Source organism: Herpailurus yagouaroundi, unplaced genomic scaffold (assembly GCF_014898765.1).
Source record: "Herpailurus yagouaroundi ecotype Mexico unplaced genomic scaffold, PumYag 28, whole genome shotgun sequence".
NCBI classification, from domain to species: Eukaryota; Metazoa; Chordata; class Mammalia; order Carnivora; family Felidae; genus Herpailurus; species Herpailurus yagouaroundi.
This window is the reverse complement of record NW_024412376.1, coordinates 14,440,647-14,506,720: the sequence shown is the minus strand read 5'-3', so window position 1 is coordinate 14,506,720 and position 66,074 is coordinate 14,440,647. Positions and strand designations below refer to the sequence as shown.

Genomic DNA, 66,074 nt, shown 5'->3' with positions numbered 1-66,074 from the left:
AATCAGCCATCCTGCCCCTCAATTGCAAATGGAGATGCCAGTATCTATTAGATAGACTGATTGTGGGCTTTAAAAGGAACTGACAGGGAAAAGGATCTCATACTGGGCAAGGAACAGATGCTCATTAGGGACCCCGTTCACTTTAGTATCAACCTGGAGCAAATGGAGCTTATCTGTACAGTTGCTAAGATGTTTCTTTATCCCAGAGTGCACTGACCTTAGCTGTGTCACCAGAACACAAACCTATAATTTCCATGCCTGATGCAAGGATAAGAGCTGCCATGTGGGGTCTTTGGGGCACCCCTTTACCAGAAGCCAGCATCCTATTTGTCTTCTAAAGTTCTCTCAAGACAAAAGGCTTTCCCCTGTCCAAGAAAGCTCCTCACATGGAGATCCTAAGGCCTCAGAGGGTTCTGAACTGCTCAAAGCCAGGCCCCAACCTAACACACCCCAACAACTTCCCAATACCTTTGGATTGGGACATTGTTCCTTTGCGCCTACATGAACCCTCTCCCTATCCCCAAAAAAGAGAAGGAAAAATACACCACCAGAGAAAAAGAGGCCCAGTGTCACTGATACCTCAGTGAAAGGTAGTCTGTGGCTGCTTTCCTACTTGTCAGCTAACTGGGAAATGTGCCCAAGGGCCCAGGATGTAACTGGTGTGGATTTTGTGCTGAGAAGTGGGAACAGCCCCAGAGCCACCCATGGAGGAAGTTTGGGACCAGCACTGGGATACTTGAGGCACCGGGAGAGGGGGCCAGTTAGAGGACGTTCGAAAGGGGATGGAGTGGGTGGAACATGTGTAAAGTGCCCTGGAAAGCTGCATCCACACTTCTGCTACCTCTTCACCATGTGTGAGCCCTTTGAGTCTGCTGTATAGTTCTAGGCCACACTTTGAAACAGGGTGCCCAACTGCCTTCATCTTATCCCCACTTGAGTGTCAACCTAGGATCTCAGACTTGACGTGTCCATGACCAATCTCTCAATTTTCCCTCCCAGACTTATTTCTTCCCCAATTCAATGAACCAACACTGCCATTGACTCTTACTCAATCTAAAATGCCCACTAGTCATCCTCTTGATCCCAATCAGCAAATCCTTTGGGCTCTATCTCCAATGTGATCTAGAATCTGCTCATTTATCTCCACTCCCATGGCTGTCACTTCAGCACAAGGCATCTGTGGCCTTCTCTGGCACTTTTAACTCCCCTCTCCCTAGTATTTTCCTTTGAGTCACCATTTTATTTGCTTGATGGTATTTATCAAAAGCTCAAGTTACCTTGTTCATTGGTTTATTAGGTTGCTACTGACAGTCTTTGCTCACACTAGAGTACAGATAAGCCCCACAAGAAGGGGGCTTATCTTCTCATCCATCACTGTATCCACAGCCCCTTGAACAGTCCTTAGCGCATTGAAGGTGCTAGGTCATTGCTATTGAATAATTGAAGGAATCCCCATCCGGGTCTTATCCCCATTTTACAGAGTTCAGAGAAGGAAAGAGATCTGCTCAAGGCTGCAAGCTGGCAAGCAGTAACAGCAGGACTGGATTCCAGGTCTCCTGACCCACAGTCCAGTCCTCTTTTCTCTCCAACATTTCACTGCTTAGAAAACTCTTCCCAGATTTCCATTCCACAATCCCACTAATTACTGGTTTGAGTTGAGAGCAGATGTTCTGGGAGCTTCAAACCCTGAAGGCTGAGCTGCCACAAATCAAACTTTCTCAGTTTAGAGAGGTCAGCAACATCTCCAGCTTGGCAACTCTAGGCCTTCCCCAGACCACCCCCCGGAGGCCGCCAGGACTGCTGGGGGCCCACTGCTGGTGAGTCATGGCTGAGTCAGTGGAAGCTCTTTCAGGGATGAGTGCCCAGAAGGGTCCTGGCCTCTCGCAGGGCAGTAGCAGAAGCTGAGACTGAGACAGGCAACTCTGTGGAATACAGACCAAGCCCCAGAAGCATGGAGAAACAGGCCACTGCTGGGGCTGAGGCTTGGGAGACACAGTGGCTATAGGGGATGGAATCTGGGGAATTCTCCCCATTGAGGTGGGAGAGGCCCCCACACAACTTGGGAACCTTCTAACTCACTGGGATCAGGCCCCAAATAGCTCCTACCACTATCTGAAATGCTTTAACTTTTCACTTATATCACCAAAAATCTTTTCATTTATATTACCAAAAAAAAAAAAAAAAAAAAAAAAAAGGACTGAAGTCTAAGTAAAAAGATACACATAAACAATACACTAAAATAAAACATTTTAAAAGTAGATGAGGGAAGAATGAGTCAAAGGATAGAATGAGTAGAAAAGTAAGACAGAGCCAAGAATGAGGACAGTAGGCCCAAAGCCTGCTATGAAGTCCTCTCTACTTGCTAAGGAGGGCCACACACCTGGCTCTGAGTTTTCTAGAACCCAGAGTGAAGAGGGCCCAGAATAAAGAGCACCACAGCTCAAGAATCACAATGTCCAAAAGAGAAAACCAAATCAGTTGCTCAAAGAACCTCAGTTCTTCTGAGGCTGAGGTTACAAATAGTCCATTCATGCTCTGGAGTTATCCAGCGGGTCCCCTTGGGGAAGGAGGGGGCGATGGGACACTATGTCATGTAGGACATAACTCCTCAGTGCTCCTCACAAAATCTCAGGGATGAGGCTGTTTTCTGCAGTGCACCATGGTCAGTTCAGGTCACATCAAAGAGTGGCAAGGCCGAGGAAAACAAAACAGGCAGAGTAATCAACAGAATCCCATCTGAAGCCCCTTTCAGCCTTCGGTACTGGGTGAGACAGGGCATGGACAAATCATTTTAACTCTTTGGGCATCAATTTCCTCATCTTTAAAAAGAGAATAATAGGGGTGCCTGGGTGGCGCAGTCGGTTGAGCGTCCGACTTCAGCCAGGTCACGATCTCGCGGTCCATGAGTTCGAGCCCCGCGTCGGGCTCTGGGCTGATGGCTCAGAGCCTGGAGCCTGTTTCCGATTCTGTGTCTCCCTCTCTCTCTGCCCCTCCCCTGTTCATGCTCTGTCTCTCTCTGTCCCAAAAATAATAAATAAACGTTGAAAAAAAATAAAAAAAAAAAAGAATAATAATTACCTTCACAGAATTTCTATGAGGATTAGCAAACTAATATTGGCCCTGTAATGGGCTAAATGTTTGTTCCCCACCCCTACCCCCCCCCCCCCACAAATTCATATGTTGAAATCCTAACCTCCAAAGAGATGGTGTTTGGATATGGAAGCTTTGGGAGATGATTAGGCAAGAGGGTGGAGCTCTCATGAATGGGATTAGTGCCCTTATAATAAGAAACAAGAGAGAGATCATTTCTGTCTCCATCAAATGAGGACATAAAAAGAAGGTGGTCACCTACAAACCAGGAAGAAAGCTCTCAATAGACACCAGATCTACACCACTTTGTCCTTGGACTTCACAGCATCTAGAGCTGTGAGAAATAAATGTTTGTTGTTAAGCCATCCAATCTATGGTATTCTGTTATAGCATCCCAGAATGACAGACAGATACCGATATATAATAAAGCTATAATAATTAAAATAGTGCAGTATTGACTGATTCAGGAATAGACAACTTGATCAGTAGAACTGAGTAGGATGATCTGTGCATATGTGAACATAAAATATATTAAAATGTTGGCATTTAAACCAGTGGGAAGAGGATAAATGATTCAATAAATTATGGAGTATTTGGGCATCCATATAGGAAAAAAATATATATGCTCAACCTCAGAGGCAACCACAGAAACAAAAAGTAAAAGCAAGATACCATTCTTCCATATCATTGAAAATATCAGACAATATCAGGAGCTGGCTTGGTTAATGGGTAAATGGGTCCTACCAGTTGGGATGCAAAGGACTACATCTCCATATGGAGGGGAATCTGTTAGTATATAGCAAAAAGGAAAAAGGCTTAGTCCCCCACAATTTCACCCCCAGGAACCTATGTTGGAGAAGCACAGGTAGATGAGGATGATACTGCCCTCCTGTGACTGGGAACAATGGAAATATATCCATCAGGAAGGGAGTGGATCCAAGTGGCTCAGATCAATCTATATTAGCGTCAAATCCTATTGGGGAGGTAAAAGGTAAATGGAGTCAGTGGCTCTTGAAATTCGCTCTGATATACAAGTGCTTTAGGTTATAAGCATTTCTGGAACGAATCATGCTCACAAACCAAGGTTTTACTGTACTCTCTCCACCTCCCAGAGGTCTGAGCCCCTCTTTCTGTGGCCACTGCTCCTCCAACCTACCTCAGAAAGGCCTTTAACCTCCCAGACCACTCCGCTTCCTTCAGGATCTGCTCGGTTCCCAGTGCCACTCAAGTTACAGAATGCATTGCACAGAGAAGCATGGGTGGCTCAGTCAGTTAAGCGTCCAACTCTTGATTTCAGCTCAGGTCATGATCTCACGGTTCGTGGCATTGAGCCCTGTGTTGGGTCCCACTCCACACTGACATCATGCAGCCTGCATGGCTTCTCTCTCTCCCTCTCTCTTTGCTCCTCCCCTGCGTGGGCTCTCTTCTCTCAAAATAAATAAACTTAAAAGAAAAAAAGAACACGGGGTGCCTGGGTGGCTCAGTCGGTTGGGCATCCGACTTTGACTCAGGTCATGATCTCGGCGGTTTGTGAGTTCTAGCCCCGCATCAGGCTCTGTGCTGACAGCTCAAAGCCTAGAGCCTATTTCAGATTCTGTGTCTCCCCCTCTCTCTGCTCCTCCCCTGCTCATGCTCTGTGTTTCTCTGTCTCTCAATAATAAATAAACATTAAAAAAATTTTTTTAAATAACAGGGAAGAGATCCTTCCCTGTCTTTCTGTAAGTCAGAGTGGGTGAGGCAGGTGATGGCCAGGCCACACCTGAAGTGAACTAAGGGAGTCCCATCAAGCTCATTTCCAGGTGGGAGAGGACAAATGTCCTAGCTTTCAAACCACCCACCCCATAGCCAGCTGCCCATCCAGAACATTCCTGGCATCCCTGATTTAGCTCATTTCCCTCCTATAAGAATATATGCTCGTTCATTCATTCATTTGTTCACTTAGACAAGCATCACTGATTAGGGGCCCATCAAATTTCAGCCCTGTCCCAGACACTGGGAACAGAAGTAGGACACCATCCTTCACCTCACAGGGTTTGGAATCTAGTAGGAGAGACAGACAAGAGACCAGTGACCTCCCAGTGAAGTGTTAAATAGCTGTTTGCCTCGGGGGACAGGGAAGCATAGATGAGGGGCACCAATTCCAGTTAGAGGAGTGGCTACTGGGAGAAGGGGAGAGAGAGACAGGATTAATACCCTTGGGGAAAGATTGGAAAACCTATGTATTCTAGGATCCGCAAATAGGTACATCTGAACAGATTTATTAAACATTTATTAAACATCTCTACTCCCTTCTAACACTTAAGGTAGATCACACAAGTATAAATAGCCCAGAACCCCATATTTTGCAGGTGCAGGATATATTTGCATAGACATGTTTATATGTGAGTGGGCTTTAAAAATCTTGGTTCTGGGGCACCTGAGTGGCTCAGTCAGTTGAACATCCAACTTTGGCTCAGGTCATAATCTCACGGTTCACGAGTTCGAGCCCCACATCGGGCTCACTGCTGTCAACTTGTCAGTGCAGAGCCTGGAGCCTGCTTCAGATTCTGTGTCTACCTCTCTCTCCGCCCCTCCCCTACTTGCACTCTGTCTTTCTCTGTCTCTCAAAAATAAATAAACGTTGAAAAAATTTTAAAATCTGATGGCAAGAAATCTTTTGTAAAGACATAGTTCAGAAGTACTATGACGTTTAAAGTTTGGTTCTTATTTTAAACTTGAGACTCTGAGATTGCACAGGCCTGAGTCCTTTGGACAGCTGGACTTCAGGGTAAGAAGGGCCAGTGAGGGGTGGGATGGGGTTGAGAGGATTCTGTGCAGTCGCTCTAAGCTGCGCTTCTCTCCCTACTGCCAACAGGTCATTTTTCCCCCTTGGTAAAATTCAAAGAGAATCCAACTCTTCAGCACCATAAGCCCTGACTTGCAAGGATGCAGAAATGCCTATGTAGGGAACTGGCTCTGGAAATGGAGGTCAGGTTCAAGGAGAACAGAGTGGGTCCTACAGAGAGAAGGTATGTTGAGGCTGTCTTGAGGTGGGGTACACCATGGGTAAGGCTTCGCTGCACAACTCTTGGCCCAGGCTGACCCGGCCCTTCCTACAACAGTTAGACTACCTGGGCCTGCATGGACCAAGACCTTCATCGGAGGGGCAAGGGGGAAAATCAGGAGGAAGTTCATTAGTTCATTAGTGCATTCTGGCTGTGTCGTGTTCACTTACACAGGCTCCTGACTCCAGAAGACCAGGCCACTGAGGAAGAAAGTGTCCCACTGTCTTAGTTTTCTGGGCTGCTCTAACAAAATACCCGACTGGGTGGCTTATAAACGACAGAAATTTATTTCTTACAGTTCTGGAGGCTGGGAGTCTAAGATCAAGGCAGTAACAGATTGGGTATCTGATGAGAGCCCACTCCTTAGTTCATAGCTGGTTGTCTTCCCACTGTGTCCCTACATGGCAGGTGCAGAGAGGGAGCTCTCTGGGGTCTCTATAAGGACACTAATCTCATTCGTGAGGGCTCCACCCTCATGACCTAATTACCTCCCAAGGCCCCACCTCCTCATACCATCACAGTTGCAACATAATGAATTTTGGGGGGACACATGCAGACCGTAGTACCATTCTGAACACATCTTCCTTTTCTTTACCTCCTCTCTCCTTCTCCTTCTCTCCCTCCCCCTCTCTCTCTTCCCCCTCCCTCCTTCCTTCCTCCCTCCTCCTGTTTCTCTGTCTCTCTCTTATTCTGTCTTTCCTTCTTGCAGCTTATGACATCATCACAACCAACCATAGTCAAGGAGGGCTGATTCTGTTTGCGAAACATTTTGAGCCGATCATGAAACATTAACCTGAAAGTGATTTATCAGGGGATCCTGCAGAGGTGATTTCTCTGTGTTCATCCATCTGTCAGTTGCACCTTGGCCTTCTCCCATCCCTGAGTGCAGTATAAGCCCATCTTTGTGTGCTATTCTGTCTCCACTGCCAGTTCTCTCTGTGAATCAGGAGCAGTCCTAGTCATGAGATGTTAGCAGAATGGCAGCCGACCATGCCGAGCTCAAGCTTGCTACCTACATTCCCCACCACAAAGTGCTCTGAGTCTGTGCCTAAAACCCATGGCCCAACCACGGGGCATATTTGTCTGCCCCATGCTCCATCCTATTTTCCTGGTGTCAGATTCCAAACAGAGCTACCTCATGTGCAAAGACAAACAAGGCAGCTAAGATATTCGGGAGTACTGCCAGCCTGGTTATTTAACATTTGCTCACGCTGTGCGTTAGACTACGAAGAGCAAAAGGCACACCTCGTTTCAGATGGTACACAATCAAAGAATCAGTTGGCACACAGACAACAGAAGAAACATCATATATTAGGTGCCTACTCTGTGCCAAATGTTATGTCAGGCATTTTATAGGCGTTAATTCTAATCTTCATACTAACCCACTGTGGAAGATACTGTTACCCCCAATGTGTAAGTGAGAAACTGAGGCTCGGAAGCCCAACCACAAGTGACAGAGTCAGGACTAGACCCAAGGTCCCCGAAGCCTGAAGTGTGCGCTACAATATACTTCCTTCCAACCTCACTGGTCAGGATGGGGTGCAAGAAAAAGTGTGTATCCCACTTGCTTTAGCATCTATGGGGACAGCTGGTTTGAACTGATGTTAGGAAAGCAGTGAAGTATAAGGGGGGTTCTGTCCCCAAGTAGGGAGTTCTGTCTTCTCGCTAGGATTCCTGGAAAAGGGGCTGAATATGAAGATCCACAGACAGGCTTCTCCCAGAATCCCTCCCCAGTGCTCTGTGACAGATGACCAGGACTCTGTTATCTTTTGTGACCAGGTCTTGATCTGTCTGTAAAACCCATGCTTATGGCCTAGGTTTTCTTAGTGATAGAATGATTAAGTTGGACTTCATGCCTGTGTGTGACAACATCTCCTCCTGACACCCACCCTTGACCTCTGGTATCATCAGATGTTGGCTGATGGAAATGAGAAGAATAAACTCAATTAGCAGTAGCTGTTGGATTGGCCTCTAGGAGCGCTATTCAGTTTGTGAAGCAATTGGGCATCTCTGTGCTCTCTTCCTTAGAGGGAGAGTTCTATGGCAGGCTCTAGGGACTTCATCCTGCCTGTGGCTCTGTGACCACCTCATTACCCACCCCAGCCCCAACTGGTTTAAAGCAGGGCAGAGAATAAGCAGGCTCTCCTCCAGGATATGGGGGTACAGCTGTTCATGTATGTCTTACCTGCTAGCTCTCATCCCAGCCTCTGTCTAGCTGGCTTTGACCTCTTACTGGCCCAGTATCTGCCAGACCCTCCCACTTTGCAATTTCTGGTCCTGCTCCCTGCCACTGCCCAGCATGAGAGATGGGTAGGAAGTATCATGGAATCATGGGTCAGAAGATGCCAGAGCTTGAACCCCTCATTTTGGTGAGAAGGAAACCAACCAAGGGGGAAAGTGATTTGACACAGGTCTAATTTGCCACAGAGCCAGGATGAGAACCTGGCTCTCCTGGTTCTTTTCCAGGGCTCTTTCGATCATTCAAAGGAACCAGGCTCGTTGGGTGAGGTAATGCTTCGAAGAATCTAGAAAGCTCTCCCCTACCCATCAGGACTGTTTCACTGCCATCATTAGTGGAATCATTTCTGGTTTCCATCAAATACTGCCCATGCCCAGGGATGCCTTCTTCCATTGTCACTAGAATGTGCTGGTTCTGCGCCTGGAAATACTCTCTGCAGCATCTTCTAGATGATGATTCTTACAAGTGTCCAAAAGATAAAGGGACAAACTCTGCAGGAGATACCGTGATTCCACGATGGGGGAGAGAGTGCTCCCAACAGCAGTGGCTCCTGTTTGAGTGCAGGATGCAATTTGCTTTGCATCTTAAACAAACCAGAGAGGTAGCCCTGTAATCAGGCCCACTGCTAACATTTGAGAGGTCCAAAGCAAATGTATAAATGGAGGCCCACATGCCATGTGTCTAAATATTTGAGAGTTATAAACCAGGCTAACAAACTGTTAGATAATATTTGTTCTTTCCTCTTGCCTTGACAAATGTACCTTTATAACAACCTCAAAGGCAGGTTCTAATTCTACGCCCTTGGATTCCTGGAACAAGGTGGGCTGGGGGCTGGAGGCTGCCCACCCATGGCCCTCCCTCTTTCTTTTCCTACATGAGGGCCCTTATGCTTAAGCAGGGGACACCACAACCCTCTCCCACATTCCATAGACCAGGAAAGAGGCCTGCACAGACTCAAATTTGGGCAGGAAATTCCTGGGTCCTGGATACTTAGAGCTCTGAGTAGAAGGGAAGGTGTGGACCTTGAGAGGGCATGTCCCTGGCCCCATGGCCACCTTACTTGGAGCAGGCCCAGAGCAGGGTTCTCTAAAGCACATGATCCAAGGCAGGCCCTCTTGCCCATTATAAGGACAGGACTATTAAAATTATTTCCATTTTAGGGGCACCTGGGTGGCTCAGTCAGTTAAGCGTCTGACTCTTGGTTTTGACTCAGGTCATGATTTTGTGGTTCATGAGTTCGACCCCCACATCGGGCTCTGCACTGATAGCACAGAGCCTGCTTGGGATTCTCTGTCTCCCTCTCTCTGCCCTTCCCCCACTCACCCTCTCTCTGTCTCTGTCTCTCAAAAATAAATAAATAAACATTAAAAAAAATATTTCAATATTGTAGATGAAGGAAGTGCCGCTCAGAAAACTTGAGTGACTTTTTACAGGCACACATCAGCAACCAGAAAATCCAGGGCTTGAGCCTGACTCTGCCTGCTTCCAGACACCTGCTGTTCCCCTTCACCACGCTCCTTTCCCCACCACCCATCCTCCCCCGGGAAAGGCAGTGAGCCACTCCCCGCCATGGGTCTAGACTTTCATGGCCTCTTACCACCAGTAAAATGGAAACAACCTCTTTATTGGTATCCTTGCCTCCTGCCTTGTCCCCACATCCATCCAGTCTCTCTGAGATATAAAAGCCATGACACGCTCCCTTCTTAACCTCTTGCCTTCAGGATCACATCCAAAGGCCTTATCTGGCCCATCATGCCCTTTTGTAGTCTGCTCAAGTGCATTCCTGTCCGGTCCACACTATTCCCTCTCTTGCCTCACTCCACCTCCGGCCTCCCCCAAACCTCTCCCACCCAGCTCCCACTCATCTTGCTCATCTGGGCTTAGATGACAGCCATCAGCTCCCTGACTCCAGTTCTCAGGTCAATGCTTTGCTAATTACCGGCCTACACTAATGAGCTGCAGGTGCTGTACCCCAGTGCCTAGCACCAGGTGACACGGTGAGCTGCCCACATATGCTCATTGAACTAATGAGTTCCCCACAAGAGGGGAAGCTGGTCTCCATCTCCCTCCCGTGCTTCAGCCTGAATGATCCCCTCCTGAGGGATACGGGCAGGAAGAAGCCATGATTGTTGCTAGCACCAATGCCAAATGACCAACGCTTCCTGGATCCTCTTGAAACACTGGGCCCCTGGCTGGAAAAGTCTCTCCTAAAGGCCAGTGGTGGAGCCTAGTGGACTCTGGCCCACGCCTACAAATCCTAATCGCTCCCTGGAGCAGGAGAGTGTCCTCCGTGCACCTTGGCCAAACAAATTTCTTCCTTCCTTCCTGCTCTCATTCAGTGGACGGGCACCAAATTTCAATCACCAAGAGGGATACATCGGAGCCTCAGACAATGGAGTTTGCCCTGGAGTAGCTTAGAAACTCCAGTGGGAACCGGTGCGACTAATTTAGATAAAGCTTTGTGATGTGGGAGGGCCAAGAAGGCAGAGGCCCAGCCCCGCTGTGCAATCAGTGCAGTCCCTTGGGGGAAAGGCGAGGCCTGGTGATGGTCTGGATCTGGCCCAGCACCTCCACCCTGTCACCTCCCTGGTGTCGTCTCCCACACCCCTTGTGACCCTCCCCCCATCACTGCACTCCAGCGTGAAGCCCCCTTGCTCTTCCTTGACTGTGTCAGACATGTTTGCTCAGCAGGCACCTTTGCCCTGGCTGTTCCCTCTGCTAGTTCCCCAGATACCTCATGACCAACCCCCTCATCTCCTTCAAATCTTTCTTCTAAAGTTACCTTATTGGGGCACCTGGGTGTCTCAGTCAGTTAAGCGTCCAGCTCTTGATTTCAGCTCAGGCCATGATCTCGTGAGTCAATGAGTTCGGGCCCCGCATTGGGCTCTGTGCTGGCGGTATGGAGCCGGCTTGAGATTCTCTCCCTTTCTCTCTCTGCCCCTCCCCAGCTCGTGCTTTCTCTCTCTCAAAATAAATAAGTAAACATCAGAAAAAATAAATAAATCAAGTTACCTTATTAATGAAGTCATCCCTGTGTGCCGCGCTCGGCTGTGGTCACTGAGGCGGCCTTGCCGTTTGCGTCCAGGGACTGGTGCAGTGGCATGAAGTGCCCTAGGCTCAGGTCAGACCATTCTGGGAGCCCTGCCACTACCTGCTGTGTGACTTTGAGTAAGTCCCCTAACCTCTCCAAGCCTGGCACCCTCGCAGGTAAGAGGGAGACTATTTCTTGACCCCCTTATTGCACAGGTTTTCTGTAAAAACAGGAGAGATGTCGTCTCACCCATTCTGGGACTGCTGGAAAGGAAGCTGCTCGATAACCTGTAAAGTGCTGTGCTAATGTCAGCGAGGCTGCTGTCCGCCAACACACACACTCGCCAAGGCGGTGCAGACATGCCACACATCATTACGCCTTGCCCCTTGAAGGTCAGATTGGATACCTGGACCGAGCCACAAGGCAGCCCTAGACCCAGCGTGCTGTCTCAGGGTCCGGACTCGTCCTCCCAGGCTTGGCCCAGTGTTCCCTAGTCCGCATGGCCAACTGGAGGGGAAGAGCCCCCAGATGGCCCTGCTGCTCTGGGCCATGGGGATCCCCTGCCCATCACTGGACTCCAGCCCAGCCTCACAGGACCCCACATAAAAGGCATGAAAGGCCATGCAGAGCAGGAGACACTGGGTACCCCGAACACAGGACCATTTTTAGTCTGTAGTAATATTTCCTGATGTTGCCATTCACAAAACTATGCACTGCAGCCAACAAAGAAATTAATGCAAGTGTATAGAAGATATTTGAAAGCCTGTTTTTTCTACCACCCAGAGATAACCACAGCCAGTACATGCATATATCCTCCCAGTCTTTTTTTTTCCTACACATATAAAAAAACTAGACATTAGATATTAGAATTAAAGCTTTCATAATGTCTCATTTACTTAGACATTTGGTACTCCTATCGTATTTACTTGGCGTGAAATCAGCAGCATTTTCCCACATCAGTATATTTTTTGAAAATATTTTTGTATGCCTACTTACTACCCTATGCTGGAGCTCTACACATAAACTCATTTGACCACCACATATGGTTAGACATTAGGGTTAAAACTGTTCCAACAGAGACCTGGTTCCTTCTCCTTCTCCTCTCTCCCCACTCACTGACTGTCCTGGTCTTCAGCACTGACTGACCACCCTCCTGCCCAGGCATGTGCCAGGCAGAGTGGGAGGCACAGGGGAAAGACCCCATCCCTGCCCCGGACAGGCTGCCTGTGTACGTGAAGACAGAAACAGTGCACTCACAAAAAAGCAGAACAGGAGCCCCATGCCGAATGATGGGTTGATAGGGTGAAGAAAGTTGAAAGCATTTCCAGATGGGATGGGATGGCTCCACCAAGAAGACATCGGAGCACTTATCACATGCCGGGGCCAGAATACACTGGTGGCCAACAGGGCAGATGATCAGTATCCAGCACAGGGCCGTGTGGTCAGGTCCGGCCAGCCCAAGAGAATGCTGAGTCTGGACCAAGCCGTCTCCCTGCAAACATGGTTCCTGCCCCTTTGAGCCTACAGCCTCAGAAGGAGAGAGATACTAATCAAATAACTTCACAAATAAAGATCACATTACAACTGGTCCACAAGGGAGAGGTAGGTAGGGCTAGAGGACATGTAACCTGGGGCTCCCTCGGGAGGCAGAAGTGTGGCCAGCCCCATGTGGAAAGAGCAGGTGCAGAGAAGGACCTGGAAGAGTGTCTGGAGAGCAGAGCAGCAACACAGGATGGACCCCAAGGGGTGGGCAGAGCCAGGCCCGGTGGGCCATGCTGGGCTTTAATCTTGGGAGGAATGGGGGTTGTTGGAGGGCTGTAAGCAGGGAGGAGTGGGGCTTGGATTTCCCTTTGGAAGAGTTTGCTCCGGCTGTGGACAAGTAACTGGCCAAGGGGTGGGGGCAAGAGTGGACGCAGCACAACCGGTTAAGAGGCCTGCTGCAGGAGCTGGGGCAAGCTGATGGCGACCTGCGCCAGGGTAATGGCCAAGGGGATGGGAAGAAAGGGAAGGACCCGATTGATATCTCTAGGATCAAGAGGTTGGGTCGATGACAGGACTCTCCTAAAAAATGCCCATTCAAATACACTTGCTAGCTTAGAAGCATGAACCTGTGAGCATGGTGCTCGCATTAGCAGGACGTCTCTGTGGACAAAGTCCCTCTGCAGACATCCTAGCGAAGGCAGATAGGAAGAAGTGGGATGGAGCCCAGATGGGGAACCACAGTGAAGGACAGAGCACCAGGGGGCAGCACCAGGGGCTGGGCATCTGTGGGGACTGAGTCGTCCCAAGCAGCCCAGCCCATGGGACCTGGGGCAAGTCACTGTGCAGCCCCACACCTCTGTGCGTGGGCACATCTGTCCATGGAGGAAACAACACCCGCCTTGCACCCCCCCGTATGAGTGTGATGGCAGATTAGATCACTTTGGAGGATCCTGCCAACCTCAAGTGTCTTAGGAAAGGAACTTGGACATGTCCTAGACTGCCCTAAGAATGAAGCCAACTTCCAGTAATCAGCCCTGAGGTCAGGGGTTCCAGAAGGAAGTGGAGCCCTTCCGCTCTGGACTAGAGCCCTGTGTCTCCAGTCAGGACTGACCCCAAAGGCCAGGATAGGGCAGCCGAGCTGCTGTCCTGTATGTGTTGTAGGTGCCTGGACCTGTAGACTCTGGTGGAGCACAGACTGGTTCTTAGACCATAACTCTTTCCAGTGGTTGACAGGGCACATAGTAGTTAGTACGTGTCATCAGGCACCCTGTGGTTTGTGGGGAAAACACGTGCTCTGGGGCAGGTCTGGGAGACAGACCTGGAAGACGTCTGTTTCTACTTAACCTCTGGTTTGTACTTAGCCTCTCTGAGCCTCAGTTTTCTCATCCGTAAGCTGGAAATGCCCACATCTGTCCTGCAGAGTCGCTGTGACGGTGTGGCGTAGGTTAGGTCCTCAGTAACGGGATTTGCTGCTGGTAGTCTGAACTCAAGCCGCCTGTGGATGGGGTGTAGGCTCTAGGCTCGCTCAGGCCCGCTGGAAGGTCGTTCTCTTGCCCCCTCCACGCACGCAAACTGCTGACACTGGCAAAGCCACGTTGCCATGCTTAGGGGAAAAACTGCTTTGGTTTCGGCTTTAATAATAATAATAATAATAATAAAATGGATATTTGGGTTTGGTTTCGTCTAGGCTTTGGCAAACGCCTGTGGTTTGTTCCTACTTGCGGCTGGGCGGCGGCTCTGGTTCAGGTCCCGGCGGGGACCGAGCAACTGGAAGGGCTTTAGGACCCGGCTGCGCGTCTGCGGGACCCCGCGCGTCCCGGTCCCGGGAGCGGCGCGCGGAGAGGCTCGAATGAGAGGCTGGAGGGGATCGGGCTGAAACCGCTCGCGGTGAAATAGCTCCGCCGTCGCCAGGCAACCGCCCTGACGCAACGCAAAAGAAAAAAAAAAAAAGTCCCTTAAAAAAAGAACAGTGCTGAGAATTCACGGGAGCAGAGAGAAAGGGAGGCAGGAGCCGGCTCAGCCCCGCAGGCTGGGGCCAGGAGGCTGTGGCGAGGGTAGCCCGCGTCCGGAGAAAGAGGCGGGGATCTCTGTGACACCCTTGGAAAGGGCCTCGGAGCGCCTCGCAAGGTAGGTTCGCAACAGGGGCGGGAACGTTCCCAGGGCTGGGGTCCAGGCTGGGGTCGCGGATGGGCGTCGGGCTGGGGATGGGCCGGGGGCTCGGGGCCGCAGGTCCCTACAGTAGGCGCTGGCAGAGACCAGCCTGGCCCGGGGCTGGGGAGCACCGATCCTGCCGGCCCCTGGGGGCTCAGTTCCCTCGTATGGAATGGGACAGCCTGTCGGATTCTTCGTATGGAATGGGACAGCCTGTCGGATTCTATCTCCCTTCTCCTTGCTGGCCCGTTCTGCGGTTAAGATCTGGATGGAGATTTGGGGTACACGGTCTGAGAGGGAGGAGCCCCACTCAGTCTCTCCAGGTCTACTCCCAGACTGCTTATCATCTCTGAGCCCACCCTGTCCCTTCCGTTCTACTTCAGGCTCCGTGACATGAAGTTCCTGCCCTCCCTAACTCAGAAGAAGTGGCCCAGGGCACTTGGGCCCTGGGTGTTCTGAAGGGCTGAGGCCAGTGTGATCAGAGGGGACTGCGCAGCCCAAAGGGCCCCAGAGAAATGAGCAGCTCAGCCTTGAGACTGCACCCCCCACCCCACCCCCTCACTGAGAGAAGGCAGGAAGGTCTTTGGTCCTTGGCTAGTAGACAGGTGTCTCCTTCCACCAAGTCAGGTTGGATATTCTGCTTTTAAAATAATCCCTTATTGCCTATATCTGGTCTTCATTCCCTGTGGCGTATGGTTCCTCTGGAGAAGGTCCGGAAGGCAGGTTGGTTCCAGGCTGGTGGGCCGTGACCTCATCTTAGCCCACAGGCATGTTCTCGCAGATCAAGTTTCCATCCGCTCCCAGCCATTCCTGGTGAATCCCAGGTGGGGTGAGCCCAGGTCCCCATCAATAGGGAAATCTCCAAAGTGCCCAAGGGAGACATGGCCGGGAAGCAGCTTTCCTCCTTATGCCCCAGAGATGGTCCTGCCACCCACCAGGCAAGGGATGGCGAGTGCTGGGCAAAGTCCTGGGACAGCGGAGGTGACCATGGTGCCTCTAGCCTGACCACGTCCGCTAGTTTCTGCTAGCATGTTTTTCAGAGGTTTGGCAAAGCAACCACGAGCTGTACTTAGAGTGGATAAAGACGACAGCTCTTTCCTGAGTGCACTTACCAGTCAGGCACCGCTTGAGAATGCTTTGCATCCATTGGACATTTTATCCTCACAATCGCCCTTGGAGAGGACATCGCATCCCCATTTTGCTGATGGGACCCCAAGAGATTCACTAACTCTGTGCAGCTCAGGTGCCTGGTGAAAGAGCAGGGAGGGTCAGCCTCACGTGCCTGACTCCTAAGACAGTGCTCTCACAGGAAGGCTGCTTTAGGAGATCGGGAGGGAGAGGCCCAGAGAGGGGAAGAAACCAGTGGCACCCAGAGAAAACGAGAGCTGGCTGGCAGGGCTCATCCTGTGTCCTGGGAATGTCCCCTGCCGTCCTGTGGAGCCAGGAAACCCATTTCTTGCATCAGTAGCCTGAAAGTCCCTGCAGTGAGGCCTGGCTCGCTTCAACCCCACTTGCCCCAAGTGGAGAGACGGATCCTGCCTCACCCCCTTTTCCTCTTTGCCCGCCCAAAGTCCTCCAACTTTTCATACACTTGTTCCTGTTTTGTCCTCCCAAATACACGCATAGATTTCCACAAAATTAGTAGTCGCGCTTCTGTGCCTACCAGCTTGGCCTTCCTCCAAAAAAGGGACTCTGGCGGAGAAGTAAATCAAGTCCGTGCCTAACTGTTTGCTGAGAGAGACCCACAGAGCCTCAGGCCCACGGGGAAGAAACCGCTTGTTAGGCTTCTCACACACTCGGGTGGTTTCCTCTAGGTAAATTTTGCTAGTGGAAAACTCCTGTGGCCCCACAAGAGCATCTGGAATTTTCAGACTCCTCTGGGAGCTGTGCTTTAACTGGCAATGGCTCTTTGCTTGACTGGGATGTTGAACTACTCACAAAGCTGAAAGATGAATGATACTCTGAATGCGTGGCTCCCCGTTTTACAGAATAGGAGTGAGGGAGTGCTTCCTGATTGGAAATGTCTGAGGACTAGCCAGGATGGCTCTCAATACGCAAATGTACACTGGGATTTGTACTGGGGTGAGAAGAGAGGAAGTCTTCAAGGCAAATTCTGAAGCCGTCCTCAGGCACAACTGGAAGGCGTGGGGAGGGTCTAAAGAGAGGGTATGAGCAGGAAGGGTGAGCCTGGAGGAGAGAAAGGGCTTTATCAAGCACTTGGCAATCAGCCTGTAGAGTTTGGGTTGCCCTAGAGGGTCCAGTTGCCCATAGGAGTTTGGAAGGCTGCAAATGTCAGCTTTTAGGGCAGTTGCCCTGGTGCGTGAATGCCTAGAGCTTCCCCACCCCTCCCCCCATGTCTGTCTGGAGAAGCTAGGGAGAGAAAGGAATGGAGAAAGAAGTGGGCAAGAGGAGAAGTGAGAGGCTTGCACTCCCCACACCATCTGCTTTCTTCCTGAATGCTACCTGACCCCTACCCCAACCCTGCAACAATGCTCAACCCAGAAAAACACCTTAGAGATGAGATTGCATGAAGCAGCAACCTGGTTCCCTGTGGGCACTGCCGTCCAAGGAAAGGCTCTGATCCCTAGGGGTAGAGGAGTAGCAAGCACTCCAGCAACAGGGGACTTCTCACCCCAGGGCCCCTGCCCAGCAGCCTTTGCAGAGCCCCAGGAAGGGGCAGGGGTTCGGCTTATCCAGAGGTACAGACTGAGCCCTATTTCTTCAAGGCAATCTCTCCAGTATGGCCAGAAATCCCCCTCCCCAGTATCTGATCTAACTGTGGGAGATGGTAGTAGGTCCCAAAAGATTTCCTCATAGGGCTTGTCCCGTGAGACCTCCAAGGGAGGGTCCAGCAAGGAGCTGGTTTTCCGGGTACATAAGGGGCCCAGACAGGGACCTCCACTGTGGCCACAGTTTCAGGGCTTATTGAAGGCTGAGCAGTGTTTCCTCATTCCAGGAAGCCAACAGAGCCTCTGAACATGAGCTGGGCACTTCAGCCCTGCAAGGCAAGCTGGGGAACTCTCAGGGCGATAAGGACCCAGGAAGATCCTGGATGAGGATCCTTGACTGAGAGGCCACTTAGAGCCCTCACTGTGCCCCTACCCTCACCCCCCAGAGAGTTAAAAGTGACAGTACCTCCTTAGTCCTGTGAGCATTTATGTGTGCTGTGCCTTAGGGACACTGAGGCCCGTCTGGTCCTTAAGCCCATTTGGTCATAACTTTAGGTTTTGCTGTGTTGTTTGTTTGTTTACTTGTTTGAAAGAAACCACTAAAAACTATGGTGAAGGTGAAGGCAAATCTCATTAACAGGTTGGATGGAAGCAAGCCTCAGACCAGACTCTGCCACACATGTACACATTTTTTGAACAACTATTTATTTGCAGACAAGTCCCGCAGAATTCATAAAGCTCGTTCTGTGGTCTCAGTGAGGTCACAGCCATCTGTCTCTCTAGGCGCCCTGGCCACACCTTCCCCGAGAGCTCCCGAGATTCTTTCACCCTGCCTTTCAAGGTCAAGAGTGCCTCAAATAATTTTGACCAACCCACATATCTTGAATACTTCTGTTTTCACTAAGGAGAATGCATTTCTAACATTTCCTCTGTTAATTATCAAGCCCAGTGTTGAGTAGAGAGCAAGAAAGACACCCAAAGCACCTGCCACAGCCCCCTGTGGAACGCCGACCCTGTGCTTGGGGCTGCTGGCCAGGAGCGGGGAGTCCTGATTTGAATGCACCCTTGTTAAATGCACCTTTGTTGCAGCTAGCCTAGTGAAACCACATAACATCTCACTCCATCTACAAAGGGTTTTAAGATCAATAATGGTCATTGCATCACAGATAAGACAATAGTCTTGCCCTCAAGAAATGTGGCTTCTGATCAGAGTTGCACATTAGAAAAGACACTTTGTGCAGCCTAGAGTACTGAGCTGACAATAAAGTCATGTTCTGAACATTCTGGAGCACACAGATGTACATGAACTAACTTTAATGGTTTGGTAGCCATTTACCACTTTGACAGGCCAAGGAGAGGCCCAGCCAAGTGTTGATATGGACGGGAGGGGACAGTCCTATTAGACAGAGGCATAACTAAGAATCCACATATACCCTATCTCACTGGATCCTTCAGAGCTTTGAGGTAGGTTCCATTATGAACCAACCCCATTTCATGGATGAGGAACTTAAGACCTGGAGGGTTACCCAAGGTCATAGAATGAGTAGGTGTTAGAGCTGGGCTATCAACCCCTGTCCACCAGACAGCGTGGACATTGCTCAGCAGGCTGAATCCATGCTGGAGGCACCCCATCCCCCACCCCAGCCCCAGCCCCTTAGGACAGGCCCTGCCCAAACACAGGGAAACTCTAAGGACCCTTCAATCCCTGGAGGGGTAAGCACTCCCAGACAGAGCATGAAGTGAACTGACTTGCATAAGCACAGAGCATATCATGAAATTTCTTAGGAAGTCCTTGCTAAATCATTAGGCTTTGGAACTTGTAGCACAGAGTGAAATAGAAAGCCCATCCTCCAAACAAATTCCCATTTGAGCTGGAGTTTGTTTTATTTGAAGTTGAAGCCAATTATCCTGTGGATTTGGAGAATCCTAAATCTGCCTTGTTTAAGGGCTGAGACAAATCCCAGTCGGGGGACATTTCGGTGGGCCGCACCCCACAGGGAGAAGGTGCACATCCCCAGGGCCTTTAGCTGTGAAATGGCACCCTGAGTTTCAGTCAACTGTGAACTGTTCCCTACTTTTATAGCCAGAACACCCACTTGAACCGTGTTCTGCTTTGATCTCTGCAAATTGCATTAAAGGCAACTCTGTGTCTGCTTTCTGCCCCCTAATCCCCAACACCATGGCCTTTGGCCAGAAGAGTGCTGTGGTCACATGTGGCATTCGGCTGGGGGGACAACAGGCCGCCTTGGCCCCCGCCTGGGCATCTCTGCCTTGTCAGGCATTTTCACGGAGGAGGACCTTTGCTTTAGACTCCCAGATTTCCCATGGCTAATTCTGTCCCCCCTTTCCCGCTCTGCCCTCTCCCCCGCTCCCCATGGGACTCCAGGATTCTCAGGCACCTTTCTCCCTGCCTGTCAGAGCACAGCAGCCCTTTCCCAGGGCCTCACAGCCTTGGAAAGGACACTGTGGCGTCGACTCTGGGTGGCCCCGCAGCCCCCTCCCTGCAGCAGCTCTCTGCTTTCAGTGAGACAATAAATTAGATCTGCAGGTCCCTGGAGCCGCGCGGCCTCTCCCCACAGCAACAGGAAAGCACAACTCTTTCTTGGTGATTTTCTCGGCAACTTCTTGCACTGGGCAGAATGATAGGCAAGGTTTCCACGTTCCCAGCCTTATGTGTAGCAGGAGGCCTGTGCATCTGCTCTGAGCAGCCGGGAGCAGAGCCCATCAATTATTCAGCATGGACTGAGCACTTTGAATGTGCAAAGGTCTTAACAAGAGTTTTTTTTATAGCTTCTTGCCTCACTATATCCCAACGACATGAAACAAGGTTTCCTCGTCTTCTAGACAATAGAAGCTCAATTTGAATCAGAGGAAGAATCCAGGCCCAGCCAACCCCACTCACGAAGCTGTGTGACCCCAGACAAGTTTCGTAATGTCTCTGGTTTGCGGTTTGTCTGTGTGGAACTCTCAGGAAGGTCTCTCCAGCCCAGACCATAATGTGTGGGGGAAAAATTGTAAACTTTTTTTTTAAGAGAGTGACTTCAAAAATGTTTGTGATTGTTCTTGTGGTTTCAGGTATGGAAACAGAAGCTTTGAATGATAAATCGAGGTGCAGCCATTAGCACTGGACCTGAGAAACCGAGTTTCACTGAGAGACACTCCCAGAGGAGCGTGGGTAAGTGGGTGGCTTTGCCCCCTACCCTCATGGGTGCAGCTCGGTGACATGGTGACAACCCATGAGCTGCTGTGGTCTAGACTCTGTGCATGTCAAGGGGGAAGGAAGCGTAGAGGCCACAGCACCCAAACTGCAAATTTTGCAGGGGGGAAGCAGAAGCCCGGAGGCGGGGGAGGTGAGTTGCCGCAGTCGCTCGGGATGGGGACAGGGTCCCCGGAGCTGACTCTCAGGCCAGGAACTCTTTTCTCTCCCACCCTGGGCTGGGTCTGTTCAAAATGGTTGTCTCATTCCCGTCTGCCAGCAGCAGCGCTGTGACCCTGGATGGGAGCAGGAAGGTGGAGGGGAGTGAGGAACACAGGCTACTGAGCCTCCCTGCACCTGCTGGGGTCCCAGACTGGGATCCACACCCATCGGCCCGCCCTCCCTTGCCGGAAGCCTCGGGTCCAGGCATCCCAGCTGCCCCTGGGACTGGCCTGGGAGCCACGGTGCCCCCCAACAGAAACACCACAGATGAAAGAAAGGAGTTCTGTCTCTCATGCTCCCATGCCAGGCACTTCATTCAGGTTCCAAGAAGTCAGGTAACTTGTCCAGGAGGGTTTCACAGTCACGCGCGGCAGAACTTTCCTGAGGCTCAGGTCCTCTCACTGCCAGGCCCTGCCCTCAGAAGGGGGCTCTAGCCCAGGAGAGAGCCCCCATGCCGCAGCAGTTTTGCTCACCGGCGTCAACAGAGAGGGACTGCAGTCTAGGTGCTCGGGTCTCGTCCCCCTCAACTGCCCAGATCAATTTTCTAGGCAAATAAAGCATTGCCATAGTAATATCCACTTTATCTTTTTTTACTGTTTATTTATTTTGAGAGAGTGAGAGAGAGCATGAGCAGGGGAAGGGCCGAGAGAGGGGGACAGAGGATCTGAAGCAGGCTCTGCACTGAGAGCAGAGAGCCCGATGTGAGGCTCGAACTCACGAACCATGAGATCATGACCTGAGCTGAAGTCTGACGCTTAACTGACTGAGCCACCCAGGTGCCCCCATAAGAATATTTAAATGTTATTTGCCCCTGGGATTCCTAAGAACCTGGGCTTTGAAACATTGAAACTATATAATGTGTGTGTTCCTATTACTTTTCTACATATGAAGCTACTTTGGGGACATGGTCACAATGGTGGAGTAGGAAAAACTTGGGCTGAAATGGTGGTTTCTTCACTTGCCTGTGTATGATCTGTCAGGTAGAGATAATATTATTCCTATCTCAGGCCATTTCAAGGCTTCAGCTAGATGTTTGCACAGTGCCTGGTACATGATAGCCACTGGAAAATGGTTCTCTTCCCCCTCTTCCTCTTGATTCTAGGAAAATATATGTATATATGTGTATATATATATATATATATATATATATATATATATATATAAAAGATTTATTTATTTTCAAGAGACACAGAGAGACAGAGTGTGAGTGGGGAAGGGGCAGAGAGAGAAGGAGATACAGAACCGGAAGCAGGCTCCAGGCTCTGAGCTGTCAGCACAGAGCCTGATGCGGGGCTTGAACCCACCAACAGTGAGATCATGACCTGAGCTGAAGTCGGACGCTTAACCGACTGAGCCACTTAGGCACCCCTAGGAATTTATATTTTTATTCCTGCATTCAGAAAGAGAGAAAATGGCCTCTTATATATTTCTTTTATTTATACAGAAAATATGCAATAAAATTGAACTGATGATACCAAGCAAGTAGCTGTAAGAAGCACGGGGAAGAATTGGAATCAGATTGTGCCTAGACAGATCCCAGTTAGTGTAGGGAGGCGACTTAGTCCCCTTTTGGTGGCAGGGGACAGAAGTCCAGCTTAAATTAGCTCAAGTAAAGGAGAGGATTTATTAGTGCATAGAATTGGAGGTTTACGTCTTTGGGCACTGTTGGGTCAATGGCTCTGAAGATGTCATGTCTCTGTCTCTGTCTCTCCTTCGGTTCTCCTTCCTAAAGGCTTATTCCTTCTCAATGCAAATGAGTTTTCTCCATGAGGCTGAGAAGATGCACCTTGGAAACTCCGGGCTGAAAAGCCACCCTATTTCTTCAGATGCCTATATTTAAATCCCATGAAAATATTCAGAATAGCACTGGTTGGCCATGCACACATCCACTGGACCAGTCACTCTTGCCAGAGTAAGGGCTCAAATGAATGTCTAAGTCTGGGTCACATGAGCACCCCTGGGGATGGGGGTGATGGGCAGGGATCTATGACTCACAGTCCCTTCTGAACACTGAAGTGACACAGGAATAGTCCCCACAGAAGGGATGCTGAGGACATTTTTGTCCATCTAACAGGTACATCATAAATGTAACAAAGTAATGTGGTCCAAGGAGATAAATGGTCATTACCTAAAACCTAGTTGGTGCAGAAAAGTTCAAAAAAATTTTGTTAGGGGAAGAAGCAATCAGTTCCATTCAGAAAGAACATGTAGAATGAGGTGGTGTTTGAAATAGGCTTAAAGACTTAGTCATAGTCATACATGAGGTCATGGGGGAAGGATAAAACATAAAGTTGAGGCCAGCTCCCCAAGCTACTTGCTCACCCGTTCAGACTCATTCTGACCTTGAAAGTCTTACCTATGATCTTGCAGAAGGTCTTCTACTGGACAGGTGTGGAGGTAGAACTACTCCAGCTAGAATGTGTTCACCAATTCACAACATCGTCATCCTCAGCATTTATGGAGCACCTACTGTTTGCAGAGCCTGTGTTCAGGACACAAAAGAGAAAGTAACACTCTTCTTATTGAGGAGCTAGACATCTGGTCAGGGAAATGGGACACTCCCACAGTTTAAGGTTGAACAGGCCATTGTGAGCGAGCATGCCAGAAACCAGTGCCGGGAGAATTCAGAGAAAAAATGACCCGGCAGGTGAGGTGTCCTAGAGAACTTTTGAGAGGGAGCAACCCCTCAGCTGAGCTTTAAAGCAGAGCTTTAGTCTTTGTGAGGAGCAGGGAGGTCCCAGGCAGGCCATTCATTCATTCAATAAGTTTATTGAGCACCTACTACGTTCTGAGTGCTAGGGGCACAGTAGTGAACAAGATAACATCACTGCCTTCACGGAGCTTACATTCTAGTGGGTGAAACATACTGAACAAGGAAACAAATCAACATATAACATCAGAGTTATATGGGGAGTGATAGCAGCTACAAATTAAAATGAAGGGAGGATATCTCCATAGGATGGTCAGAGCCGGTCTCTGTGCGGTCTCTGTCTAGCATCGGAGCAGACATGAGTGAAGTGGGTGCATGAGATCAGGCAGAAGTCAGTTGACGGAACCGAGGCTGCAGGGCAGGGAGTACAGTCCCAGACTCTTAGAAGACATGGCTGGATTGTCACAGTGGCTTGCTTGCTGCCGGGAGGAGTCATCCAGGCAGCAGACAGACGACTTCCAGGAAGTAGAAAATGAAGGGTTCTTCCGGGTTCTCCCCCTGCAGGTGAGCTGTCCGTAGATCATGGGGGCATTGAGGAAGACCCCACTGATGTGCAAACCCCGGATACATCCCCCTTCCTTACCGTCATCCCCGACCACATGCCCAGAACACACATGCGACAATATAACCCATCACACACACACACACACACACACACACACACACGCACGCACACACACCCCACACAATGTCCTAGCACATTTCACCCCCTACCCACCATCCAGTCTGTGCAAGATGTCATTCCCCCATCTCAGGCGCTCCCTTCCAGACACCGACTCAGACCAAGACATGGCATAAAGATGAGCTATGTAGGGCCAGACCAGCGGGTGTCCCCTCCTGCTTCAGTCACCATGGCAACCTCTGACAGGAGAGAAAACACGGGCTTTCTGGCAGCTCCTTGGAGCTTCCTGGCTCCTTTGGGCAGCTCTGTAGGGCGCAGGGCTGGGTACCCCCCACCCCCTCCGGGCCTCTCAGCCTGGGTGTTAGCACTCCTGCAAGTCTGCAGAACACGGACTAGAATTTCACCGCCTGCCTGGGCCACCACCACCCGGAGGTCAGGCCTGAGTGGGGGCCCTGGGCTCTCTGATTAAGATAACCATCAGGGTTTTATGGTTAAACCTAGCCGGAAAAGCCTGCCTTGTCAAAGCTCCGCCTCCACGTCCCAGACCTCTTGACCCCTCACCCACCTGCGGGGGGGGGGGGGGGCTGGGGGGAAGAATTAGCTGCTTTAGAAAAGGAAAGAAATAAATTCAGGTGTGAGTTGTGGCCTGGGCCACCCTTAATTTAAGTTTATTGAACATGCCATCGTCTACCAAGCCCTTTCCCTCACTCTCCCTCTTCTCAGCCTCACCACAGCTCTGCAGTAAGGAGGACACTGCAAGAGCCTCCCTTTCCAAACAGGGGCCCTTGTGACTCTCAACTAGAGAAGGGACCACCCTGCTCTGAGGGACACATGGAAATGTGGGGAGGGGAGATTTTTTGGTGGTTGTCATGCTGTTTTCTGACACTGCTTAGCCCTCAGTTATGGACTTTGTCTCCCCAAATGAATTCTGCATTCCCCCTCATTGTAGTCAGGGCTCTTGGTTGTGAGCGACAGAAAACAGTGTCACCCACGGCCCTTCCCGAACTGGCAGGAGGCAAAGACCCAAGGGAGAAAACAGGGAGAGCCAAGACAGCTCCAAAACACAAAGAGTGGCAGGCACGGCCCTGTGAATTAAACTATTTGCCGGAGACAGACTCGGTGGGGTGCTAGGTTTTTACTCACACGATATCCCCAAAACACTTCTGACTCCAGATGTGTGAGTTTTCCGCACCAAACAACCCTCCGGCTCTCTGCAGGCACCAACTGGCTGTCGTCAGATTTAGCTCCGTTTCGACACCATCTAGCTAAAGTTGGTGTCAGATCCTGCCAGGCGAGGGCTCGGTCCCACCAACGGCAGCCACTTCACATGCCAACTGCAAGTCCCAGGCTGTCGCCTGTACTTCTGACCTACTGGCTCTAAGTTGGGAATTGTCCCCAACCCCCACCTCTGATTCACTAAGTTTGCTAGAATGGCTTAGCAAAAAACTCAGGGAAGCATTTGCTTACATTTACCTGCCAAAGGGAGAGGTACATAGGGCAAGGTGTGAGGATGGGGTGTAGAACCCCTCCAGGTGTGCCCCTCCCGAATTTCCATATGCACACCAACCCCTCTTTGAACTCCTTCAGTTAGGGTTTTTATGGAGGTTCATTAGGTATGCATGATTGATTAAATCACTAGCTGCTTGTGATTGGCTCAATCTTCAATCCTCCCCTGCCCAGGGCAGGGGTGGGGCTAAAATTTCCAACCTTCTCATCACAGAGTGACAAGCAGCCCCATGCTTGGGGGGAGAGGGGGAGCTTTCCAAGAGTCGCCTCATTAACATAAACTCGGGTAGGTTTGAAAGTGGGCTTGTCATGAATAATAAGACACCCCTTGGGGCGCCTGGGTGGCGCAGTGGGTTAAGCGTCCGACTTCAGCCAGGTCACGATCTCGCGGTCCGTGAGTTCGAGCCCCGCGTCGGGCTCTGGGCTGATGGCTCGGAGCCTGGAGCCTGTTTCCGATTCTGTGTCTCCCTCTCTCTCTGCCCCTCCCCCGTTCATGCTCTGTCTCTCTCTGTCCCAAAAATAAATAAAAACGTGGGAAAAAAAATAAAAAAAAAAGACACCCCTTTCACCTCTGTGGCTCTAGAGCTACTTCAAGAACTAAGAACAAAACCCAGATATGTCAACAAGAAATATTCTTATGCTCTTATCACTTAGGAAATTCCAAGGGTTTTAGGAGCTCTGTATCAGAAACTGGGGATGGAAACCAAACACTGTATATATTTCTTATTATATGTCACACCCTCCAACAATCCTTTAGCAGGGATGGTCTGGCTAAGAGGATGCTACCTCATCTGCACTGCACAGCTGCCTCCAAGGCTCATGCGGCCACAAATGAATCCTAACCATTTTTCCATCTGGGCCTCACACACACCAGATCCTGAGGCCTGGGTCTGGGCATCTGACTGGCCAGGCTCAAGTCACAGGCTCACACCTGGCTGTCAGGGCACGGGACAGGAAGGAGGGAGGATCTGATCCTCCCCTTCCAGTGAAGCAGAGGTACCCAACCTGCCTGCTGTCCAGCACAAAAGGAGGCACTCCCTGAAAACAGGATAAGGCAAACAAACAAGACAAATACCAACAAATATCCACTGTGTTGTTTTATATTCTTTGTCCAACGCATGCTTATGTTGGTTATAAATGTCAGAAACACAGTTTCTCCCTGTGGTGAGCAAGATGGCCCCCAGCAACCCCAGGTCAGCATGGAACACAGCTGGTTTCTGGATAATTCTGGTACAGAAACCTAGGAGAGTTCTGATTAGCCCAGATTGAGCCAGGTGACCACCTACTCAGGACAGAGGGCATGCCCATCCCGTAGGAAACACACAAAGAAATGCTCTTTCCAGAAGAGGGAAAGGACCCTGGGTAGAAATCACCTCGTGATGCTGGACACAGGAGAGGTCCTCCAGTTACACCTGTGATGCTGGAATGCCCTTCGTGCCAGCTCCCAGTCCTGGTGCTTGATGCAAGACAAAGCTATTCCTGTCTTCCTAGGGCCTGGCAGCCTGTGTCTGGGATTCTGAGGTCAGGGCAGGTCTCATAGGATGGGTGGTGAGGGTACCAGGACCAGGTCCCCTCTGCTTCTCTGAGCCCATCCAGACTGGCTCAGACTTGAGCAAGTATAGGCCACAGTGCACCAGGTGGGGGCCGGGAGGAATCTGTTCTTTTGGCTGGTTCATTCCATAAACATTTATTTTTATTTATTTATTTACTTATTTTTAACATTTTTATTTTATTTTATTTTTTTTGAGAGACAGAGACAGAGCACTAGTTGGGGAGGGGCAGAGAGAGGGAGACACAGAATCCGAAGCAGGCTCCAGGCTCTGAGCTGTCAGCACAGAGCCTGATGCGGGGCTTGAACCCACGAACCGTGAGATCATGACCTGAGCTGAAGTCAGACGCTTAACTGACTGAGCCACCCAGGCGTCCCCATTCCATAAACATTTAAATTTTTTTTTTTTTTTACGTTTATTTATTTTTGGGACAGAGAGAGACAGAGCATGAACGGGGGAGGGGCAGAGAGAGAGGGAGACACAGAATCGGAAACAGGCTCCAGGCTCTGAGCCATCAGCCCAGAGCCCGACGCGGGGCTCGAACTCACGGACCGCGAGATCGTGACCTGGCTGAAGTCGGATGCTTAACCGACTGCGCCACCCAGGCGCCCCTCCATAAACATTTAGAGAGAGCAGCATGGTGTTAAGTGCTACGTGTTCCAGGATACGAAGCCTGGTTCTCACCCTCCTGAAGCTCAGAGTCCAGGAGAGGAACCATCAGGAAAGTGTCCTGTAGAAGTGCTGTGGCTGGGTTGTGAGCCAGCCCGGAACTGTGCCGCAGCAGTTAAATCCCAGCTTTCCCCTTCGTGTTAGTCCTGTGACCTCAGGCAAGCTACTCAACCTCTCTGTGCCTCAGTCTCCTCATCTGTGGAATGGAGACCATGCTGATCCTTGCCTTATAGGGTTGCTGTGATGATTAAATGTGTTAGTACATGTGCAGCTCCTAGAACAATGCCTGGCGTGGTCCGCTCTGAGTAAGTGTCCGCTAATGTTGTGATGACATAATTGTTTCTCCGACATGTTCTCCTTGCATCCCAGGCACACGCAGCTTGGGCAAGTCAAGGAAGACTTCCGGAAAAAGAAAACCCCTGAGCAATGCAGGGTAGAAGGGAGGGAAGGGTGTTCCAGGCTGAGGGACCGGCTTGTACAAAGCCACGAGAGTGCCAGGGAACGTGGTACTCACTGGGACAGGGGTGTTGGAGAAGAAACGGAACAGTTCTGGCAAAGAACCCCGGACTGGAAGGGCCACGCACGAGTCTGGGGATCCAGACAGGGAGAGGGCGGCTTCTGAGTTTTTCAGAACGGAGAGCAGTAAGGAGTGGGAGCCACCAAACTACCCAGGCTCATATTACCCTCACCCTTGAGAGAGACAGAGACAGAGAGAGTGGGTTAGCAGTCCCTGTACCCTTCCCTGCCCACGGAGTCCATCTAGGAAGTGGGTTTGAAAGTCGTCCAAGTAAACAGATTAGGTCATAACGAGACCAGGTCATAATTGGCGGAATGACTGAGCTGCACCCACCTGGCCCCTCCAGCGGCTCAGGAATTAGCTTAAGGCGGGCACAGCCTCCTTCGTGGCAACCACGATGGGCCGGAGTGAGCCAGGAGCGTGTTTGAGCAGCGGTCCTCCTGTGCCGTGTATGTCCCCAGGCGCTGGCATGTCACCGCCCAAAAAGGCTGATGCGCCCCTGAGGCCTGTCCTCTGCTGCGGGGAGTTTCACGTTCCCCTGCAGCCGGGTGGCCCGCCTGGCAGGGCACGCCTGGGCCTGGTGGGGTTAGTGTCTGGCCTTGTTCTTCTGGGTGCATCCTCTGGCTTCCCTCCTCCTTGGGCTGTCTGCCTTTGCAAAGCTCAGAGTGAGAGAAAATGTGTTCCTCGGAGCAGGAAGGACTTAGTTTAGATGTAAAGAAAGCCTGTTTGCCCAGGTGTCAGAGGCTTCTTCCTCCCAGGGCCTGCACTCCAGAGTCCCTGGTTTGTCCCTACTGCCCTTTCAGACCAGAAAGCTGTCCAGTGCTGACCTCTGCTCCCCTGCACTCGGCTGGCACCTCTCCACCGCTCAGCATCCACTAAGTGCCCACATCCCTGGAGTGACTTGAGTGGGTGACCTTCCAGCTCAGCTCGCAGCAGCCCAGCTGGAGGGGAGGGACAGCTCCATATGGGGCTCTCAGGCACCAGGGCATCCAGAGGGTACGCTCCCTGGGACAACGTCTGATGACCAGGAGACCGGAGAACAGATCCTTTTTCAGCAAATCCTCACCACCTGGATGTGCTGGGGGCATAGGAAGCAGGCTAGGGCTCTGTCCCTGCCTGCTATATGCGACAGGGATGTAGTGATCCCAGAATGAGTCCTTGACTCAGACCTCTCCACACCCCACACATGCCTCAATGATAATAATAATCCTCAGGTGGGTACAGCTCTTCAAAGGTTGCAGAGAGCTTTCATGTACAATCCAACTGATCCTCCCACCATCTTCATAAGGCCGGTTGGGGTAGGAAGCACCCTTGTACAGAGTAGGAAACTGAGGCCGAGAGGAGAGAGCTGAGCCCATGCACTGGGTTTATGGGTAGCAGATCTGGGACCAGGGCTGAGGTATTCGGCCCCCTGCCCTTGCTCTTACCAAGTGGATAACACACTGTCAAGGCTGGATCACCCCCTGGGGATCCTGAGCTGTGGACAGGGGTGTTTAAAATATGAGCAGGGAGGGAAGGGAGTGGGGATACAGAGTGGTGTTTTCCTAAGCTGGGCTGTTTTTCTTCCTGTCACAGGCCTGCTAGTCACCGCCGCATGGGGAGAATCTGAGCAGGAGCCCTGAACCTCTGGGGGGAGGTGGGGCCGGCTGACTTCATCTCAGTTGGCTTCCAGGGAAGGATGTAGGGTGCAGGTCAGGGACCAACAGGGTGACTGCTCAGTGCAGCGCAGAGGGGTTTATGTGGTAAGCTGACTGATGTAGCACTGATAGCTCTCATCATCTTAGGTATAATATTTTGGGGGGGGCGCGGCTGGGTGACTCAGTCGGCTAGGTGTCCGACTTCAGCTCAGGTCATGATTCCACGGTTCATGGGCTGGAGCCCCGTGTTGGGCTCTGTGCTGACAGCTCGGAGCCTGGAGCCTGCTTCGGATTCCGTGTCCTGTTCTCTCTGCCCCTCCCCCGTGTCCATTCTGTCTCTCTCTCTCTCAAAAATGAATAAGCATTAAAAAAAAAAAAAGAAGAATATTTTTTAAAGTATAACTTTGTCTAGGGCTTACTGTATAGCAGGTACCATGAAGGGCTCAGTATTTGTTACTTTAGTCCTTGAAATGACTCAGGAAGTGGACATTATTACCCTCAGGGCCGGCTTCGTGAGCGAGGAACCCAGGCAGCCCCACTGGGCCCGGGCTTGTTAATGCTCTCCTGTTGCCATCTTCAAATTCTTAGTACTTTTTTAACAAGGAGCTCTGCATTTTCATTTTGCGCCAAGCTCAGCAAATTACGTAGACAGTCCTGGTTACCCCCGCTTCTTAGAAGAGGACACAGAAGCACAGAGTGGTTGTGAAGGGACGGGTCCAAGATCACAGAACTGGGCCCCTGGGGGGGGGGGGGCATCTAACCCCAATGCCCACACCGTCTGGAGTGGAGAGGCTGACCAGAGTCAGAAGTCTGTGCTCAAGTCCCACTGCTTGGGACTCTCTGTGGTCATGGGTGACTCACTCCATCCCTCCCAGCCTTGATTTTCTCATTTGTGAAATGGGATGATCCCCTTTGATCCTCGGGGCCATCATGAGGCTTGAGGGAGAGGATGCACACGCACACGAGTAAGCTCAGAGGATCAAAGGATCATCACTAGCTGACTCACAGCGCATTGGCGTTCCTGTTGATGCCTCCTCCAAGTCATTCTGACACCGTCTTCACGGGCCTTCCCTGTGAGTTACGAGAAACTCCCCCTGCCCTTAGAGGCGGCCACATAAAGTCATTGAGTCCTAGCTGTTTCCCACCCCAAAGGGAAGACCCTTCCCTTACAGGTTCTCCCTCTGGCCACGGATGCCCCTGCCCTCTGCGGTGAGTGTGCAGCTCGGGGAGAGAAAAGGGGGACTTGGAATCCACATGGTCTCCTAACACAGCTGCGGTGTGGGGAGCGCTGCTCATGGTTTGTCTGCAATTAGATCCTCTCCAAAAATCTTCACTGGAAATAATTAGAGCTCCCTGTCAGTGGAGAGAAGTCCTATAAGGTAGCACTGCTCAGAGGCCCGCTCAAAACAGATCCTCTGCAAAGAGGCAGAGGTGTCTGGGAGGGGCTGCCCATGGGTCTTTAGATTTGGAGAGAGATTCTAAAGAAGTCTGTGTGACCTTGAGGCTGCCCAGAAACACCCTTAGAGAACACCCCATATTTGCAGAGCAGCTCAACCTGCAGAAAGTGTGAACAAACCTTAGTCCCACAAATCCCCCAAGCCTCGGAGGTGGCTATTAGCACCCCCATTTTATAGGCGGGGAAACTGAGGCTCAGCAAGCCTGACAGCACCTACAGCTAGGCCATCTGATCCTTAGCCTAGTGTTTCTATCTCAAGACCAGTGGTTCTCGACCCTGGCCACTCACTCACATCACCTAGGGAGCTTTACAAATATGTGATGCCTGAGTCCCACCCCAGAGCTCCTAGGAGTGGGGCCTGGGGAATCCATTTTGGTGGAAGTTCCTCGGGGGTTCCCAACAGTATGGTTAGAGGTGAGAACTAGGTTTCTCCGCCATTAGTTGGGGTAGAATATTTCTCCTCATTCCTCAGGGATGTCCCAAAACGGGGGCCAGGCTCCGAGCAAGGGGAGGGCCGCTAGATTTCCTTAAGTCACATCACGTTGCAGGTGGGGATTGTAGAAACAGTCCAGAAAGACAGCAATCTCTCTTCTTCTTTTTAAAGTTTATCTTGGGGGGTGGGAAATGAGTGGGGAAGGGGCAGAGAGAGACGGGGACAGGGGATCCCAAGCAGGATCTGCGCTGAGAGTGGAGAGCCCGACGCGGGGCTCGAACTCACGAACCGTGAGATCATGACCTGCGCCGAAGTCGGACACTTAACTGACTGAGCCGCCCAGGCGCCCAAGCGCCTCGAGTGTCTCCATTGCCAGGTGGGAAAGAAGCCCCACGTCCCCCCTTGGGGACTGAGCCCTCCCCACTTCTCTGTCGCCTCCTGTGCCTGCCCACCCACAAACCCCTGCCCAGTTCCCATCATCCAGACAAGTAATCAGAACTCTTTGTTTTAGTTTTTCTCCTTGCAGAGATCTTTTTAGGCGCACACAGGTCAATAAAAAATCTGTCCCTTCCTTTCCTCTTCCACACCAACAGTGTGCTCTCCAGACTATGAGCGTCCCGTTGTGTTTTTTTCATGTAAGCTTTGTCTTGGACATCGTTCCGTGCCAGTTCATTCTTTCTCTGCATGCCCTCTGCACACAATTTTAAAACTCCCCTAAGAACCGAAGATTTCTCTCCCCAGTCCGAGTCAAATGCCCTGCTCTGATGAGCCCATCGCCACTTGCTTGGACCTTGTGGGCACAGGGATGCAGCTGGGAGACGGGCCTCAGTCTGACGCCTGGTTGCTTCCCTACTGTGCGCTCCGACAGGAGGCAAGAGCCTCAGCTCAGACCACCTCTCCAGAGTTGGGAAGGCCAAAGCAGATCAGAGAGCCACAGCCTTGTCCATAAGGCTCTGCCGTGTGGGCATTTCAGGTGAATATTAGACCCATCTCTCTAGAATGGTGAGTCACAAGCTTGACTCAGTTTAGTAATCCTCCTTGAGTGAGGTCGGTCTTCCCTCCTCTGCTGCAGGTTTATTTGCTTCCTCCTCTGAAGAGGTGAGGTAAGGTGTTGTTCTTGGAGGAAGAAGCTGAGAGTGTGTAGTAAGACCTGAAAAAGCCAGTGGACAGGGGCTGTGGTGGGCAGGGTGGGGCGGGGTCAGCGGTCCCGGAGGCGGCACAACTGGGTCTGCCTGGGGACCCACAGGTAGCCGTTGCTCAGAGGAGAGACCTGAGCCTTCAAAATCCGACCACCCAGCTTCGTCCTTGCTAATCCCCAGGAGCTCTCTGGTGAGTCATAAACCTCTCAGAGACTCAGGTTCCTTGCGTGTAAAATGGGGACAAAAAGAAGTAACCACAGACTTGTGGTGAGGATTACAGGAGATAATGGAGGTGGAATCGTTTCATAAATGGTGAAACACTGTACAGAGCTTTGAGTCCTTATTAACTTCTCTGCATTGAGTTAAGGCTTTGAAGTTGCCTCGCTTCTAGTCTCGAGCCAGTAATCAGCAGCCTTGTCACCTAGCCTCTCTGAGCCTCAGTTTCCCCTCCTGAGGAGCTCAGGAATGAGGCAGGCCTCCTGCTAGGGGAGGGACCCGTCCTGACATCATTTCATCCTTCCTGCAGGGCCTCCCACCAGCAGCAGCTGCTCACCTCCTGCCCTTCCCCTGTGGAGGGAGCCCAGTCCCGCTTCCCTGCCAGTCTCTGATCCTCCTGTGCCTCCAGAACTGACAGGTCTTCTTGGCAAATCTGCCCCCCAAAGATTCCTGCTACCGCTTGTCTATTCCTGCCTTTTGTGAAGCATGGCAGCCACGGGACTCCGGGAAGAATCTTAAATCCTGAACCTCCACAGCCTCTCTGGAGGGAACTCTGCGTGGCTCATCCACAGTCCCTCTCGGCTCCGGGAGCTGCTCACATCCTAGCGATGCCCTCAGGCGCCTTCACCCCAGCTGGATGAGATCATTCCAGAGCTGGACCCAGCCTTGCCACCCACCAAGATTTCCGCAGCGCCCCCCACCACCTCCCATGTCTGGCTCCCCCAGCAGACTCTAGAATGTCCGTGCCCCAGATCCAAGTAGAAGAAATGGTAGGTGGGGAAGAAGAGCCTGGAGCCGCCCTGCCTCCCGATGACCACCTCAGGAGCCTGAAGGCCCTCACGGAGAAACTGAGGCTGGAGACCCGAAGGCCCTCCTACTTGGAATGGCAGGCCAGGCTGGAGGAGCAGACGTGGCCCTTCCCAAGGCCAGCTGCTGAGCAGGGGGAGTGTGGAGAGGAGGAGCCCTCATCCCCCCAGAGAGAGCCCGGGCAGCATGCCCCACGTAATGGGGGTGCCAGCCAGGCTGCTGGGCCGCAGCCCGCCGGGAAGCTGGAAGGCTTTGAAAGTATCGATGAAGCGATAGCCTGGCTCAGGAAGGAACTGGTAAGTGGGTGCCCCTCCAAGAATCCCCAGAAAAGATGCCCCCCTCTCTCTCTCTCTCTCTCTCTGTCTCTCCTCTGTGTCTCTCTTCATCTCTCTCTGTCTCTCCCCCTATCTCTATCCCTCCCAATTGCATATCTGTCCATTTTCCTATTACCAAGGGTAGACCTCATTACTGTGCGGTTACATGAGGTAACCATGTGCCAATCAGCCCCTCCTCGCAGGTACTTATGGAGGAAGCAAGTGTGCCCTGTGCCCCCCACCTTCTCCATTGCCCCCTGGAGCAGAGTCCCATACTTTCGTCCCTGGACCGCTAAGGGTGTTCCTGGAGTGTGATGCCCCTCCTCTCTGAAACCCTCCCACCCTCCATCCGGCCTGGGGCTGGTGGCTCCTGAGGGCGCTGTGCTGGAGTGCAGGGCTGCGTGCTGGGGGGCTGCTGTGAGTGGCTCAGGTTCAGCCCAAGGTGCTCTGTTCCTACTGAGCAGTGTGTGAAGAACTGCCCAGGGGGTGGCGTGGCTGATCAGGCCTGCAGTGAAAACTCTGGGCTGCCCCCCCCCCCCCCCAGGATGAGTGAGAATCTGCCCAGAAGTCAGGATGAGGGTGGGGCTGGGGGAATGCGCATGAGCAACAGGTATGTTTGGGGCGTTCACAGCTTGACCTTTTCTCTGCCCACGGGCACAGCAGGCTCCCATCAGTGGCACCTCTGAGCAGGTGAGAAAGGGGATGGTGTTCACAGCTTTGCACCCATAGCTCAGGGGAGAATCACTGGTCCAGGCATGATGCTAATTGTCCCCATAATCTCAACTCCTCTGCCTCCTCATCACCTGTGGCCCAGGTCACACCTGTCCCGTCAGGCCACTCTGGCCACAGGTGAGCCAGCACCCAAAGGCCAACTGACTTCCAGAGCCACTCATAACTCCTGTGTCAACAGGGTAAGCAGAGGCCTGCCTGGTTTGTTCTGCAAAGTCCTGAAAAATAAATCCTCACTGGGGCCTGGAATTCCTCATGGGGTGAAGTAAATAATTGGGGTAGGGGGAAGCGAGGATCAGGGACTCAGTTGTCTGATTAATTGGAAATCTTTTTTTGGTTTTAATCTTTAATGATGAAACTCCTTCTCAAACACACCATTCCGCTGTGTCTGTCCTTAGTAACTGGAGTGTGAGCTGGCTTGTGTAGGAGGCAGGCCACCTGTGGATTCACACTGCGTCTCTGGGCGCTCCACTGCCGCTGGGTACTCACGGGGGCGTGGGGAGCGGTTAACAGGTGAGGAAAGAGGGACACGCAGTGGCCAAAATGGCCCACGGAAACTGCTCTTTAAATTCCTGAGGCTGAACTGCTTTAATTTGTTTTCATAAAGAGAACAAAAATATCCCCATCAATCAAGGATTCAGTTACTTGGCTTTGGGTCCGTTTGAGGTTTTATGGCTTCTGGGAGTGGAGGCTTTTGCTTTCTAAATAAATTTAGGATTCTTTGTGGGCCCCCCTTTGGGGCGGAGATTAGAGAAGGAATTCCCTGTGTGTAAACCAGTAGGGAGTTCTCTAGAACTTGTCCTCCTTGTCCTCTAGATAAGAGAGGTGTCTCTCAACCCCAGCTGCATATTAGAATCACCTGGGAAGGCTCAAAACATCCCAGAGCCTAGACAGGCCTCGGATCAATCAAATGAGTGTCAGTGGGGCGGGACCCAGGCATCAGTAGATTTTAAAGCTCCCCGGGTGCTTCCAAACTGCAGCCTTGATCGAAAAGCATTGCTACAGATGAGCAGGCTGTGCTCCTTTTTCTTGCCCAGCCATTGCAAACCAAGTAGCATGAGTGCCCTCGCCAGCCTGTGCTGAGAGAGGGCAGGTGGGCCAGGTGAAGGACAACCACGGGTAACATAGAGAGCAATGCTCTGTAGGCAGAGAGAGACGCGCGAATTGTCAGGACTAACTTGGCTGCCGAAGGCTGTCTTAAAGAAGTACAGGGAATATCAGCATTAAATAGTGCTTTGGATTTGAGGTATTTTCTTTTTCCTTTTTTTTTTTTATATACAGTGTGGTAGGCGTTTTTTTTTTTTTTTTAATTTTTTTAATGTTTGTTTATTTTTGAAAGACAGAGAGAGACAGAGTATGAACAGGGGAGGGGTAGAGAAAGAGAGGGAGACATAGAATCCGAAGCAGGCTCCAGGCCCCGAGCTGTCAGCACAGAGCCCGATGTGGGGCTCGAACTCACGAACTGCGAGATCATGACCTGAGCCGAAGTCGGATGCTTAACTGACTGAGCCACCCAGGCGCCCCATTTTCTTGTATTAGTTTTTATTTAAATTCCAGCTAATTAACATGCAGTACAATAGTAGTTTCAGGTATAGAATCTAGTGATTCAACACTTCCATACAACTCCCGGTACTCATCACACACAGCAAGTGCATTACTTAACCCCCATCACCTATTTAACCCTTTCTCTCTGGTAACCATCAGTTTGTTCTCTAAGGTTAAGAGTCTGTTTCTTGGTTTGCCTTCTCTCTTCTTCTTTCCCTTTTCTTGTTTGTTTTGTTTCTTAAATTCCACACATGAGTGAGATCATATGATATTTGTCTTCCTCTGACTGACTTATTTCGCTTAGCATGATACTCTCTAGCTCCATTCACATCATTGCAAATGGCAAAATTTCATTCTTTTTGACGGCTTAGTAACATTCCATTGTCTATGTATATACCGTCTGTTCTTTATCCATTCATCAGTCAGTGGACACTTGGACTGTTTCCACAATTTGGCTATTGTGGATAGTGATGCTATAAACATGGGGATGCATGTACCCCTTCAAACCTGTATTTTTGTATCCTTTGAGTAGATAGTACTCAATCCTAGGTTGTAAGTAGTTCTATTATTAACTCTTTGAGGAAACTCCATATTTTTTTCAAGAGTGGCCGCACAGTTTATTTGCATGGTATTTTCCACCCTCCCCACCGTTTCTCTGTGCTAATGGGGGTGGGTAACAGTAATCATAATAATAACAATTCTGAGATTTGTCACCAGATGAGTGTTTATTGTGTGTCAGACACTTCACATGCATTACTTACCTCTTTGGATTGTCACATCACTTTCCTGTTAACCCCGTGCTACAGAGGAGACGACTGAGGCTCAAAGAGAAATGTGGCAATAAGCGAGAGAGTAGAAATTTGAACCATGGCCCGACTGGTTGCATTGTCCATGCTTTTCTTAGCCACCATACTACCTAGGATCTTCCAAAGGCAATTGATTTTGCTTTGTGGTTCCTAAAAATGTGTGTTCACAAAGATGCTAGCAGTCAACAGAATGCATGGGAAGGGGAGGGTGGGGGAAGAAACGAGATTGAATGAGAGTCCGGTCCTCCTGCCATTATTACATCAGACCTGTGTGATGGCTGTTATTGTCTCCATTTTACAGATGAGTAAAGTGAGGCTCATAGAAGTCAGATGCCCTGCCTAGGATGCTATGACTCGTAAGTGGCAGAGCCAGAGCGTGAACTCAGCCTTTACCACTGAGAGTAGAGGGCTATGGGGAGAGAGGCAGGAGGTGAGGCAGGAGAGGCGGCCCTCCCGCAAAGGGCCCCATTGGGCATGCTGAATCAGCAACGACAGGGGTGCATTTGCATTTGTGTTCCAGAAATCACTCTGGAGCACCTCTTGGAGCAGTGACTCCCAAACTAATGTACACGCAGATTGCCTGGCTCTCTTGTTAAACTGAAGATGCTGATCCTATTGGTCTGGGATGTGGGTCCATGATTTCAAATTTCCAACAAGTTCCCAGGAAATGCTACACTGTTGATCCATGGACCATACTTTGAGATCCAAGGACTGAGAGGCATGCAAGACTGAGGCCAGGGGACCAAGAAGGGACTTCAGAGGGAAGCCCCAGGGATCCCCAGGCCTGCACCCCGAGCTGTGCTGCTGCCATAGCCACCTTTATAGCTTGGGGCTCAGCCAGTAAAAGGGCCTCTGAGAAGGAAGTCCCAGCATCCCACACTGGGCTGTCCGAGAACCAGATTCCATCAGATTGTATGTCTGAGGTCAAAAGCAGCTCGAATGCAGACTGGCAAGCCAGCTTGAACGTGCACTTCTGCCCGCTTATCTTCGGGGATTAAATAGTAACAAAGGCCACTTGTAAAATCCTTGGACTGTTGAGCAGAGTTCAGCGTCTGAACAACAAACCCATTCTCACATTTTTAAAATTTTAGTCAAAACAGTAATCTCCATGCCATTTGCTTTCCTAATTTGTCATCTGTTAAGTCATTGAAGATGTCATTAAAAATTAACCTGTTTTCTGAACCCAGTGAAAGTGGTTTCAAATAACCTTTGTTTTATTTTAAGCCCGGAATTAAGTTTTCTCTATACCTGGGCAGGCTCTCTCTGCCAGTTTGTCAGGCTTCTATGCAAATTTGTCTTTTCTCTCGATGTGGCCAAGGTAACAGACTGAAAATCTGTAATTCAGTCAATCAGGCCGCTGATTTCCCTACATGATGCCAGACCCTCAATTTGATGGAAGTTTTGGCTCAGTAGTGGGTTTGTGCCCAGGAGAGGGCAGGCCTGAACAGCCCTATGATCACCGCAGGGCTGTCCCGGGAGCAGTTAATAAACTCAGTGAGGCTTTGTTGTCAATGTTGACTCTTCTAGAGGCAGACCGTGCTGGGTCTGGATGGACAGACTAGTCCACCCCCAGCCTCCTACGAGGCCAGCTCAAAGGCAGAGAGTGACTGCCTGAATCTTATTTTCAGGGCAAGAAAGGATCCTAAGAGCTCCTTTGGGGGTACACTCTTCCTCTCCAATTTCACCACAGGGAAAATGACAAGTCATTCTTGACATGCTCCGGGGATCTGGAGGCAGGGCACACGTTTCCTTCAGGTTCCTGTGTTGGAGGATACAAGGAAGGTGGAGATCCTCAAACCCCATTGGAGTTACCCCTCCCAGCTAGAAAGGCCTGGCCCTTGGCTTTCCAAGTATCCAGGGACCCTGTGGCCTTCTGACTATGGCAGGCTCTGTGTTTGCAGGAGACTGACTCAGACGCCAGTCAAGTGGCCGTGGTGCATCTCTGCTGGTTCCAGACTGTTCGTGTTGCTAGCAAGTCCCAGCTTCTGGCGTCTTGCCTTTGGGGAGGCCTCGCGAGGTGGCCAAGTGGCCTAGTGTGGGGGCATTCCTTCAGGAAAGGGTGAGCTGGGACGAGCCTGAGCCTGACGCTGTGGGACTCAGCTCTCTAGCTGAGTCTGGAATTCAGAACATTTCACAAACCTCTCCGACTGTGCTTGGTCCCAGAGCTTGTAGCACAAGCGGAAAGGGGACCTTCCCTTCTGCCTTCTCTCGTCAACCCTGCTAAAATGTTCCCCTTGCCAACCTGAAAGAGAAAGAAAAGGGAGGAATCTCCTCTTGGCCTGTGTGGTGCCCAAACTAAAAACAAAACAAAACATTCCAGCTTCCTAAAGGGTTGTCTTCGTGGCAAGAATCCTTGGGCGCTGGCAGATCTTTTTTTTTTTTCAGCTTCATGCAGGTGTTTGATCCCTGCAGAAAGCCCCCCAGAAAGGTGTTTATGGTTGTTAGAAAAAGGGAAGAGGAACCTGACAAGTTTTAATAATTCTAGGGCCTGCCGTGGCAGGTGGCAGGAGGTCATGGACCTGAACTCAGCTGGGCCCTCCGTGGCCACAGCTTGATTTCAGCCTCTCCCGACTAACCCTTTTCTTGCCTGTGCTGCCTGCTTGGCAAGCACATGACTGGTGTGTCCCAGGCACAGCTGACAAGGCCGGGGTTATCCATTTCTGCTGAGCCATACAGCCGAATGGCAGTTCAAACTCACGAAGCATCTTCTGGTGACACAAAGTGAGAAATGTGAAAGTGAAGCCACGATAATGCTTCTAGGGAACATCCAGGGAGCATGTTATGGTCCCCAAAGCACTTTTACAGGCAGTATCCTGTGAGAAGGCTTGGAGGTATTTGCTATTCCCATTTTACAAAGGAGAAGATGGAGGCTCAGAAAGATGATAAGCCTGAGATCAGAGAGGTTAAGGGACTTAACCCCAAAGTCATATAATGCAAGGGCATGGCCAAATGAAGACACAGACCCACATCTCCTGGATCTGGATCCAGATCACTCACCTTGTACCAGATATAGGTACTCACGTTCAGTGCTCTAGTCAGTGGGACCACGAGTTGTCAGAAAGTCTGTATTTCAAACCCTGCTTATTGCATGTGTAAACAGGACACATGTAAAGGGTTACAGAGAGTTATTAGCAATGCCTCATAATCACCCTTATCCGGGACTGGGGCAGCTGTGGCCATTCCGTGATAAGGATAATCGTTTGCTCACAGCCATTCAGGGAGGTGCTGGCTGAGCTGGGGTTTGAGTCACAAGAAGTTTCTAGTCCGAGGGTTCCTTTGCCCAATTCTAAGTCTTCTCCATGTAGCTGGGGCTTTCAGCCTGTCCGGCACGAACAGCCTGCAAGAGAAGATTCTGTTCTGTTAATCTGGCCACATACTGGCCCTTCGGTGGTTATTAAAGTATTTGTAAACAAAGGCACCAGCAAAGGAAATAGGACAAAACATCAATGATCTTTCCTTCTGGGTGCCAATATTATTCTTTGGACTTTTCTGTAGCTTCTGAAGTTTCCAAAAAAGGAATATATTACATATAATTGGGAAGAAAAAAGATTTAAACATAAAAGGCAAAAGAAAGAAAAGCTCCAAGCTCCTGCCTGTCTTGCCAGTGTAATCGGTACACATTCCTCACTTTGTAATCTACAGATTTTTCTAAAAAGGCATAGAATCTCCTAGACTGAGATAAGAAGAGTAAGGCCTGGATCCCCAGAAATTCCCCTCTCAAGGTGAGAGCTGATGGGGTGGGGTTGGACGGGGGTTGACCAGTGAGATGAAGCCCGAGAATCAGGTCCTGTCTCTTTCCTTCCCTTGACTGTCTTGCAGTCGAGAGGAAAGGGAGACAGGAGCCAGAAGCAGGGGCCTGATGGTGGCACCCATCCAGAATAGCAGCTGTAAGGGACAGGCAGGGTTCCTTTCATCCAGTCCTCTCTTCATCCAGGATAGCCAGAGTCCACTGAATGCCTGCGCTTAGAGGCTGTGTGTGGGTGGGGGCCAGGGGGAATGGGCCAGGGTTCTCTATCAGGTGCCCCCCTTTGTGGAGGAGACAGACCCAAAACACAGTGACACGGTGTGGCAAGAGCTATACTAGAAGTATAGAAAATACAGTTTCAACAGGCTTTAGGGAGCTCAGGTGCACGCGGAGTGGTCACTGTGTTCCAGGCGTGCTGGACGGTGAAATTAACCAAAGGGACATACATAGATCCCTAGCTTCATCAGCACCCGAGTGAATGCCTGGCTTTAAGCATGACTGACATCAGGCTTCTCCTGAGTCCCCATTCACATTCTTCCTATAGTAATTAAAACCCAATTCCTCTGATGGGCACCCTCCCAGTTACAATACATTACTGTGTAGTAACTGTTGGAAGAGGCCCCCCGGGGTATTTGTTAAAACTACAGATCCCTCCCAGCCCTCCGCGGAAATTCAGATTCCATAAAGCTAGGGTGGTGTCAGGAGCGTGACAAGTGCCTGAGGGGGGTTCTAATGCAACTGGGTCCCTAACCAGTCACAGGTGAAGTGGGAAGAGCATCAAATGTGTAACTAAACTAGACTTCCAGTCAGGTTCTACTATATCCTAGGTGCGTGACTTTAGGAAAACGAATTAACCTAGCCCTAGGTTTTGTCATTGTGAAATGGAGATAATACATACCTACCTGGCCGAGTGTTATAAAGGGAACACGAGGAGGACGGGGGTGGGAGGGCAGTGAGCACTTACTGAGCTCCTAAAGTAGTCAGGTACTATGTACTAAATGTGTACATTTATATCCATCACACCATGTCACATGCACGGTGCTCTTTTAAGGTAGGCACCAGCCCCATTTTGCAGATGGGAAAACTGAGGTAAAGCAGTTTGGCCAAGATCAACCGGCAGGGCAGGGGTTTGAACCCAGATCTGCCCGACCTCAGAACCTCTGCCTTGAAGGGGAAATACAGATTCCCTCCTGTGATCAAATAAGCACGAACGCACTTTGTGTTTCATGAAGTGTTATGCTCGTTCAACATATTCTCTCAACTCCCAGAACTCTGGCCAATTATCCTTCAAAGCTTACTTGATCTTGCACTCTTTCCAAGAACTCCCCCCCCACCCAGAAGTCTTCATTATTCTAATACAAAGGCCACATAGGATCAGAAGAGGCTGTTCAAGCCCAGGCTGAACAGCCCCTTCCTGAGGGATGTATTATTTTACAAGCTTCTGGAACCACCCCTGTCCCCAGGCTGCCACCAGGTCAAAAAAAAAAAAAAAAAAAAAAGAAAAAAGAGCACTGCCCAAAGGCTGTTGTTGGTCACGTCCCGGGGCACAAGCCTGAGCCAGACACAGCCAGTGAGCAGGCAAAAGCCAGGGAAAGGTGACAGAGAGGCTCCCTCAAGGCGGCTGAGCTTTTGGCAGCAGAAACAGTTTCTAGGTCTGCACCAAGGGCCTGGCACTCAGGAGCCACGGCCCGCAGCCGCTGGGCCAGCCGGAGCCCGCGGGCAGCTCAGGAGCCAGGGGAGAAGGAGAGTCCAAAGCCAGTCGCAAGTTCTGGCTTCTCTGCCTCCCGCACCGCTCCCCGCCCAGGGCAGGCGTGCCCACGAGCATGAGGGCCCGAGGAGGAGCGAACTCCTCTACCACTGCTCGTTCTCATAGTGCTAGCTAGAACAGGACCGCAGAATGCTAGAGCAGGAGGGAGCCAAAGGGCGGATCACCCTTGTCTTTCAGTGAGGGAGGGACATATGTAGAGAGTGTGCCCATCAGTCAGCTCTCACAGGCCCCCGCCCGGCCCTCTCCAACCTACCCGCTCCTCAGCTCACACTCTGCTGGCAGCCCCCGTAGCCACTGCTGGCCACAGTCCACCGTACTCACCAGTTTGTGACCTTCCTAAGCCGCTGGGGCATGTGGGGGAGGGGGCACCCCCGCCTCGTGCCCTAACTCTGGACTGTGACGGGGGAGGTGGGTTCCAGACGCTCCCCAGGCACAGCAAATACTCTCCTGAGGTGGGTTCTGAGTTCACCCCAGTGCCACAGGCTGCTGTGATGTCCCCAGGCAGATGAGGCCCAAACCATCTGTTCTTCCTAAGGAGGCAGGCTCCAGGGTAATGGAGTGTGAAATGACTTTGGAGAGCAAAATGGCCTCAATCGTGCCTGGAAGGTGGGGCAGAGAATAGAGTGGCTTCGCTTCCTCTTGAAGGCACAGTGAGATTCTATAGATAGAAACTACAGGTGCTTGGGAGCCTTGGTTACACACACAAGCCCCAGTTCCGCAGGGCTCTTGTCCCCACAGCAGCTCTCCGTCACTCGTGGTCAGCCAGTGCTTCTGTCTGGTTCGTGAGCTTGCTTGCCATCCGGCGTGAAACTCCCACTCTATCAGTTTTCAAGCCGGGAGGCCCAGAACCCAGGAAAAGTCTAGAAGTCCCAACACTGGCGATCTATAGGTCTCCTCAGGGCTCTCTATGGATGCCAGGGTGCCTCAGCAGCACCCTTCATTCAATTGACAACTGTCCCGGCCGAAGCTGGTCTCCAGGCAATCTCTTCAGGAAGACATCCCTGCCTGGAACAGTTAGTGCTTCCTGTAGGTGCAAGTTCTGAAGGCAATGCAAGGAGCTCGTGGAAGAGCAGGAACACAGTCCCCGCAGGCATGTCTCCTCTCTGTCAGCTCCCTCACCCAGAGACACCCCAGCAGGGCGTGCTGGAGGAAGCCAGCCCTCCTGGAGTCTGGCTGGAGGCCCCGCTGCAGCCCAGAGTGAGTGGCACAGTTCTAGGACCGGCTGCTGGCCCAGCGAGGCCCCCGCTGGCCGTCCAGGGCAGTGGCTGGGAAGCTGGGGAAGGCCCCACACTGGCCAAGCTAAGATCGCCCTGCCTGGAAGGATCCCCGGCCTCCGTTTCAAACCCTGAAGTGCTTTGGCATTACCAGCTCCGGGAACCCAGACAAGCCATGTGATGAAGGAGATGCTAAGACTCCCCTACCAGCCCCACCGGGCTGTGCTTACATGTGAAAAACAGCACAGGTGTCAGGTGCAAGTAATCACCTGCAACGTGTGTGGGAGGCATGATTTGGTGACTAGCTCTGCTCCAGGCCCTGTTGGGGAGCAAAGAAGAATGATACAGGGCCTCGGCACTCAAGGATTCCTATAACAGTAGGAGTGATGAGTGTCATATGGGAAATAACAAAATGCTGAGCCCTGCAGCTCTGACCGTAAAGAAGGGATAAAGTGGGGGGCGCCTGGGTGGCGCAGTCAGTTAAGCGTCCGACTTCAGCCAGGTCACGATCTCGCGGTCCGTGAGTTCGAGCCCCGCGTCGGGCTCTGGGCTGATGGCTCGGAGCCTGGAGCCTGTTTCCGATTCTGTGTCTCCCTCTCTCTCTGCCCCTCCCCTGTTCATGCTCTGTCTCTGTCTGTCCCATAAATAAATAAAAACGTTGAAAAAAAAATTAAAAAAAAAAAAAAAAAAAGAAGGGATAAAGTGGAACTTAAAACCTCTGGAACCTCATGTCCTATACAAAGTGCCTTCTATATGTGTTATTCATTGAATTCTCAGAGCGGATATATTACTATGCCCATTTCACAGATAAGCAAATTGAAGCTCAGACAGCTTGAGCAACTTGGCCAGAGTTGCACCACTAGTGAGTAGTAGTGAAGGACTTGGAACCCACGAGCCAAGACTCTGTTCATTCTACTCACTGACTCTCCAAGGCCTGGAGGGTAGCACGGGTGAGAAAGTCAAGAATCGTTGCCCTAGGATTGTCCCAGCTGTAGAAAATCAAAACCTGGCTCTGAGGAGGTATCACCCATTGATTGATTGATTGATTGATTGATTGATTCATTCATTCATTCATTCATTCATTCATTCAACAAATGGCTTTTCAGTGCCAGAGTTATGCACCAGGCACTGGGATGGGCCTGATGAACACAGTCTTCATTTTTCCTTGCTGTTTTACCAGCTGGTGGGGAGACAGATGAGTAAACAAACACAATCGATGCCTTGTGTAGGTGCCGTGGTAGGAGGCACTCAAGGTGAGGAATATCACCAGGCCTGCAGGGTTTAGGGGCAAACACTGGGCCTGAAGGATGATGGGAGGGGAAAGAGTGGTTTTAGGAGAGGGAATAAGGACCTAGCATGGCTGCTGTGGAGGGGAAGGGGCTCAGAATGGGAGAGCTGAGGCTGGAGAAAGCAAGGGAGCCAGGAAGGCTGGTTGTACCTTTGAAAGGTTTGAAGAAGGGGAGGGACCTGTCCATCAGCCTCTTGAGTGTAGGGCCCAGCACAGACAGTGGGAGAGGAGGCAGGAAGGAGCCGGGGTGACTGTGAGTAGTGAGTATGCGAGTCTGGGCTTGTCCTTCCCAACATTCCTTTCTCAGGTGTACAGTTCCCAGGCCTACCTCGTGTCCAGGATGCAATCTTATCAGGTAGGGGAAGGTAATCAGCATCCCCTTTCCATATAGGGGTCGCATCACCTGCCCAGAGCCACTCATCTCCTTAGGGCTGATCTAAGACGGTGTCATAGTCCCTTGGTGCCACTGCAACAAAATACCACAGACTGGGTAGCTTATAAACAACAGACCTTGCAGTCTGGAGGCTGCAAGTCGAGGATCAGGGAGCCAGCAGGGTCTGGAGACGGCCCTCTTCTGGGTCACAGACTTCTCACCGAGTCCTCACGTGGTGGAAGAGGTGAGGGATCTCTCTGGACTCTCTCATAAGATCATCAATCCCATTCATGAGGGCTCACCCCTCATGACTTAAGCACATCCCAAAGGCCCCGCCTCCAAATACCATCACATTGGGCATGAGGATTTCAACATGTGAATTTTGATGTCATGCAAGCATTGAGACCAAAGCCAGCTAGAACCAGAGCCTCTTGGGACAGATCTGGGAATTGTTCAGAGTGCATCACTCTGTCCTTCCCAAAGGCCGGCCTCATGAGTAAAGATGCAGTCTGGCCTAGGACCTTTCAAGTTTGAAAACCCAAGACCTTATCATATACATAGAGCTTGACTCTTACCACAGAGGATGGACAGTCCCTGGCAGGGCCTGAAGCGCCCCCTGCTCTCTGGGCTGGCTCTGAGGTCTGCTCGAACATTCCTTCCCAGCAGACAATGGCTCCAAGGAGAGCACAAGAGCCCCTCGGAGGAGCCCAGACAGACAGACATGTCATATTCTGCCCCAGGGGATGGAAGCCATGGTGCCCTTCAGGCCACCCACACCCCAGGCCAGCGGCATCCAAGAGAACTCATGTCCAGCTTGACATCTGCCCAAAGGCAGCAGCTGCGGGGAGTGTGTGGCGGCCTGTGAATGCAGCCTCCACTTGCCGGGAACGGTGACCCACTGCCGCCAGAGTAGGGATCTTTGAGAAACACTTGAGTCAACAGCTCTGCCTGAAAATCAGTCCATGCACAGTTTGGTTTCTAAGGGTGTTTGAAAAAAAAATTTCCCAGACCCTGAAGTTGCCTCCAGCAGCACATTTCAACGACACCACTTGCTTTCTTCCCTAACAACGTTATTCTGGCTCTTTCTCAGAGGCCAAATCCAAGATCAAATAATGAATAATATTTTCTCCAGGCTTCTAAGTGTGTTCCTACACAGTGCTGATTAAAACAATAATCTGGACCTTTCAGCTAAGTTATATAAAAGTCACCAGACAGCTTACAAAAACTATTTCTAAGGTTCAAGAATTAAGACTCGTGGAGAATAGAGCGCATGCTGTCCTTTCATGCACGGCTGAGAAAATAGCCCGGATTTTATACTCTGCCTCTCTTCAACATCATTCAGAGACTAATTGTAACTGTTGGGTTGGGGTGGCTTAGATACGAGCCTCAGAAATGGCGATTAAACAAAATGCCCTTGATCACCTTGGGATACTTTCTGTCTTCCTGGATTTGTGCTAATCCCAATGGTCCTCAATCCAGCTCAGTCATATCCCCTCTGGTTTGCCCTTGGTGCTTGGGTTTCTTCGGGGTGAGCTTTAGAGATAGATTTGCAAACCTCTGCCCCAAATATGCTTACAAGTGTGCATAGGGCCTTGTCCCATGCCACTGCCCCGTCTTGTTGTTTTCTCCAAATTAAGGGAACAGAAACTTTCAGGGGCAAAGGTGCAGGATCCTCCAGAAAATGAAGGACTAGAGAATATAAATGAAACAGATCACAGATAGGGCTGCTGGGACGACTTGTGTGGACGGAGGAGGCTGTGTCTGACCCGCCAGGCGTGACCACTCATGTTAGGAAGCAGAGGCTGCTGTGGGTTAAGGCAGCATGTTTTGAAGAATTGCTTCTTGTGCTCCCAATAGTCATAGTCACATGCCTTTTGTATTTTTTCAAACTCCTTAAATCTTCAGGACATTTTAGACCCATGGATAGCAGGCCCAAGAAAGCATTCGAGCACATCCCAATGGCAACTGGGAACGAAGGCATTCACTTCCCTGGAATGCCAAAGCATCAAGGAGTGTTCTAGACTGAGCAAGTGAACACAGAGCCGGTGGGCGAGGTGTGCTGAGGAAGGAAGCAAATTCTCCAAATCGCCACAAAAATGGCGCTTCTCCCAAAGGCTGCAAGGGCCATTGCCAAAGAACAAAATACAGTAAAACCTTGGTTTGCAGGTAAATTTTTCTGCAAGTGCTTTGCAAGACGGGCAAACATTTCTAATAAATTTTAACTTGATAAACGTGGGATGTCTTGCAACACTAGTCATATGTGACGCCACAGGTCACATGATCACAATGGAGCCAATGGTTCTTGAAATTCGCTTTGATATACAAGTGCTTTAGATTACAAGCATTTCCGGAACGAATCATGCTCACAAACCAAGGTTTTACTGTACTCTTTCCACCTCCCAGAGGTGGTCTGAGCCCCTCTTTCTGTGGCCACTGCTCCTCCAACCTACCCCAGAAAGGCCTTTAACCTCCCAGACCACTCCGCTTCCTTCAGGATCTGCTCGGTTCCCAGTGCCACTCAAGTTACAGAATGCATCGCACAGGGGCGCCTGGGTGGCTCAGTCAGTTAAGCGTCCAACTCTTGATTTCAGCTCAGGTCATGATCTCACGGTTTGTGGCATTGAGCCCTGTGTTGGGTCCCACTCCACACTGACATCATGGAGCCTGCGTGGCTTCTCTCTCTCCCTCTCTCTTTGCCCCTTCCCCGCGTGGGCTCTCTTCTCTCAAAATAAATAAACTTAAAAAAAAAAAAGAGCGCAGGGTGCCTGGGTGGCTCAGTCGGTTGGGCATCCGACTTCGACTCAGGTCATGATCTCACGGTTTGTGAGTTCAAGCCCCACATCAAGCTCTGTGCTGACAGCTCAGAGCCTGGAGCCTGCTTCTGATCCTGTGTCTCCCCCTCTCTCTTCCCCTCCCCTGCTCATGCTCTGTCTCTCTCTCTCTCTCTGTCTCTCAAAAATAAATAAATGTTGAAAAAACAATTAAAAAAAAAAAAAAGAACCCATCACACAGATGAGCCTCTGACCACCAGGATAGGTCCTCATCACCAATGCCTGCAACATTCACACTTACTGAAGGGAGAGTGATGAGCCATCCCTGTTTGCCGGGGAACAGGGAGGCTTCTGGGACATGGGACTCTGGGGACAAAAACCGGGAAGGCCCTGGGCAAATCAAGTCAGAATCATCACCCCAAATCTGTAGTTTTTTCTGTTTCTTTAATTGTGGTAAAATATAACATATAACATAAAATTACCATTTTAACCATTGCTTTATTTTTTAAAGATTAAAAAAAATTAATGTTTATTTATCTTTGAGAGAGAGAGCAGGTGGGGGAAGGGGCAGAGAGAGAGGGAGAGAGAATTGCAAGCAGGCCCCACGCTGTCAGCTCAGAGTCTGACATGGGGCTTGAACTCAGGAACCATGAGATCATGACCTGTGCGAAAGTCAAACACCCAACTGACTCAGCCACCCAGGCGCCCCCCTTTTAACCATTTTTAAGTGTACAACTCATTAGGGACATTCACATTGTTATGCGGTCATCAGCACCGTCCATCTCCAGAAGTGCTTCCTTCTCCCCCAACTGAAACTTTGTCCCCATTAAACATTAACTCCTCATTCTTGTATCCGCCCCCCCCCCCCAGCCCCTGGCAACCCCATTCTGCTTTCTATCTCTGTGAGTCTGACTACTTAGGTCTGTCATGTGAGTGGAATTGTAAAGTACTTGTCCTTTTGTGTCTGGCTTCTTTCACTTATATATCATCCTCAAGGTTCATTCATGCTGTAGCACATGTCCAGATTTCATCTCTTGCTATGGCTGAATAATAGGCTGTCGTATGGACAGACCATATTTTGTTTATCTGCCCTCCCGTCGACGGACACACGGGTTGCTTCCCCTATTGTGAATAATGCTGCTATAGACACGAGTGTACGAGTATCTGTTCAATCCCTGCTTTCAATTCGTGTAGGGATATACCCACAAGACGCATTACTGGATCATGTGATAACTCCATGCTTACTTTTTGGAGGAATTGCCATATTGTTCTCCACATGAGTTTACTGCAGCCTTTGTCACAGCAGAGCCCTCTCACATTGGGTACTTCTGTGAATTTCCTCGGCTGGCCATCCTACATTCATTGGCTATTGCAGCAGGGCCACCGATTGTCCACCAGCTCCTTCGTGAGCTTCCTCACCCGGTAGGGACACAACCTTTTACCACAATGTGCTGACATTTCTCCCCCTTTCACCAAGTACTATGCCCTAATTACAGGATTACTGGAATTGTAGGCGCTCCTCTGAAAATCCAGCAAATGCCTTTATTCTGCAGGAACAACAGGCCACCCTGGGAAGGGGGATTGGAAATCAGCACGTCCTACAGTTGAGTCTTTGCCAGGGAGAGCATTAAACTCACACTGATAGTTGAGTCACAAGGACCAGGTTTTAGGGCCAGTGTCTCAGTCTCTTTAATAAAGTCTTAAAAGTGGGAAGTTCTGGCCAGTTTCCACATTGTACACCTTGGCCTGGAGAGAAAGAGCTTAAACGGTGAACCTCTTACCTTTGTTTGACTGGCACTATTCAGCTTACTTGGCATATCCCTTATTATCTAATATGCTTCTCATAGTCCTTGAAATAGGCATTATCGCTTTTCTCTAGATGAAGAGACAGAAGTTCAAGGAGAGTTAGTGATTCGCCCAAACCCACACAACTAGTGAGGAGGGGGTTCCACTGGAATCCAGATTCGAACCCCAGATTCTAACCCTTCTACTGCCTCTGGGACCCAGACCACCTCCAGGTAAATGGGAACCATGGGGAGGTCACCAGCTCTGGGCTCTGATGGGCCCCCGGGTGATCCGAGTGCACCTTGCCCAGCCTGGCTGATCCTGAACAGTCCCTTAACTTCCCTGAGTTGGGTTTCCTCGTCCGTGAAACAGATCAAAATACCTATCATCTAGAGCTGTGAGCATATGCAGTGAAATAATCTATATGACCTGCACCTAACAGTATGTGGCAGGAGATGGGGGATGATGTCACTGCTGCCCACGTGCATCTGTGGCAGACAGGAAAGAAAAAGGAAGGAGGGCCTTCATCCCCAGCCCAGACCCTGCTCTGTAACCATGTCACAGTTCTCGTTCGGCACCCTCCTCAGGATATGCCATTCTCCTGACGTTCCCTAAACATTTCTGAGAAAGTTTCATTTATTAGAAAGCCTCTTAGGGGGCGCCTGGGTGGCGCAGTCGGTTGAGCGTCCGACTTCAGCCAGGTCACGATCTCGCGGTCCGTGAGTTCGAGCCCCGCGTCAGGCTCTGGGCTGATGGCTCAGAGCTTGGAGCCTGTTTCCGATTCTGTGTCTCCCTCCCTCTCTGCCCCTCCCCCGTTCATGCTCTGTCTCTCTCTGTCCCAAAAATAAATAAACATTGAAAAAAAAATTTAAAAAAAAAAAAAAAAAAAGAAAGCCTCTTAGCCGTGTGAACCTTGAGGACATTATGCTAAGTGAAATAAGCCAGTCACAAGAGGACAAATTCTGTATGATTCCACTTACATAAGGTACATCGAGCGGTCAAATTCATAGAGACAGAAAGTAGAGTGGGGGTGGGGAGTGGGGTGGGATGTTAGTGTTTAATGGGGACAGAGTTTCAGTTTTACAAGATGAAGAGGTCTCAAGATGGTGGTGATGGCCACAGGTCAACGGGAATGTGCCTGCTGCTACTGAGCTGCACACTTCAAAGTGATTAAGATGGTGAACACTTTGTTATGCGTATTTTATTACGATGAAAAAAATTTCGGGGGGCAAAAATCCTTTTAGCCCTGCACATTTTGCTTAGGTTTTTTTTTTTTTTTTTTTTTTTTTAGCCATGGGAGCTCGTTTCTGTATGGATTTGGTCTGATTCCCAACGGAGTTCCCTCTTCAGTGGGGCCTCAAATTGATGTTTAAGGCACAGAGTCACCCTTGGAAAATCCCTTAGTGCAAATAGGGCCAACACCGCCGATTTTCCCTGTGGTGTTGGAACAAACACTGGTTCTCTGTGCCTCAGATGCAGTAGCTGATTTACATGCAGGGGTCATAACAAAACATATACTCTGAGCGACTCCTAAAGCAGGTACTCACACTAAGGCACCCTCAGAACCAGGGACCGCTGGGGAAACAGCAGGTTCCCAGTCCCTCTCGTGTTCCTTTGGGCACAACGATGGCCAGAATCCTCAGCCCTGTTGAAAGTGTGGTTTTATTTCTCTTCTTTACTTTATGCAGAGTTGAATGAATCCAAGCTAAATAAGTCTGTGAAGTGACTCCACCAAGGTGGACTTTGTCCAGTCAAAGGGAACGGGACATGTGCCTTCCTGTCACTCCTTTTTTCCAGCTGACTCTGATGGGATTTCAGTCCTAAATTGTTCTCTGACCTTTGACTGGATCAATTGGCCATAGAAAAGTAGACCTTTTCCTCTACCAGGCACCCCTGCGGGCTGCATCTCACAGATACTCCCGGACACCTGCTCAAGCCTGAAATTCTCCAACTTTAAAGGATCTTTTCAGACCTAAGATCCAACTCCTGGTGACAAAGTTCAAACCTAAAACATGAAGTTCCTATCTTTTCAAAGAGCTCTATCTCCAAATTACAGAATACCCCCAAGGAGAAATGGGGGGGGGGGGTTCAATCAAGACCCCAGAAGCAATGAGAGTGAGCTGACACTATCTTTCAGACAAACTTGACCACCATCTGCTTCAGAAGGGTTTTACACAACACCTGGCCCCGTTCCAGGCATGACTAAGGGCTGCATAACAAATGAATGAATGACCAACTGCCCTGTGATGAGCCTGCCATCATTAGTTTGGTGCTCTTCTAAATCAGTAGAATTTCTGGTTGGCAATAAATTTGGGTTTTTATGTCCAAGGATTGAGAGGTTAGCTAGTAGACTGGGGGCTATGAACTTTAATACCAATTTCGCCATTAAAAACTTTGCTGATCCCCATGCAAGACTTTTTATCCTGATTTTTCTCATCTACGAAATGGAGAGAAAGGGGATCCATAGAAGTACATTAAAAAATGAAAGAGAGCCAAAAGAAAAAAAAAAAAAAGAACAATAAAATGCTTCCTGGCGAAGTCACTTACTTTTCTACCAGGGAGGACACTGGGTTCCAAACCTTAACAGGGGACAAGTGCAAACAGTTGTGTTCACTTGCATAACAACGGAAAGGTTCCCTCTGGGATCTCATGGTTGATTTCTCCAAATCAGTTTGGTTCCAAGCACCAGGCAAAAGGCATAGCTGAGCTTGAAGACACAAAAATACTAAAACAAGAACCACTTGCAATTATAGGCAGAGTAAACAGTGAGAAGGAGTCAACTATCATGTCATGTGGGAACAGCTGATAACCTGGCCCAGGGTTGTTAATGGAAAGTGCTCTGTGCTGGGAGCCTGAGGATGTCCTGTGAGCTCCAGCCCCCATCTCTGCCATGGCATAACTGTGACTGAGCAACTCACTGACACCCTTCCAGACTTGTAAAATGCTCATCCAAACTGCCAGGCTGATCCCTCAGGGCTGGCTGTACTGTCCTGACAAAGTCAGCACGTGAATGGATTTTGGAAACCGTAAGGGTGTTAGACCAGAAATCATGAGCCTTTTATTAGTTCACTGAGCACAGAACTAGCTCCATATCAACAATACCTGAAAAGGCAGAACTTCCTTGTCATTAGTTTGGGTTCCGGAGTCTGATTGTCTGGGTTTCTCATCTCAGCTCTGCCATTTATGACCTTTGTGATCACATAATAACTGACTCTGTGAGCTTCTGCCTCTTCATTTCTAAATTGCGGATGATGATGGTGATATTGCTTAGCAGAGTTGTAGTAAAGATTAACTGTAGCGTGTTAATATACTTTTTATAGACTAAATCTTTGGGGGCGCCCCCCCCCCCCCGATTCATATGTTGAAGCCCTACCCGCAGTGTGATGGTATTTGGAGATGGGCCTTTAGGAGATGGTTAGATTTGAGGGCATAAAAGTAGGGCCCCCTATCATGAGATTAATGTCCTTATAAAAAGAGAGAGCAGAGGGGCACCTGGGTGGATCAGTCGGTTGAGCGTCTGACTTCGGCTCAGGTCATGATCTCGCAGTTTGTGGGTTCAAGCCCCACCTCAGGCTCTGTGCTGACAGCTCACAGCCTGGAGTCTGCTTCAGATTCTGTGTCTCCCTCTCTCTCTGCCCATCCCCCACTCACACTCTGTCTCTCTCCTTGAAAAATAGATAAACATTAAAAAAAGAGAGAGAGAGAGAGCAGAGCCTTCTATCTCCATCATGTGAGCATATTGCAAGAAGGTGACCGTCTGCAAGCTGTGCAGGAGGCCCTCAGTAATAACGGAATCAGCCCACCTCTTGATCTTGGACTTCCAGACCTCCAGAACTATGAAAAATAAACATCTATTGGTTAAGCCTTCCAGGAGATGGTAATTTGTAGAGCAGCCTGAGCAGACTAATCCATACCTGAAGAGCTTAGAACAATGTGGTTCATAGTAAGACATTCAACAAACATTAGCATGTTTTTGTTTGGCTTTTTTTGAAACTTTGCTAAGAAACACTGCAGGCATTGTAAATTGTTTACAGGTTTGCAGAATAATATAACAGTATACCCACCACCGGACATGAGGTATAGAACATTACCAACACAGCTGAAGCCCCCATCTGCCTTTCCCCATCACATTCCTTCCTTCCCACCCAGAGGTAACCATGCTCCTGAATTTGGTATTTGTCACTCCCATGCATTCCATTATACTCTTACTCCATCCGTACGTACCTGTAAACAATGAGACTGCACTTTAAGCCAGGACTGACATGCATCTATTCCAGGATTTAGACATTGAATCTAGCCTAACACAAAGTACTGTTTGGGAAACCCATCTGTCCCCATTTGTCATCTTGCTATGTATGTCTTTTCACCTCCCAGAGCAGGGAACGTGCTAATATCTCCAGGTAGACCAACTGATGATGCAAGCTATTAATTAGGTCTCCTATCACTGGGTCTGTGTTTGTCAGAGACTGTGGAGCTGTAACCCCCAGCCCAGCTCTCTGCTGATGCTCCCTTCCTCCCTTCCAGATGGAGATGCGGCTGCAGGACCAGCAGCTGGCCAGACAGCTCATGCGCCTGCGCAGTGACATCAACAAGCTGAAGATCGAGCAGACCTGTGACCTGCACAGGAGGATGCTCAACGATGCCACCTATGAGCTGGAGGAACGGGACGAGCTGTCTGATCTCTTCTGTGACTCCCCGCTCACCTCCTCCTTCAGTCTCTCCACACCACTCAAGCTCATTGGAGTCACCAAGATGAACATCAACTCCCGGAGGTTCTCTCTGTGCTGAGAAGCCCTAGAAGGGGGCAGAGGAGCTAGGAGGGAGTGTTCGGGAGGTGGGGAGGGGACACGGGAAAGGAGTTGAGGCTGAGTCACCCTGAGTGGGTCTCCCCAGAGAAAGGGCTTCCCTGTGACTGGTGAACCGTGGACCCCCAAACTCCTGGCAGGTGCTCTCTCAGGGGTCCCAGCTTGCTGTGGAACCCAACAACCCTTGACTGTCTGTGACCCCGGTGTTCATCTCCATCCAGATGTTCAGTGAGACCTGGCTCCCAGGATAATATGTCTCCATCCTCCCCTCACTGACCTACATTCTTGTCTCCCAGAATCACTGGTGCTATGATCTGGGATCCCAGAGGGGACCCCCAAAAGCTGTGATTCTTGCCAAAAGCTTCACCAAGAGCACTGGGCATCCAGGGAGGAGATGAGTAGGTATGTCAGATGAGCCCATCTCCTGTTGCCGTCTTCTAAGTACTGGCTCAAATTCACCCTAAATAGGTGACTCAGCAGCCCTGACAGGGACCCACCAGGAAGGGAAAACCAGAAGGAATGAAGAAGTGGAGCTTGGGAACCCAGGCCCCACAGCTGCAGCCAGTGCCTCCGGTGAGTGGCTGGGCCAGGCTGCTGTCGGTCTTAGACCTCGGCCCTACCAGTGCCATGTAACTTGTTTCTAGCGTGTGCCAGGACACGCCCGTGCAGCTTGAGGGGGGCAAGCACAGATGCCCTCTGTTGCCTGCCCTGGCCACACACACCAATCCCAGTCTCCAAAGAGCCCTGTTGCCGCCACCCTGCTCCTCCAGGGGCGTGGCTAAATGGACTAGGCAAGTCTGTCAGCAGATTTCCCACAACCCGAATTCTCCTGGTGGTGTCACCTCTATGTCCTTCTTGCCCTCCCCAGAAAGACTGGAGGGACCTCAGAAGCTTGCCCTGAGCCTCCTCTGAGATTCTGTGCCTGATTTAAATAACTAATTTTAATTGAATCAGACTGTTACTAATCTGTTGCTAACTTGTTAATAACTGTTTGATTTTTGTCCAAATGGTGATGCCAGTTGGGTAGGTCAAGTCCAGAAGTTAAGGATTTGACTTTAAAAGGTTCTCCCTAACAACAAGCATGACGATCAGAAAGGTGAGGACTAAGACCTCAACAGGGTAGGAAAGCGAACCTGGTAGAATGCCACGTGGCACGTGTTCTCCCACCAGCGGGGTGGGGGGAGGGGAGGGTTGGCTTTTGACATCATCTGGTCACGCCTTCTTGTTCATAAAGGAGTACAGTGAAGCCAGGAAAGACAGATGACTTCCCTTAGGTTACACAGCAATTTAGTGGCTATAGAATATAGACAGGTTTAATCATTATTAATAATGCCTAGACAGATCATTTATTAATGTACTTGAACCCCAAAGATGGTCCTAATGCTTTGCCAAACCCGCAAACTGCCAACCCCTCTCCTCTCCACCTCCTTCAGCCCCCATATGTAGCTCTCACTTTGCCATTCAGAATATTTGGGTCAAACTCAGAGCAATGGCTGGAAAGTGGACCCACAGAACACATATTACCAATCACAATTCCGTAGTTGAAGTAAAGTGTTCTTTCATGTTTCATCTTCCTGTATAGTCTCATCAGGGCCCATGCACACTTATACACATGAGCGTGCACACACACACACACCCTGACCCACATGAAGAAGGTTGTTTTTCTTTTGTGGACGGGCAGTGAGAGGATGTAAATGAATGTTCCCTAATTAGGAAAGAACATGGTCACTTTCTTGTGATTTCAAAGAGCCAGAGGATTTATACTTCCTTCGAAGAAGGTATATCAACATAGCTAAGATTTGTTTTCAGCCTGACTCTCTAAGCAGTGAGGGAAGTCTGAGGACCAGAGGATTGGTCCACAGAAAAGACCTCAGTGGAATGCCTGGCCCTTTAGACCAGCTCCCCTCAGGCAGGAAAGGAGGGAGATTTTCTCTACCCCACACTGTCTTTCCTCAGGGATTATGTACAAACACTGCCAAGCCCTCCAGAGGCATTCCTTCCAGGCTTCTCTGAGATGAGTCCTGGGGATGGTGGGGTAGTGGGCTGGCCCACACCCCACTCACCACTCACTCTGGAAGGGCACACAGGTACACATACTCGAACTACGCAGGAAAGCCCATTCCATATTCAGCAAATAATGCCAAATTGCTTTTTTCTTTCTAGAAATCCGTCATTACAGTAATTGAAAAAAATTGGACTCAACTAAAGCTGAGTGATTTTGTTGATTTTGTCAACCCAATTGAATTGGCATCAACTGGGCAATTTAGTTGTTCGGCTAACCTAATGATCCCTTCCTTGCTTTGTTCTCTGAGAGGAAACCGAGATCAAGGCATACTTTTTTGAATAGGTCTCAGCTCTTTTGCTTAGTTCACCCCAAGAGAATTTTATTTTGGAATAAGGACGGACAAGAAAGAGGAGGGGACCAGAGAGGAAGAGTGGAGGGGGAGAGACCAGGTACATCTCCTTATTCATTATCCAATGTCTGTTAGCTCCCTTATTTTCACAGGGAACACAAATAACTCAACAAGTCAGTTCAGTTTTGTGAAAAGCCTGCCTTGTGGGGGGCCAAGAGATGTCTGTGAATCAGCTGCAGGCCCTGTGTCGCCAGCACCCTAGGACAATGCTCTGGCTTACCGTGTGTATACAATACTGTTTGCAGTTTCATTCATTATCTGCCCATCTCTCTGTCGTCCCCGAGGACCCTGGGTGTAAAACGTGCGGTTTCCATTGACACTACTGTGCACGGCACTGTGTGATGCCTTCCTGGACTCAGCAGAGATCACAGAGGCCTGGAGAGCCTGGGTAGGCTTGAGCTGGCCTGATCCAGCCCCAGACCTCCTCCCTGTAGCAATACCAAGTGCTATTACATAATCAATGGACAATTTATAATCTTATTTTTTATGATTATTTGTTTCTATATTGCTGTTAGAAGAAGTGAAATAAAAATATTTCAAAAGAGGATACTATGTAAGGAGAAGAAATTGTCTTTCTTTCACCTTGTTCCTTTTATAGCAGACACACAAAGAAAGAGAAAGAGAGAAAGGGAAGGGACAGAGGGAGAGAGGGTAGTAGGGTGGGAGGAGAGGAAGGAAGGAAGGAAGGAAGGAAGGAAGGAAGGAAGGAAAGAAGGAAGGAAAGAAGGAAGGGAGAGAGGGAGGGAGGGAGGAAGGAAGGGTGGGTGGGTGGATGGATTTGGGATTTACTTTGGTACACACTTTGGGATTTACTTTGGAGGTAAAGCCAACCAGACACACTGATAGCTTGGATGCGGCGAGTGAAGGAAACAGAGGAATTAAGAACAGCTCTCTGGCTGGCAGCTGGATGGAGGGGGTGCCATTTACTGAGATGTAGAACACTTTGAGAGGCGCATGATTGGGGCAGATGGGCAGCCCCAGTAGTTAGGTCCCAGCCATGGTACATTTAAACGCCTATTAGACATCCAAGTGGGGAGTGAGTAGGTGGTTGGATAAAGGGACCTTGACTTCAGGAAAAGGCCAATGTTGGAGACATAAATTGGGGGTTCTGGATCTGGGTATGTGGATGATTTTTAGAGCACCATAGCTGGATAAATTCTTCAAGGAAGAGAGAGAGGACATAAAAGAAAGGGATTAAGTACAGCATCCTGGGACCCCAACATCTAGAGGTCTGGAGACTGAATGGAAGGTGATGACCAGAGTATGGGGAGAGCAGAAGTGATATTTCAGGTATTCTTCAGCTTTGCCAGGGACACAGCCTGATGCTACATTAGCTGCCCCGTGGCCCCAGCTAAGTGTATGTCTCAAGGACTGGTGATGACAGTCAAAACAGAGGCTTCCAGAGCCTCCTGCCGATCTTAACTATCTTGTTCGGAAAGGGGGTTTTGAACTGTGTTGACGACATTCCCTTTGGCTTCTCAGCAGGAGCAGAAGCATCTCCCTGGTCCTGGTTCTATATCAAAGCCACGCAGCCTGTGCTCTTGCCAGCTAAGAGAAGAAGGCTGTGGTGGGAGCCTTGGAGGAAGAAGGCAGTGGGGCCAAAGACAGCCCTGCCAGCCCAGTCAGGGCGATCACCACCTCAAGCCCTCTCGGATGGGAACCACTCAGGCACACTGACGCTTTCAGACTCGGCTATTTTTAAATACCCTGTTCACAGGCTCAAAGCAAACAGTGAAGGAGACAGCGAGGCGGTCGCTGAAGGAAATTGATTCAGGAAAGGAAACCTCAAATGTTTGAGGGCTCTGGAAAGCAGTCCTCCACCACTCACTGCAAGGTGATAAGTTCACTGTGGACATGTCCCTGACTGACAGAGACAGGCACCGGGACTGTGTGGTATTTCCCTGGGAAATAATCCAGCAAGGCCCAGTTCGGCTTCATGTAGTGTATTTCCTAAACCATTTCATCGATCGCTCGTCTTCCCACCCGTTTCTCCACGCTGGGACGGCTAAAGCACTGAGAAAGGCTAACTTGCTGAAGAACATCCCGAGTCCCAAGGGAAACCTGAGTTAGGAAATGACAAGCCACCCCCCTCATCTCCCTCTTGGAGACTGGCCTTCCCAGGCTCCGAAGGGGAGGCCTCCGCCCACTACACTGTGAGCCTCCCCGGAGGGGGTGCCATGGCTGGGTTCGGGTAGCATGAGTAGCACCGGGCTGGAGGGCAGAAGGAACGCTCTCTGCCCTGTCCTATCTGTACCAGTCAGGCTTTGGGTGGGAAAGTGCAAGTGTCAGCATTCCAGGAAGGGAAGGACCTGATTTGGGAATTGGGGGCTACAGAACGATTGGGAGAGTCAGGAAGGCGCCGCTGGGCGAGGTGGCTCACGGAGGCCATCTTGAAACTGCGCCGGATTTCCGCAAGCTGGCAGGCGCCTTCCGGAGCTTCCTGCAGGGCTCGCGTGGTGACTTTTCTAGAGCCCATCTCTTCTGCCGGTGCCTCCTCTGGAAAGTAACGGCGTCGAATGCTGTCATAGGCTGTGTTGTGTCCCATGTGATTTATGTAGAGATAGGGCCTTTAAAGAGGTAATTAAGGTAAAATGAGGTCACTAGCATAGGCCCCAATCCCATAGGACTGGTGTCCTTACCGGAAAGGGACATCAGGACACACACACAAAGGGACATGTCCCCCCATGTGAGGACACAGGGAGAAGGTGGCCATCTGCAGGTCTAGGAGAGAGGCCTCAGGAGAAACCAACCGTGTGGACACCTTGATCCCAGATTTCCAGGCTGCAGCGCTGAGAGACCATACCTGCCCGCTGTTGAAGCCACAAGGCTGTGGGCCTTTGTGCGGCCGGAGCAGACTAAGACCCTTGCTGTTCCTCCGTCCCTCCCTCTTCCTACATCCCTGGTTCTTACAGCTTACAGCCCCCCCCCCCCCCCCCGGAAGTGATTCTGCCCTTATTTCTTTGCTCATATTTCTTTGGCCAGAACAAATCATGTGGCCAAGCCAAGCCTCCAGTGGAGGAGGAAGTGCAAGCTTACCGTGCACCCAGTGCCGAGGCGAGCCGGAATGTTTTGGAACAAGCTATTAGTGAGCACCCCACCATTCTTCCCCACCTCACCCCGAGTGACCTGCGAAAGCCCATCGGCCTGCGGCCCTGCAGACACCTGGGCCAGCAGACCCCCAGGAGTGCATCAGACACGCAGGAGGGGGTGAGAAAACAGGACAACTTCAGCCATGTTTTTAGTCTCTTTCTGTTTTTAATATGCTTGAAATGTGCACAATGCATTTGTACAGTGATGTATTGTATGAAGGGTGAACCTGTCGGCGGTGGGGGGGGGGGGATAAGCACAAAACTTTTTACCGATGGGGCACAACATCAAACAAGCGTGAGATCCGGCCTTAGCCTGCAGAGACAGGTACTGTATTTATTCTGCTGCCGGACCCTGGGCTGGGCCAGATGGGATTCAGGGATGGATGCTTTTCTTCTGAGAGGTCACACAGGTAGGTCCTATGGCAAATGTCCCTCTGTGGGCACCAGCAACTTTAGTCCTTTGGTAAAAGATACAACATTCCTTCCAGTTGGCTCTGGGCTCTGCTCCCCTTGACCACAGAGCAGAAAACAGAGGGTGGAAGAGGAAGGGAGAGAGGAAAGGGAGAGGAGGCCAAGAAAGAAAGAAGGCAAAGGAAAAAGCAAACGAGGGGAGGATTTTCTAAAGCACAGAGTTGACATCAAGTCAGAAACCATGAAATAACCTTCTCTTCCTGCACTGAATCCCCTGCCTTTTTTTACTTTAAAGTTTATTTATTTATTTTGAGAGTGAGAGAGAGCGGGGTGGGGGGGGGGGGTGCGGAAGAGAGAAGGGGAGAGAGGGAGAGAGAGAGAATCCCAAGCATCTGTGCACTGTCAGTGCAGAGCCCAGAGCTGACGCGAGGCTCGAACTCACAAAATCACGAACCCGTGAGATCATGACCTGAGCCAAAACCAAGATGTTTAACCCACTGAGCCACCCAGGGGGGGAGCCACCCCTCCCCCTTTTTCATAAGGTCTTTAGAACAGGGCCCAGAAATCACAGTTTCCAAGTTTGACTCTCAGGGAGCAGGCGTGGATCCAAGGCCTAGCAGCCAGAGGAATTGCCAGGCACCCCGCAGCCTATTTGAGTCCACACCCCAGGTTGAGCAAAACCGCTGATCTCAGGGCCTGCTCGGACTGTCTGTCCCGCCTTTGACAGGCCACCTCCCGTGCAGCTCCTCAGGGGCCCTGCTGAAATGACCAGAGCTCAGCCCACAGAGGGCGAGGCACCTGGAAACCCTGGGGAGCCTGGGGGCCAGACACAGGGAGGAAGGAGTTCTCTACTGCTGCTTCCTGCTGGAGACAAAGGAACGCAAAATGTCATCTGCTGAATCCTCCACCCCCTTCTCCCCCCTCCAACCTGAAGTTGGGGTGGGGGCTGCTCCCTGAGCTCTGCTAACTCTAAGGAAAGACAAGACTGAACGAACCATCATAAAAATGTTCCAGGGGGCCCCAGGAGACGGGACTAGATTTTCTAAAAGCAAGTTTCTAAGTTTCCAGCCACTTCTATTTCTAGCAGAGGAGACAGTGAGTCTCCCTTAGAAAAGCCTCCTGAGTGGTCTCTTTCAGGAAGTGGATGAAAGGCAAGTCAGCAACTACTCCTCTCTGGGAGGGTGAGCCAAGAGCCTTGGCTCTGACAAAGACCGTCCTCCCCAGCTCCCACTGCGATTGCTAGGAAGGAGTAGACAATTTGGGTCGGGGCCTAGAAGCCTTCCAAAGAACGGCATCTTGACTCCTTTACAGATTCTGAAGTACGGAAGCATCTCTGAAGCGCCTCTAAAACCGAATGCCTGACTCCTTCAGTGGGGAAGGCTGGATGCCGTCAATCACAGATGTGCTGAACTTGCAGGACACCCAGGAGCCTCATCGCAGGGGCTGTGACACTAGGAGCCCGGACCTTAGAGGAGTTGACAGCCTCCCCTTCGAGGGGGCAAAGCAGAGGGCAAGGAGCAGCCTTGGGGAGTGACGAGTCTCAGGGGAGAAGGGAGAGGAGAGACACAGACTTGCCATGTTTGAACTCATGGTTAACTCACAACCAGAATTAAATCATACAAAATGTAAAAGAAGCCATGGCCTTATACCGACCCCACCCTGCTGAGGTGGGATATGATGAGGGAAACAAAGGCAAGAGAAATGTAGCTTACGTTAACTCTCCTAACAGCTTGCATCCCACTGAGAGACACCTTCCTCAAGCAGCTCATGGCTGCCTTAATGTTTTTGTTTTATTAAAGACTAAAAGTAACCTTATGTTAACAGCAGCTAGCCCCTCAAGGCCTCCAAAGCCTTGCTTTCCAATTCCTTAGAGACTTACGCTATCCCTAACCCCCACTAACTTAAGAGTATATAATCAGTCACTCCTCACAACCCAGGGCAGCTCTTTCTGCCCACGGGTCTTGTCCCCATACTTTAATCAAAATCACCTTTTTGCACCAAAGACATCTTAAGAATTCTTTCTTAGCCATTTGCTCACGAACCCCATCAGGGTATATCACATGCTGTCAGGTCAGAGAGCTTTAGCCATCAGAAAGTGATCTTTTCCTCGTACAAAGAAGCAGGTCCAGGGGCGCCTGGGTGGTTCAGTCAGCTAAGCATCCGACTTCAGCTCAGGTTATGATCTCACAGTTCATGAGTTCGCGCTCCACGTCCGGCTCTGTGCTGACAGCTCAGAGCCTGGAGCCTACTTTGGAATCTGTGTCTCCCTCTCTCTCTCTGCCCCTCCCATGCTCACACTCTGTCTCTCCTTCCAAAATAAAAATGAACATTAAAAATATATATATTTTTAAATTTTTTTTTTAATGTTTATTTATTTTTGAGACAGAGACAGAGTATGAACAGGGGAGGGGCAGAGAGAGAGGGAGACACAGAATCTGAAACAGGCTCCAGGCTCTGAGCTGTCAGCACAGAGCCCAATGCGGGGCTTGAACCCACGAACTGTGAGATCATGACCTGAGCCGAAGTCGGACGCTTAACCGACTGAGCCACCCAGGTGCCCCAAAAATATATATATTTTTAAAAAAGACAAAGAAGAAGCAGAAGCAGGTCCAGGAGCTGAAGTGACTAGCTAGGGTCGCTGCCCAGCTGGTGCAGAGCTGGGAATGCATCCTCCTCCGGGACTTCCCAACACCTTCTCTTCCCTGCAGCCCCTCCATCTCTATGTCCCCTTGCCAGAACCTTCCAGAGGTCTGAGAAAACAAATCTGTGAAATTCTTCCTTCTGTAAACACTCGGGTTTTTTGGACCTTTGTCATCTAGACCCAACTGTGTTAAAGAAATCCTAAAGTGCCCTCTGCTGGAGAAACTGAGGAATCTATTTACATGTGGTATGCCCCCCTCCCCCCACCCCCCGCCCCCAAGTTTTAGCAACACCAATCATTTTCACCTTGGTATCTGCTTATTTTCTTGGTGTTTGCGATTGCCATCACTTTCCATGTTTGCTGGAAAATTCCAAGTTCGGATGCTATTTCCACCACTCAGAAACCAAAATCTCTAGTTGGAGCACTCTGTCACCATTTAATTAATCTGCGAATATATTTTAATATCCAGTTGGATTCTGGATATTAAAGCACCGCACCAGCTCCAGGGAAGCAAGATGGTAGAAACTGATGGCGTATATACAACACTTTGGTTTCCTTCCCTATCTCAGCTGAAATTCATGTTTTATCTCCGTTCCGGAATGCAATCGTTTTTAAAGAAAATAAAATAGCCATTAACCTGAAAACACTACAAGTTTTGAAATCTCTTGTTTCATGTGGTGCTTTTCCTTCTCACTTTTTCGAGCTCCAGTTCCTAGTTATTGTGACCATCTTCCCGATTATAATGGAGAAGCGAGTAAGTTTTGCATCTTTCCATTTGTTGTTCTCTCTGGTTCTCTCAAAACTACTCCTGGACTACTCCAGAGTTTCCCCTTTCGCTTGATTCCAAAGCTCCCGCCATCTTCCTCAGCCTGCAGCTAAAATCTGGCTTTCTCTCCAGAAGAGAGAACTTTCTAAGACCATGACTCAAGTAATTCAATTTGCTTCTTCAATCTGTCTGCTGTCTTTCTCTCTCTCTCTCTCTCTCTCTCTCACTCTCGCTCTCGCTCTCTCTCTTCCCATGAGTTAGAAACAAAATGATTACATTCATAAGCCCTTTCCCTTCTTCATGACTGATTGTTCTCAGTTGGATATGTCTCCATTCATTTTGATTTTATGGTCTTGCTTGCTTTTTTGTTGTTGTTGTTGTTTTTTAACCTTTCAGGGGAAGATGCCTCTCTGATTTGCACCCCTGTCTCCAGATGGCCACCTTCCTTTCTAGCAGACAGTATTTTTTCACCTTCATTGCCCCTGGCAGCATACCAAAATGTAAACTAGCACTGCAGCAAAGTCCATGTGATACATTACTAACAGAGTTTGTTTATTTTTTTCTTTTCAACGTTTTATTTATTTTTGGGACAGAGAGAGACAGAGCATGAACGGGGGAGGGGCAGAGAGAGAGGGAGACACAGAATCGGAAACAGGCTCCAGGCTCTGAGCCATCAGCCCAGAGCCCGACGCGGGGCTCGAACTCACGGACCGCGAGATCGTGACCTGGCTGAAGCCGGACGCTTAACCGACTGCGCCACCCAGGCGCCCTATCAGAGTTTGTTTAAAAGAGGGGGATGGGGTGGGGAAGGGGCTTTCTAAAGCTTAATATTAACCTAAGTTCAAGAAATAATGCAATTTATACCTATAACTTTTTTCTCAAAACCTGAATGGAAAAATGACTGAAAGGAAGGAATAAACAATCAAAACCACATAAACATCCTCTATAACCTGAGGAGTTTGGGCGTGTGACTCTCTTTCTGGACGAGCTCAAGTTCCAGCCTGCAGTTTGTCACCAAAGGTCCCGTTGTTAACCGTGAACATCTTGACTTTACACAAATAAACTGTACAATAACTCTTAACATCAGAATATTTCTGACCAACTATCTAGATAAGTGATTAATATATGTTAATATGTGTGTGTGATTTTATCTCTGCCCCTTTACCCATTTGATGTTCTTTTCCTGTGCTTATGCTGACTTCACATAATTTTCCTCTTTATAGA

At 50.2% G+C, this 66,074-nt stretch overlaps 1 protein-coding gene and 1 long non-coding RNA gene across 3 annotated transcripts; both read left to right on the top strand.

Moving 5' to 3' along the window:
• Window positions 1–5,950: 5,950 nt before the first annotated feature.
• Window positions 5,951–10,183, top strand: LOC121042294 (uncharacterized). The gene is made up of 3 exons (XR_005796261.1): window positions 5,951–6,098; window positions 6,844–6,959; window positions 9,764–10,183. It is a non-coding gene; the product is annotated as an uncharacterized LOC121042294 (long non-coding RNA).
• Window positions 10,184–14,662: 4,479 nt separating this feature from the next.
• FAM167A (family with sequence similarity 167 member A) lies at window positions 14,663–58,495 on the top strand. Of its 2 annotated transcripts, XM_040469877.1 has the most exons (4): window positions 14,663–15,013; window positions 20,782–20,881; window positions 33,890–34,682; window positions 55,249–58,495. In XM_040469877.1, the coding sequence occupies exons 3-4, from the start codon at window positions 34,317–34,319 to the stop codon at window positions 55,510–55,512; spliced, it is 630 nt and encodes a 209-aa protein (XP_040325811.1). In that variant the 5' UTR covers window positions 14,663–15,013; window positions 20,782–20,881; window positions 33,890–34,316; the 3' UTR covers window positions 55,513–58,495. The 2 variants fall into 2 exon arrangements, with proteins under 2 accessions (XP_040325811.1, XP_040325817.1); XM_040469883.1 differs by lacking the exons at window positions 14,663–15,013; window positions 20,782–20,881 and adding an exon at window positions 33,407–33,553.
• Window positions 58,496–66,074: the final 7,579 nt, after the last annotated feature.

Excerpts from the sequence above, each read along its gene's own strand:
- FAM167A (XM_040469877.1), top strand. The coding sequence starts at position 34,317 with ATGTCCGTGCCCCAGATCCAAGTAGAAGAAATGGTAGGTGGGGAAGAA. Across the intron at positions 34,683-55,248 it reads CCTGGCTCAGGAAGGAACTG|ATGGAGATGCGGCTGCAGGA; the intron begins GTAAGTGGGTGC and ends CCTCCCTTCCAG.